This window comes from Amblyomma maculatum, chromosome 7 (genome assembly GCF_055883805.1).
Source record: "Amblyomma maculatum isolate TAMU_Amacu chromosome 7, ASM5588380v1, whole genome shotgun sequence".
Lineage (NCBI taxonomy): Eukaryota > Metazoa > Arthropoda > Arachnida > Ixodida > Ixodidae > Amblyomma > Amblyomma maculatum.
Genome location: NC_139350.1, coordinates 92206911 through 92278999, shown reverse-complemented (window position 1 = coordinate 92278999; position 72089 = coordinate 92206911). Strand labels below are relative to the sequence as shown.

The 72089-nt window shown below is 46.6% G+C and overlaps 1 protein-coding gene across 1 annotated transcript; it reads right to left on the bottom strand.

Annotated features, from left to right (window-relative positions):
* Window positions 1–39996: 39996 nt before the first annotated feature.
* On the bottom strand, window positions 39997–63719 carry LOC146183957 (uncharacterized). Its single transcript, XM_084608448.1, has 6 exons — window positions 63634–63719; window positions 61326–61427; window positions 59564–59625; window positions 52775–52885; window positions 43493–43606; window positions 39997–40141 (listed from the first exon to the last, which is right to left on the bottom strand). Exons 1-6 carry the CDS (start codon window positions 63717–63719, stop codon window positions 40029–40031), a joined length of 588 nt encoding a protein of 195 aa, XP_084464574.1. The 3' UTR covers window positions 39997–40028.
* Between the last annotated feature and the right edge of the window lie 8370 nt (window positions 63720–72089).

The window sequence follows — 72089 nt, the reverse complement described above, 5'->3', positions numbered from 1 at the left end:
ACTGAGCGTCCTTTTGGATTTAGCCCAGCCGCTTCATTCGTCCTGGAGCTACTAGGAATCGCCCTTTGTTCATCCCCAGTAACATGTTGGACGCCTTCCAACCTGGGGGGGGCTCATCTTCCGGCGCGATATCATTAATGGTATTGTGACTGGCCATAGGGTTTTCTTGGCAGGAAATACTGGAGCGGGTTGCCATTAACTTCTCCAGTGAATCACATTTTCTCAGAACTCTTTGCCGTGACCTGTCTATCTTGGGTGGCCCTACACAGCAGAGCTCACGACTTCATCGAGTTCCGCAAGCACCTCCGCCACGACAAGGCAGTGATCCATGAAGGGGGTACGGCTGTCACCCGTTAATAATTAGAGAGGTATTATTAACGATGTGCCATTAATGGTGCGCACACTCCCAGACACCCTTAGAGTGAGTGGGGGTAGCTGTCCCCCTCGCAAAGGAGATGCCCTTGACCTGAATGGCAAGCTCAGCCGGAATTCAGCTACATAGTAGTGACAGAAGGGGGTGGCCGTTTGGTGGACAGCTGTCGCCGGTTCAAACCAGAGTAAGGATCGGAGTCAGAAGTAACGAACAAAACACAATTTATGTACAGCAAGAGACGATACAGAGGAATACACTAACAATAAAATTGCACAGACGAGAGGTTCACAGAAAAACAAACGCTAAGCATGCAATTACAGAGGTATTCAATAACAAAGAGGCTTTACAACACAGATGAAACACGAGAGAGTTATATAAACAAACAATAAAATGTTCACCGGGCACTGTTGCAGTCCGACGCCTTAAGAGTCACGATGTGGCCGCCATACAAGACGAGCGCCACTCCCTTGAAGGTCCGTGGGCTTGCCAGCAGCGGGTGATCCCCGGGAGTCCAGCCGAAGCACTGGCGAACACGCCGCAACCACTGACTGACTGACTGACTGACCACACAAGCGGCGCGGTCTCTTTAAATAGGGCGCACCGCGTCTGTCTGTTAACACGCGCCAAAGCTAGCGCGCACACACACTTAGCTTCGCTGGTTACAGCGCTCCCTTCTCCTCCTGTCGAGCCGCGCGTCGTCATTGGCTAGCTCCCATAGAATGTCCTGGGGTTTTCTGGCATAATCCAGAACTGATGAGTCAGCTTCATCCCCGGGTGATGAGAAAGAGGGCGACGGCGACGCGTACAAATCTATGCGCTTTCCCGCGCGGGGAAGGAGGCTTATCTCGACCTTTCCATGCGACGCCGCGCGGGCCTCGCGCCGTGCCGGCTAAAAATGTGCGCCGTTTTCGTGACAACAGGGATCATTCCACCCCAACCAATTTGGGTTTACAGTCACGCAGTACTCTTTGCGCACTCCACTGGAATGTTTCCGCACATCCCGCCCGCCCGTGGTCCTCATATGCCTAAAATTTCAGGGCACATTCGATAGCGTTTGGCATCCCCTCGTCCTTCGTTACTTTTGTGCCCGCGGCATTCCATTCAACCTCTATCACCTCTTACCTTCCTTCCTTTCCCAGCGCGCGGTGGTCTACCACACGAGCACGGGAGAGGAAGTGTCTGCCAATCCTACTCTTGGCTGCCCTCAGGGATTACGTGTTTCCCCCCTGTTGTGGAATATTATCACAGACCTTCTCGAGTATCCAATGCCTTCTGGTGTCTTCTTACAGGCGTATTCTGACGACACCATAGTATTGATACCAGCCAGAACGCGCCATGAACTCGAAGAGTTTTGTGATGACGTTCTCGATAGGATAGCCAGCTGGGGTTCATACTCCCGTATCACCATCTTGTGGGAGGAAACATTCTGTGTGCCTGTTTCTTATGGCGTGGAGGGCATGGAAAAGCGCAACCCCCGTGCGCTTTGCGGGTCAGCCGCTGAGCTTCAAACAAGAACTTATAATTTTAGGTTTTGGTTTTGTACACCATCTCAGATGTTTACCTTATGCTAGCTTTATGCGCGACAAGGCAGATGTACTCACATGGTGCCTTGTCTCATTTCGTTGATTGCATCGCTCAATATCTGGTTCTTCTCCCCATTGGCTTTATTTCCATGTGATACAACCCGCTTTTACCTTCGCTGCTCCAGCTAGGCGGCGTCGCCCCATTCATTCCCTCCTCTCACTCTCACAGGAGGATTCCGTACATCGCGCACGGCTGCTCTCCAGTGCTCCTCCGGATACCTCCTCTACCCTTGAAGCTGGAGTGCCTGTGTCCCGAGGACCGCTTCTAAAACGGTCCGGATCCCGTAACTTTTGGAGGTCACATCTATCTCCCATCCGATATTCTTCCACGGTTTCAACCCTGGTGAGACCATCCTTCTCTGTGCTTTTCTCTCTCTTTCACCTGTCTTTTATCCTCTAATTTGCCTTTTCACTCCTCACTTTCCGGCCTTATATCTTTACGCATGGTTCCTATAGATGCGGCTCTGGTGGTGCTGCCTTTGTTGCTTTTTCATCTTGTTCCCCGCTACGTAAATTAGGTCGGTTTTGCCATGAAATAGCATTCAGTGCTTTCGGCGCAAAGGATGTTTGATATCACGAGGCTTGTTGTTATGCCTGCCACTCCCCTTCTCCTTTACCCTTGCACATCCACTCTGACTGCCTTTATCTTCTTTCAGGCTATTCAAATTCTCTTTCCAGTAAAGATTTCCACATCCGCAACATAAATTGCATCCTTGCCACCTTTTCTCTTCACCGTCCTTTCTTTTTTGTATCATGTTGCTGCCCCCTGTGGCATTCGGGGCAACGAGTTAGCAGACAGGGCTACCTCTCTGGCATCGATGCGTGGCCTCCTACGGCTGTTGTGGCTGTTGCCTTTGTGTGAGCCCGTATGCGCACAACTATTCTAAAGCACTGGGCATCCATCTGGACTCATATCTATCAGATAACCTCTTGTCAATTTTTTTCCAATCCATTTATCTTCTACCCCTCTCTATGTCTCTCTCCCGCTCTCTTCTTTATCTCCTAACAGGGCACGGCCGCTTCCCTTCTTACCTCGATCGCTTTGCACTTCTGTCTTCGCCTTCCTCTCCATGCGCTGAAGCTAAGGGTGGCATTGTTCATTACCTACGCGCCTGTCCACTAGAAGGGAGACACGTACTTGCGAGGAGTAAAATGTATAACTACATATTTACTCCGTTGGTTCCGCCCTCTTTCATATTAGCTGCAATTTTCTTTCGTTAGTTGGGCAGTACAATAACGGAATATCTTTCCCGAAGCATGAGCATTTGTGGCACTTTTGTTTTGGTCGCATTTGTACAGTTTTAGCGACAGAATCTCTTTTAAAGGCGGAGGTTTTTCGCAAGCCGCGCATATAAAAAACGTATTAGAACACCGCAGTGATTACGGTGCTCGACTAATATTCCCAAGGATGCGGGATTGAATTCCGTGCTCAGCGGCGAAAAACTAGGCGCCCGTGCGCGGTGCGATGTCAGCACACATTGAAAAACACCAGGTGATTGTTATTTCCGCGTTCCTAAACAACTGCATCTCCCATAGCCTGAGTCGCTTTGGGAAGTTAAACCCTACAAAGTAAACTAAACCAAAAATATTAGAACCCGATACGATGCTTATTCTTTTTGAAGCGGACATTTTGATAGCTGCATTGTGTGCGTGGCTGTTGCAGAAGTGCCTGTGTGAGGCCCAACTATTGATTTATTATTCCATAATTATTACTGCAAGGCTTGATATGGCCCAAGCAGGGGGCGTACGGCGATAATAGTGCAACATATTTATACAAGAAAATAGTAGTTTTCAGATAATGAACTTGCTTGGGAAATAAAATGAGAAGAAGAGACAATCTTTCCTTAAAAAACGACGTACAACAATAAGCCATGTGCGCAACTATGACGAAAAACTCGAAACAAATCAAGGAAAGAACACATGCAGCACTGAGCAATGAATGCAGTTTGAGGATTGTAAATGGAACCATAACAAGAAGAAGTTATAAATTTAAGTAAGAACTAATTTCTAAGAAATAAATTTTAGCAAAAATCAAATCTTGAGTCGAATCAATGCTGGACAGACGCGACTGAGGCAAATTGTTGTAATGCCTAATAAAATCAATGCGCTGCAGAAAAGAAAAACTGGTTCCTGCCGCGTCTCTCGTACTGAGTATTTTGTTGTTGTATTAGATACTAACTATTCTAGCGAATTTGGAATAGAATCCATTAAAAAGAACAAACTCCCAACTAGCAGTTCCAATCTAGGAAGTAATAAAACGCAGCTTATCGTCTTCGTTTTTTTTGTGGGAAAAAAGATACTCGACCCAGGTAGCAGATGCGACCGGCCCGATATTGGAAATTGATTGGCGACGTCTGGTCCACCAGTGGCCCGGTGTTGCTAATGCGCTACCAATAATGGTAAAGCCATGCGTAACATTGACTAATTTTGGACCAGTGATTTACATGTTCCCACCATGATTGCATTCATTGGCTATCAATGGGCAATAATGACCTTGTGTATAGAATTGCTTGCCAACATTGTATACACAATGATATGTGAGGGCCAATATCACCCAGCCATCGACAACGTCTTGCCAATAATTCGCGAATAGTGGCATACATCGGTACATAATTTCCTGCTAGTATATATGGCTTGTCGACATTGAATATAGCTTGGCATTCATTGATCAATATCTTAGTGGCAGTCTTAGTGGGTTTCCAACATTGTATGCACCTTCAGTTACAGTGGCTGATATTGCCCAACGAGTGGTGGCCACTGGCCTGCATTGGACATATCATGGCATGCATTGGTAAATATTGTACAGGCAGGATTGACAGCATCTTAACATCGAATATATCTTGGCATACTTTGCTCAATATCCACCTGCCAATCTTGAGGGCTTCCCAACATTGTGTATGTCTGAAGATAAAATGGTCGATGATGGCATACAATGAATAATATTGTCCTACCAGTATAACTGGCTTGTCGACATTTAATATATCTTATCATATATTGGTTAATGTTATCCCACCTGTCTTAGTGGCTTCCCAATAATGTATACTTGTTGGTTCCAGTGGGCAATATTGCCCAAAGAGCTGTGGCGACTGGCCAGCATTGCACCTATCATGGCATACATTGCCGGATATTGCAATGCCAATATTGATTGCTTATCAGCATCGAATGTATCTTGTCATGCATTGGTCAATATCCTCCCGCCAGTCGTCATAGCTTCCCAACATTGTGTATCTGCAATTACAGGGGTCGATTTTGCCTGAAGAAGTGTAATGGCTTTCCAAAAACCATACATCTTTACATAGGTTAATCAATATTCTCTGGCCATCACTGATAACCTGTCAACTCGAAATATTTACTGACACACAATGGTCAATATTTTACTACTAGTGAGATAGTTTTCCAATATTGTATCCATCATGGATTATAGTGGTCGACATTTTATGAGCAGCTGCGATGGCTTCCTAACATTGCACGCATAATTGTATGCATTGATTGCTATGATCCTCTTGTATAGCTGGCTTATCTACATTGCAACCATTTGGCATGCAGTGGTCGAAGTGGCCCTGCCAGTTTTGGGGACTTTACAACAATGAATATGATTATGTTATGGTGATCAATATCGACCACCATAACCCAGTCATATTCACTGAGTCTTGACAGCTGGAAAAACATTGCACATATTATGACATGTGTTGGCCCTAATTGGCTTGCAGATATTAACGATCAATTCGCAACCTGGGGCCCTATTCTCGTCACATGGCCGGCGTTAGGCACCATTTTTTTTCTCTGATTGGCTCCTAGAACAGTCACGTGTTTCAAATTTGCGGCGCGAAATTTCGACGTGTCGAAATGGCTTTTTGCGGTGACGTAAAAATTATGTGAGCGTGAAAACGAATCTTTAATAGGGGTATTCATGATGCATGGAGGGTATACATGTAACTGTGGAGGGAAAACAGAGGCATATATGATAGAAAGGGAAGCACTTACGCTTGTATTACGAATGGGCAGAAATGAACCGCCCACTGTCAAGAGCCGACTCCTGAAATCTATTTGGCTGGTGCTGTGTGGCGAGAAATACGTCATGCATAAACATTTAATGATGACGATAAAATGACGTTTAATTACGCAAAGGATGTTCTGGCATTGCTGTAAGTGACCAAAGTTTGGCGCCTATTTTAAACAACTTGAGGCGGCCGCGAAAACAATATGGTGAATACGACGTGCAAAGTAGGCGGCTTTTAGCTCACCGCAGTTAGGTATAGAGTTTGATGGGTGGTGAAGTAAGCTGACATATCTTGTTGTAATTGCAGAAAGCACTGAAACGACGCCATAAGGGAACTTTTACGCTGCGTCATCTTTTAGAGGATCAATAATGAAGACGCAGATTTACAGGCGCATAAGGGTCGTAGCTACCCTCCCGTTGCAAATGCTTTGCTCTCATTGAGAAGCCATAGATCCACGCAGTCGTTGCCAGGCGCAGCAATACGGCCCGTTAAATCAAGCGGCTGATTTTCGCGAGACGAGGCATTTCAGAAAGCACCAGAAGGGGAAGTTGGACAAGTTGTAGGTCGTACATGATGGTTTCGTGGGCGCTCTTTTACACAGATACAAAGAAAAGAAGAGAAATAAAAGCACCAGCCCAGTGTTTGCTTCCTTTTGTCACTGTGTGAAATAGCGCCCACCAAGTCATCATGAATTTCAATGAGCACCGCGATGCTTTCTAATTATCTGTTTGATCGGTTGGTGAGTACAACCTGAGGGATCATATGATTCGATGGTTGTTCAAGAACTTCGCGCGACAGGCAGCGAGGGATCACCATAGACTGCCTTAAACGTCGGCCCTAAACACTGCCTTTTTTGCCTTTCACTATGCATTCACTGCAATGTTAATGAATTGAACAGCCTTTCCACGATGGGAAAAGCAAGTAAAATACTCGCAGCTTCTATTTTAATAAAGGAATGTTTGTTTCATGTACATGGCACATGTTTGCTTGTCACATGTGATGTGTTTCATATATAAAGTTTTCTTTTAATATGCATACGGGCTCACATTTTGCTTAATTTCTGAAACAAATAAGTACTCCGGAGCACGTTATGATGGTACGCTCTAATCATATAATGTAGTTGAGTGACATTTTGTGTTGATTCCTTTTCTTAATACAGCCTGAAAATAATCTTCCTTTATTGATTTGCATTTTACCGTTTCGACTGTAAGGAATAAGCGCTCGGTGCCGCCCTAGCTTCATACCATGATTTCCTCAGTCAACTTTCGCTTTCTTTCCTTGTTGTCCGTTTATCCCCCTCTGCACGTGTACGATAACCCTGAGAATCACCTAATTAACTTTCGCTCTATTCTGCTCTTTTGTTTCCTTCTCTTTCTCGGACATCGTTTGCGTTTCACAAGAGCTTATCGCACGCCAGCGCATGAAAATTTAACCGACTAGTTGTAAAGCACAGCCTATGCTTTTCACTTCGTGTGTGTGCGTGTGTGTGGAAGGCTCTCTCTCTCTCTTCCTCCATCTCTCTCTCTGCGCTGCTTTACGCGCTCTACGAAACTCAAGCCGACACAGTATGTTAGAAAATTAAACACACTTGGTAACGTGACGGTAGCTGGTCATAATGCCATAATGCGGCTTTTCGAAAAAGGTGCGTAGCACAGCCATTATTCAACAGTAATTGATACTTTGAGACTGTGAGCGTTGTCCTCAGAGCGTTGCCCCTCGTCAGTGCTGGAGCTACTTTGGAAATCTGTCGATTCCTTCTGTTTACGACCAAGTCCTTAAATGTTTTAGTTCCTGGATTTAAAAGCCGCTGATAAGTGAACGTGAGAGGCCATCGGCGCTTATGAACAGCAATGCTACTTTCCGGTCCCATTTTGCACCAACCCACGTCGAATATGTCATGCAAGTATGTCATGACACACTAATACCGCAACGTCACAACATACTTCACTCACCTCACTGCAACCGGAGGCTTCCGAATAACGGAATGCACTGAAGAGTATCGGTTCCTGCAGGAGCACCGTCGTTTTTAATACTTGGCGCCAATATATAGTAGCAGACGGCAGCGCGCCTTTTGCTGTCACTTTATTTCTCTTTTTCTTCAGAATGCGTAACCCGATTGTATGCTTACGTAACCTGGCACCATCCTGAAACACACGTCACGCGTAGATCACAATTTGAACAAAATATCGAAGGGCCGAGAATAGGGCCCTTGTATATCCTGATATATTTTTAACGTCCCGAACAATACTATCGTGTCCGCCGCCATGGCTTTCAAAGATATTTATACATCGTCAACGGTATAGTAGAGAATCTTTATTCAAGAAAAATGGCTTAGGCTGTAAGGGCACGGTAGGCATAGGGTCCTCCCCCATTGCTCCGGTGAATGAAAACCTGTGGGCGTAACGCTTCATTTTCTTGACAAACCCATACCATGAGATAAAGGCAGACATTCTAGAGCGAAAACTTGTAGAAAGCCCCTAAATGAATGATTGGGTGGCCCTACGCATGCAAGCAAGGCGTGCTTATTGCAATATTGCCATTAAGACGGACGCGTGGCTTATGCCGCTTACGAAACGCATAGAAATGCCCGACTGTTGCACTGTTCTCAACTGTGAATGCGTTTAGTACAGAGGTGGAAAGCGCAGCAGTTACAGACCCTACCATTCCTTTTATACGTCTGCAGCGTGATGCGTAAGGCCACGCATACGTCAAAATTTTCAGAATACTTCATCGCCCTCCTCGATAAAATTGCAACAAAACAAACGCAAAATTTCGTTTAAGCGGACAACTGTCGCTGCCTATGTATAGAAAGCAATACGGCACAGTATACAAGCATGCACACTTCTGCAATCAGCTGTAGGTCAGTAATACGTAGCACTTTCAAAACCCTATTGCCGCGAAACCTTCAAAACTGTATTTGTTGTTGTTTTTTAGCAGCCGCCGGCACGCAGACTTATCAATGTGATACTGGCACGCGTATCAATTCTGTATCCCGTGTTTTTCATTCCCGTTGTCGCGATACGACGCGTTATCATTTTCTTTGTCGCTAGAGATGAGCCGAGATCTCTCTCGAAGATTGCGATCACTTGCGTATATTTCTACAATGTTCCAGTTTGTGCTAATAGCAGTTTGCGACGTTATCTAGATTGTTCTGAGCAGCCTTTAAATTGAGCATTGACGAGTGTGACGAGCATTCTTTGTTCGATGATCCACGAGCACGTTTGTGTCTATCGCCGCCGCCGAGTTGCTTAGTTCTCTTGCGGGCGCAAGTCAGCCAAATAAAGAGCTAATTTCAGTACCATCAAGCCTGTGTCTTCTTTTGGTGTCAACGACCTTGTCACCACTACGTGACATCTGCTGGAGGTGCTGCCTTTGATCCTTCAAGCGAACACCCCAGCCTTGTTCCTGTTACCTTGGAGGACCAGCCAACCGGCCACCGAACCAGTCGCCGGCTTCAAGGACTCCAACCTGAACACAGTCTGCTGCCGGACCCCATTCGATCTCGGAAGGCGTCGATGCTGACAATGGCCCACCCTAGAGCACCGGTTGTTTTCGTCCAACCCCATGAGCCTACATGCTTCCATGGACGATCGGACGAAGATGCGGCAGACTGGGTGGACCTTTTCGACCGTGTGGCAGAATTCAACGGCTGGAACGATGCTGTCAAACTCAGGCAAGTCTACTTTGTTCTTCAAAGACATGCCCGAGTTTGGTTCGAAAATCACGAGACTTCTTTAGAAGTTTGGGAGATATTCAAAGCAGAGTTTTTGATGGCCTTTGGATGTTCTGTCCGAAAGGACAGAGCAGAGGCCCTCCTCCAATCAAGACTTCAACTCCCAAACGAGCCGATCCTGGAATACGTAGAGGAGATGAAGCGCGTTTCGCCACGCCGACCCTAACATGACAGAAGGTGAGAGAGTAAAACTGTTATTGTGAGGTGTTAGAGTGGCTTTTTGCAGGACTTGTTAAGAACCCGCCGAAAACAGTGGACCTAATTTGAAAGGGAAGCATCGTCCATCGAGAAGACATTGGACTCCCGGATGCGCCACTAGGAGCGACCACTTCAGCCGGACTACTCAAGCCACTACCCTAGCGCATCTGCAAGCAGAGAGAACTTTCGGGACCTCATCAGGGAGATCGTGCGAGAGGAGCTCCGCCGATTGCTGCCATATTCGCAGCCCCAGGTGGCGACGTTCGCGAACGTGGTCCGTGAAAAATCCAGCAGGCGTTGGGCGTTCCTCAAGTGACGGCTGCGATTGTTCCAGCGCACGAGGCAACAGCGGTGAACTACGCTACTGCATTACGTCGACCTGTGCCCCGACGGGATGACTTTCCAAGCCCTCACCACTATCGTCCTGTTTCTGAAAGCCGCCCCTTGGCCCCCGCCCGCCAAGCCTACCAATGCCCTCAAGCCCAAAGCAGTGCGATGACTGGAGGACAGCAAACAACTGGCCATTATGCTTCCACTGCGGTGAGGCCAGCCACATTCTGCTCCACTGCCCGTAGTGACGAATCGGTCTCCGCAGATTTACAGTCGATGCTCCACGATTACGCTCAGGTGAACAACCGCAAGAAATCGAAAACTATCTGTGTAGCGGTGAGATTGTTCCACCAAGCCGTCGGCATTAGGTCCCCATCACCGTACAGGGCCCGCATTGTGTCGCCAGGCCGTAACTACGATGAGAGTGTGCGCGGAAGGTCCCCAAGCTCGCCCAGGGGAAACTAAATAGAGCACCATTTGAAGGTGAGGTTGCTTCACGGCGAAAACACGTAGATACTCCATCGCCGACGACTGGTGACGACGACGCAGCCATTAATTCGCCGATCTACAGGACAACATCGACGAGATCACGACCAGACTTCAAGTTGACATCGCCGCCCAGCGACATTACGACGGTGTGCCCAGTCCGCGACCTATTCACTAAGCGAAGCAGAGATAGAACACCGAAGCCAACGTGCAATAGAGGACGCGAACGAGCGACCTTGAGGTTGCTGTCGACGGACGAACGGTCACCGCCCTAGTGGACACCAGTGCCGACTACTCTGTCATCAATGGAGCTTACGCCGCCCAGCTCAAGAAAGTGACGACCACTTCGGACGGCCCGCTAATCCGCACCGCTTGTGGTAACCTTATTGCACCGCCGGGCTGATGCACCGCACTGGTTACAGTAAATGGACGTACATACCCTACCAGTTTTGTGGTCTTACAACACAGTTCCCGCGATGTGATTCTGGTCATGAATTTTATGAACGAACATCGAGGGGTCATCGACCTCTGATCCAAACTCATCAAGCTCTCGACCGACAAAGCCATACAGGCTACGAGAACTTCGACGCATCACGTCGCTTTCAACGTCCTCGATTGAGAATTGACCGTACCTGCCCGATCAAGCATCATCGTCCCTGTGGTTACAACAGATGTCGAAATCACAGAAGGGGTTGTCGAAGGAAACACTCAGTTGTTACTGGATGGAGGACTTGGCATCGCAAGAGGCATCATCCGTTTCCATCATGGACAAGCTGATGTGCTCATCACGAACTTCTCCGATGAATACCGACACCTGAACAAGGGCATGACGATTGTTTTCCTTGACGAGCTAGCAGTCACCCGAGAAATCTTCGCGCTTCTCAGCCAGCTTGAAGACGACACACCCACCCTAGCCAAGCAGCCCAATTTTGATGGTAATTCAGCGCTCCCCCGAGACAGAGAAGACCGGATTCGGACTCTTCTTGAAAACTACAGCGAGTGCTTTTCTTCAGCGTCGAAGGTGCGGCAAACTCTGTTGGCAAAGCGTCGCAACATCACGGACGAAAACATTCGCTGCTACGTCAAAACCCCTACCGTGTATCGCCACTATGTATCGCCAGGAAGGGACTAAGGAAATCCATTTTAATTTGTTGAAACAGCTTCGTCGGGGATAGTGAGGGGTTAAGTAGCCCAGCAGGTCTGTTTGGAGCCGCCTGGCGTCGCTGACACTCACGGCACGTTTTCACGTAATGTGCAACATCGCCGGTAACAGTGGCCATTACTTCTCTAGAACTCAATGCAGCGTGCATGCCATTCCGAGATGTCCTGCTGTGGAAGCCCGTAAAATTTCCCTTCTAATTATGGCGGCAGGACAAGGAGGTATGTGGTCATCTTGAGAGTACATTTCTTGACTAGCACGTCGTTGTGCAACGCGAAGGACAACTGATGCCTGAAGACAGTAGGAGGAGAAGCGGTTTTGTCTTCAAGGAAATATGCTAGGTCTCTCAACTCAGGCTCCGAGCGCTGCTGCTGTGCAAACCTGCTGGTGCTTACCGGGCCTAAGACGGCATCGTCGTCATCGTCCGTTGGGGGCGCGTCAAAAGGGGTCCATGACAAGTAGTCTGCCCGGAATGCTTGGAACCAAGCGTGTAGATCACCGTGACGTCAAATTCTTGCAGGCGTAAGCTCGATCATGCAAGGCGACCGGAGAGGTCTATAAAGCTGGCGAACCAGCAGAGTGCGTGGTGACAGCTTGCCACATTGAATGGTCAACCGTAGACGTACGGAAGAAACTTTGAAGTGGCTCTTAGGCCCACATTGCTTGCATCGGTGTGAAGTTCGGCCTCGGCGTTTTGATCAAAGTGGCCCAGGACAGGAGTGAACTGTAGGCGGCGCTTCAATTCGTCGAAGGTTTGCTTGTGCGCTTCACATTTAAAAGGTGCATCAGTCTTTGTAAGCTGCATCACGGTTCGATGATGCTCGAAATGTTCGTGACAAATCGTCGACAGTAATATCGCAGCCCAAGTGAACTGCGTACAGCTTTCTTGTCGGCGATAGCAGCTGTTTTTTCTGGGTCTGAATGAACACCATGCTTGCTAATGATGTCACCTAGACACCGCAAATCCTCGTAGGCGACGTGGCATTTCTCTGGTTTCAATGTAGCCCGGATGACTTGATTGCATTGTGCACTGTCAGAAGTCTTTTCAGGTGGTCTTCAATGTTCGAAGATAAGACCACGAAGTTGTCTACGTACAGGAGACAAATCTGCCGCTTCAAGCCAGCCATTACAGTATCAATGGTTCGCTGGAGCGTGGCTGGTGCGGAACAGAGAGGGAAGGTCATTACCTTGAACTCGAAGAAGCCCTCTGGTGTTATGAACGCTGTCTTCTTGCGGTATCTTTCGCCGACCTCAATTTGTTACTACACGCCATTAGGTCCATCGGTGAAAAGTACTTAGCGTTGCAACGCCAATCAAGTGTGTACACTATGCGGGGAGCGGGTAGGCATTCTTCTTTGTGACGCTATTCAAGCGGCGGTAGTCAACACCGAGACAAAATGTTCTGTCTTTCTCCTTCACTAAAACTGGTGCCGCCCCGGGACTCTTCAATGCCTGGGTGACGTCATCGCGGAGAATTTCCTTATCTCGATCGCGGATGCCCTGGTGTTGCGGCGATGATACATGGTAGCGGCTTTGGCGCAGAGGTTGGATGTGTTCGTCGGTGAAAATGCGGTGCTTGGTCACTGGAGTTTTACGCACCTTCGAAGCTGACGAAAAGCATTAGCTGTAGCTTTAAAGGAGGATGCTTATCCGGACTTGATTGGTTCGGGGTAGCACTCGACTGACGTCGTACGTGAGCTGTTAGCCTTAGTTAGGTGCATCATTTTCGGGTGGTTCGTGGAGGGCGAAGATGTCCCGGATGTCTGCAAGGTCTTCGAGAAAAGTGATCTTGGTACCCTTGTTGAGATGCCGGTATTCTTCGGTAAAGTTCGTGACCAGCATGTTAACTTGTTCATGCCGGAAATGGGCTATACCTCTTTAAATACCGAGCCCTCGTTTCAAAAGCAACTGGGCGTTTCCTTCAAAGACACCTTGGGCAGTTTCAAGGTCGGCGTTGCCCACTCAGGCGACAATGTTTGATCGGAAGGCACGATTAAGTCTCCGCCGAGGGCGTTTAGAGCGATGGTAGGCGTCGATGTTGTCATAGTAGGTATGGCGTTGTGTGTGGAAAGTTGAGTTCTGAGCGATGGTCAACGATCATCCGATTCTCACTCAAAACGTCCGTACCTAAAATCACGTAGCAGGAGCACTGCTGCAAAATCACGAAGTACGTAGGGTAAATTCGTCCATTTACTGTCGCTCTTGCGGTTCATCGCCCGGATGGCATAATAAGGTTACCACCAGCGTTGCGGATTAGCGGGCTATTTCAAGTGGTAGTCACTGTCTTGAGCCGGATAGTGAACGTTCCACCGATGACGTAGTAGTCAACTACAGTGTCCGCTAAGTCGGCCACCGTTCGACCATAAACAGCAACTTCGAGATCACTTGTTCGTGTCTTCGTATTACATGTTGGCTTCAGTGTCCGATCTTTACTTCGTGTGCTGAGGTCGCGGCCGGGGCTGACAATCGTCATTTCGCTGGGCGGTGGTGTCAGCTTAGAGTCTGGTCGTGTTGTCGATGTGGCCTTCGTGTGTAGCGGCGGTGTCCCTTTTAAGTCTGGGCCCGTGATTGTCAAGATAAGAAGCATCGAGCTAGTAGCGGCGTAGTCGTTACTCGTCGTCGGCAGCAGAGGATAATCGTTAGTTCGCCGTGTAGCCACCTCACCTCCAAAGATTGCTACCTTTAGTTTCCCTACGGGGACAAGGAGACTTTGCTTTGACGTAATTATGGCCCGGCGTCGCAAATTGGGTGCTGTACGGTGATGGAGAGCGGTGGCAACGGCTTGGTGACTCTGCCTGTGCAAGCAGTGTTCAATTTCTTCTGGTCGTTCTCCAGGACGGGGTCATGAGGCGGCGATGGCGAAGCCGAGCAGGCTGATGCATCTGTATGGGCAGTGGAGTAAAATGTGGACGGTCTCACTGCAATAAAAGAACAGTGGGCGATTGTTGGACGTTCTCCAGGCGTCGCGCATCCTGGGGCTGGAAGGTCGTTCGTAGGCTTGGCGGTTTGGGACCAAGGAGCGGCATTCAAAAGGACCTTGTTCGCGCCGATGGCGGTTTGCTGGATCACATCGGGGGACAGGACGGAGTGCGGCAGCAGCGTAGTTGCTGCAGTGTATCTGTCAAGGTAGGATTCCCAAGCGCCTGCTGCACATTGTCACAAACGATGTCCGTGAGCTTCACTACCTGGGGCTGTTGGGACGGCAGTAGCAGCCAGCGCAGTTCTCAGACTTCACGTATAATCGCATAAAGGTTATCTCCATTTGTAGATATGGCGTTGAAGTTGTTTGCAGAGAACACTTGAAGATTCCCGTTGTAGTGTTGATTCGGGCGTCAAGGGTCCGTTCTATTGATGATGCTTCTGTTTCAAATTCGATTACGGTTTGGGGCTGGGTTTCTTACAAGGCATGCAAAAAAGAAATTCTTTGACGCCTGAAATCAAAAATTTAACTTACCTTCAGTCATGTTTGGATTGGCCTGGTGGAACAGGCGTTGCATTTCCTCAACATAGGCGAGGACCGGTTCATTGGGGAGCTGGGCTTTGGACTGAAGAAGCAGTTCCGTTCTTTCCTACCTTACCACGCTCACGAACTGTTTCAACAGTTCCTTCCTGAAGTCATCCTACATTGTTAGCAGACTCGTGGTTTTCATTACACGTCCGCGCTATTCCATCCAAAGCAAAGGAGACGTTTCGGAGTTTAAAGAAGTCGCCCCAGTTTTTAAATGTAGCAACTCGTTCGTACCGGTCTAGCCAGTCGTCTGGATCTTGTCCCAGCTTTGCGTTGAAAATGGGCTGCAATCGGGGCGGCTGGATGACAATCGGCACTGTCTACTGGGTCATTGCTAATACGAGCTTGGGTTGGAGTCCTTGAAGTAGGCAGCTGGTTAGATGGTCTGTAGGCTGGTCTCCAGGACTGCGGGAACCGGGCGGTGGTCGCATGAAGGGATATACCGGAACAGAAAGGGCATCACCTCAACGAGATGTCATGTGGTGTTGACAAGGCTGTAGGCCCGAAAAGTGAAGACAGGTGAAATCGCACTGAAATGAATCGTTGTTTTGGGCTGACTTGCGCCCACAAAAGAACTAAACACGACGGCAGCGATAGCAACGTGATCTCTGGTAGTTGAACTGTGAAAACCTGTCACACGCGCCAACACTAAATTCAAAGGCGGCGCAGAAACACCTATATAAAGCCTAAAGCCGCAAGCCGTGACTAGCGTCACCTGGATCACTGCAGAAACACACGCGAATGCCGGAATCTTCTTGATACATCCCGGCACAGCTTGCGCGACAGAGAAAATGATAAAGCAGCTCTCAAGACAGCGAGTATGAACAAAGAAAGAATTCAGAAGCCGTTCGGGCGCTAGAATCAGCATTAAGGTCGCATACCGGCGGATGTCGAAAAACAACAAATATTTCAATTTTTCGCCGGCAGTATACTGTAGTGTGCTAATTTTCATCATTACATCCACTGGTGCACCCGAAGGCGATGATGTTGCCTGCTGTCATGTTGGCTGTCTATGCCAGACGCTCCGCTGCAAATTCATCCACAGCAACTAGATCCACCTGGGCTTCCTGAATAAATGCACCTGTACAATTGGTGAATGTGCTGAGGGCGTTCCCAACTATCTTAGAACTCCGAAAACTCACATTGGCCGCAGCATCCACCATGCCGGACGAGACACCTCGACTTCGCCGCCCTTCCTAACCACGGTTCTGTGTTATCGAGTCTGCGGCAGCATGACCCACGCCTCTCCAGTGGCACGGCCGACCAAGAGGTCGACGATTGATTGCCATTATATGAGCGCGTCTACAGCTACAAGTCTGCATTAAAGAAGACTTTTGCGGGAGTGTTCGGCCGTTCTGCAGGTAGCAAGCTCCAGGCAGAACAACGCTTACGACAGCGCGCTCTGCGTGCCGAGAGAGACCTTTACCAATTATATTGAGGACATCGTTGACCTGCGAAAACGTGTCGGCCCACTAATGTCTGAAGCGGATAAGATCAGTAACATCTTGAAAGGCATTACAGACGACGAGCTTGAGACGCTCTCTACACTAACCTTGGGCGGTTCTCTTCCTTCAAAGTACAGCGCTTTGATTCAGCAAATCAAGGCCTTTGTCTGTGAAGAAGTCGCTCGCCAGCTACCCCTGATCTCTCAAATACAAGATAATGGCAGCCTTGTTCTCGACATGGCTCTGTCTTTGGCCCCTACTATACGGTGGGTCGTACAATGCTGATGTCCTGCCGCCGAGTCCTATACTGCCATATTTAACGGCATCTCTGACGCCCGCCTGCGTTGCAGCCAGGCCACTAATGTCATCCGCATCTGGTTTCTGCAAGCCACCCCTTCCTCCATCCGCCTCCTCTAACTGAGCGTGCATTTCATATTACTGTCTCAAGGGCACGTCAACGCCTAACGCACCCTTAGCGTACTGCGGACAACCAGGAAATTCGATACGCTTGCGGGGTGCCCGGCCATGTCGCGTGGCTTTGCCGCCAACGCCTTCCACCTTCTCGGCCTGATCTCGGGGCCTACTCCTACGATACTGAACAACCCTCGCCGAGAACTCTACCCGGTTCCGGCTTTGTACCCGGGACCATCAAGTGTATGCCACTCGCCGGTAATCTCCTCGTCGCCGTTCACTGCCTCCACTTCAACGACGCTCTATCGGCGCTGTTCAGGGAAATTAATAGTCGCAGTTCCTAGGGCAAGAACTGCGCTTTGTTCGAACTCAAATCCGCCGTGTTCTCTCGCTAACGTATTGCGAGTTTTTGTCGAAGGCGTCGCAGTACTAGCTTTTGTCTACACGGGCGCTGATGTATCCTTCAGTGAAACCCTTTGCCATCAACTTCGCACCCGACGTTTGTTTCGCAATGCCTCCTCACAGCGCATTCATCCCTCAGCGGCGTACCCGCCCCGTGTTCTCATCGAAGGCGTTTTATACACCTTCGAGTTTATTGTGCTGTCTCACTGCTCACACGACATCCTCCTAGGTTACGATTTCCTTTCCACTCATCGTGCTTTTATTGACGGCCCCGGCGCGGAAGTTGCCTTCTCTTGTCTCTGTGATACTACCCTGTGTGACATCCCTACTCGGTATGCACACTCATTGCCGCTAATGAAACAGTCATTCGTCCATTTTATACGGTCTTTGTTCCACTCTCCTATGAAAGCGTTACTACTTCGACTGTCTTTACAGCTTCCGACTCCGCTTCAAGCTATCCCGGCCTTCTCCTTCAATATGCTGCTCTCAAGATCGAAGGTGGCTATAGTGCAATGTGTACATCTCGAACACATTTTCTTGCCCGTCCGTCCTGCTATGCGGCGAGTGTTACTGCCGTATTCGAAAACTTGATCCTGCTATTGTAATTATTCTGCCTGACATGCATACTTGATTCGTCAATAATGTCCTCAGCTCTAGCGATATGGCGGTCGCTCTGACACGAAAGAGCCTTTTCCAACAGGCCATTGCTGCAGATCTTCTGTCCTTTCAACGCGACCAACTCGCCGCCTCCTACAGAGCTTCACTTCTTCATTCGACATTCCTCGCACTGTTCTGGGCCGCACATCTGTCATTGCACGCGCAATCGACACCGGTGCAAACCCGCATTTGCGCCAGCGTATTAGCGTATTAGCCTCGAAGCGCTAAATCATCGCTGATAACGTGGAAGACGTGCTTCGCTGGAATATCATAAAGCCATCCAAAAGTCATTGAACTTCTCTGGTTGTTTTAGTCACTAAAATGGTTACATCCGGTTTTTCGTCAATTACAGTAGGCTGAAAAAGATAACGCGCAAGGATGTCTATCCTCTGCCACGCATCAACAACGCCCTAGACTGCTTGCAAGGAGCCGAGTATTTCTCATTGATTCATTTGTGCTCTGGCTAAGGCAGGTTCCAATACCGGACGCTGGCTGCTAGAAAACTGCCTTTATAACGCCCGACGGCTTATACGAGTTCAACGTTATGCCCCTTGACCTTCGCAATGCCCCGGCTACTTTCGAGCGCCTGACGGACATTATTCTCCGCGGAATAAAGTGGCCGACCTGTCTTTGCTATCTGGAAGATATAGTTTTTTTTCGATGTTTATTACCTCAGGGCGTAAAAATAATGTTATGGCGGATAAAGGTTGTGGTAAAATAAATAAAAAAGGTTGGCTGATGCAATGAAGTCGAGGAGTGAACGATGGTGCGGTCCCTGCGTCCAAACGGCATATGACTGCGAATTATGTGGGGAGAGGCCAGCTGCCACCAGGGGCCGGATCCGCGTCAGCTTCAGCGCTGGACATTCTCACAGCAGGTAATGAATGCCAGCTGCTATATTTCTGGACTTGAAGATGGGGCACCCAGGGTGTGGATACAAATACCAAAATTTGGACTACTTTCGAATCACTGCTCGTGTTAGGGCCACCCCAACTCTACTCTGACGCGCCACCTCCTCTGCACGGGTTAGACCGCAGGGGAGGCTTACCGTACACTGATGTATAAGAGCACGTGTACGGCGTCGGAGGTGCTCCTTTCTTGTTAAAAGTAAGGTAGCACTGTCCAATTTTATGAGGTTTGGCGATGTCGAGGCTGAGTTGGAAAGGCGTGTCGCAAAATTCGCATGGCTTTGAGCCCCTAAAATCTCGCGCGGAGTCCATTCAATACGAATTGGACGTGGTATGCGAGCCGCTAGACTGTATATTTTTTGGCAGCTTTCTGGGCTACTATTAACGCATCTAAGTAGCTTTGTAACCTAGAGGGCATCAGTCCGTATGACAATATGGGCCTAAAATTGTGAGTTTCTGGCGGCAAAATGAATCTTTCAAACTCGACTGAAGCCCAACGCCGGCTAGGTACGCGAGGACATGCTTCAGACGGAGGTGAGTAGAAACGTCTGTAGAGTTTTTTCTACCGATGTTTCTTCTTACCTCTGCCTGAAGCATGTCCTCGCGTGCCTCGTCGGTGTTGGGCTGCAGTTGAATTTGAGAGTCATTTTGCCACCCGAAACTCACAATTTGAGGCTACATCGTTTCTAAGGACGGCATTCTTCCTTGCCCCACCAAACTGCGTGCTGTTGCCGAGTTTCCGAGGCCAACCTCCCTGAAGCACCTTGACAGCTTTATCAGCATCTGTTCCTACTTTCGAGGTTTCATATTTAATTTTGCCTCTATGATCACTCCTCTGATCCAGCTGCTTACCGGCAGCTCCGACCTTTCCGCTTGGACACCAGCCTGCAATAACGACTTCGACACTTTACGCCGCCTTTTGGTTTCGCCTCCCATTCTCCTTCACTTTGATCCAACGACCCATACGGAGATTCCCACTGTCGCCAGCGGTATGAAGGCTAATGTCTTGAATGCCTCATCATTGTCGACATAAGGTTGTCAGCAGAGGTGTAACGCTTTTGAGAGCGATAGTTACAAAATAAAATAATAAGCCATGTCTCCACCGGTAATCGAACCTCCATCCCTTGGATCCCCAACCCAGCTCTTTACCAATTGCGCTACGCCCGGATCGTGAAGCGCTGTTCATAAACCCCCTTACATATCTTGAGAATATCGGTATTCCGCGTGACAGATACTGCGCCTTTCCTTTCCTGTAAACAAATTATAGAATGTCATTAAACTTTGATGCGTTTAATGAAATGCTGGTTCGGTTGGACAAGGTGCGCGCGATGTACCATCACGACAGGTTATGACGTCACCTGATGATTCATACATATACGAAGCTGATCCCGCCGGGCCTCCGATCCAGATGTCCGTGCGGCGCCTTTCATTTGCCGCTTCCTCGAACGCCGCACCCCACAGCAAACAGAAGCAGACCCAGGTGTCTAGGAAGCGTTAGTACAGCAGTTATCAGCGGTGTTTCAGATTTACAGGACAGAAAAAGCGTAGTATCTGTCGCAATTCTCCGCGGACACATGTACCATGCCGTAAAAAAGGGAGGAAGGTGGGAGTGAAAGATGCGAGGGAGATACAGGGGCTGTAGTGGAGCGCTTTGATCCAGCGAGCTTTAATGGTTTTTGCCTATTAGCACTTTAGTGGTCCAAAGTGCCCTCTAGAAATTTTAGGCTAGGAGTCGTCCTCATCTAGCGAAAACTTGGTTTCAGTACGTATGTGGTGGCATAAGCTAGCCGGACCGTGATGAAGCCGAGGTCTAATTATTCTGTGAGAGAGAGAGAATCTTTGGTGATTATTTGGGCAATCGGAATTTTCCTACCAATGTGTGCGGTCAACCATTTTATTTGGTGACCGATCTGTACGCTTTGTACTGTCTGAACTCTCTGAAAGACTCATGAGGCTACCTTGCTTCCTGGGCTCTCTATCTCCATGAATGACATGTAATTTATCGATCAGACCTGAAGCCTACGGAAGCGGTCGCTCACCGTTGCCGAGCTCTTCCTGCCTAAAAGAGAGTAGCAATTACAGCGTGTAAAATTTTACTCTGAAGAAGGACGGCTCATCATCTGAAACTGCTGGTAAAATAAAGTAGGGTAATCGGGAAAGTTGTATGGCATCCTCACACTCACATTTATGAGACACTGCAACGTTGTGTTACATATATATATATATATGTATATATATATATATATATATATATATATATATATATATATATATATATATATATATATATATATATATATATATATATATATATATATATATATATATATAAATGCATATATTTATATGTATATATATTATTTGGCCAATCCTCGTACCTTTGGTACCATCCTTCCTTCAACACATTTGAAAGTGCGCAAAATAGAGCACCAAGTGCATGTCCTTGCCTCTCTCGCGAGTCGATCTTTTGTAGGAATCCAGGACGAGGAGGGAGGCGCGGAATTATGCCTTTCAGGGCTGCGTGTATTATGGGATAAAAATGGTGCCAACAGTTACAAATTCGTAGTTTGATTTAGAAACTAGAGCTAAAGCCTCGATTTACCTTGTCGCGGGTTTAAGCATGTTTCACAACCCGCAGAAAGGTTGCCAAATTACGCGGTGGGGAGCTTCGCGAAATGTAGAATTCCTGCATGTAGTCCGAGACACCCAGTCACTCTCTCAAATGCTTCCGTCGGATGCAGCAAGCAGTTGTAATGTGGTGCGTTGTTGTAATCACATTTTTGAGGTCACTACTTATTTGCCAGCATTTATAGGTTCTACGAGCTGCGGCCATGTACATTTTTTTATATTGCCCCCTAGGAATACCAGGCGGCGCATGAAAAAGTTTGAAAGACGACGAGATGTTGCTCGCACGTGTGCGTTTGGGTTGTTTGTGCCGTTCCACTCCGGCACACACCCTAAAATAAAAGCTCCTTGCAAAGCCCCATGGTGTCTCGAGTCACCGCTTGCATAGCATTCTGGTGGAAGCACCGGCTAAAACGGGCACCTATGCAAGAGACGCCATCTGGAAGATGTCGTGCCAGCCCTGTATCATTTGACACCCCGGTCAAATGACAGCTCGACAGCTTCGGGGGCTTTCTCCGGAGCTTCAACCATGAGCCACCGCAATAACATCCTGTGCTTCTACTCAGCAAGTCTTCGGCGTCACACCAGCCTGTGACCCATCTTGCAGACCCCTAGGGTACCTAGGACTTTCCACAACTACCTTTTTGAGGGTGTGGAGGACTGGTTCTTTCGTTTTGAACATCTCGCTGCTTTCAACTCGTGGGGCGATACTTCCAAACAAAGGAACGTCTACTTCAGTTTTGTGGATGGCGTCCGTATCTGACTGGATGTCCGCGACGAAGTTTTACCACCCTGGCGAGAATTTCTTCATCAACTTCTCGAGGCTTACACTAGCGCTGATCACCACGAACAAGCAGAACGTTTTCGTAACAAGTTATTCAGGGCTATATAAAAGACACGCACACAAGAAGAAATATGTAGGACTCCTACGAGAATATACCCATCCATTACCGCTCTTGCAAAGATGACAACAGTCAGCACTGTGAGACATGAAGTGAGGACATCCAAATTCTGCGCAGAAGTCAGGACAGATTAGCACGCGAGTTGTCGAAAGCGTTTTTGATCAGGAAAGAGGAGACACGTGCACCAGCACCACATCACTCTTCCAGTAAGACTGCGAAAACAGATTATTAATAGAGGACACAAAGTAATCTGCTTTCCTTAATCTAGCAAGACATTCCCTACACGCATGCGCTCTCGTTCACGCATTGTGTATAAACGTGGGATCTGTCTGCGTCAATAAAATTAGTTGGAGTCAGCGCCCGTACTGTGTATTTCTTCCTCTGTTCACGTTTTTAGGTAGCGCTGAATACCTTGTTACGAAAACCATACTTTAACCAACTAGCCCAGCAACGTGTTTCTTAAGCATAACGTGGCCTCCACTATCGCGTCGAGATGGCGAATGAGAGTGTCCAGGCGCACATAGAAGAAATGACGCGCCTTTTCAGGCGAGCCGATATCGCCATGTCTGACGATAAAGTGAGGCACTTATTGCGGGGCATGGAGGAGCAGCTGTTCGCTGGTCTTGTGCACTACCCACTGCCGACTGTCAACGGATTCATTGTTGGTGCTAACAAAGTAAAAAGGGTACTCCAACAGCATGCCGTGATTTACGGCTGACCCTTTTGCACTGCCACAGTCACGGAATCTTTTCCATCTTCCAAGCGGCATCCTGACACTGCGCGAGAGCAGATTTGTAGCTTCGTGCGCGAAGAGCTGAGCAAGTTCTGCAGCCCATTGCAGTCGCCGCTAGCTGCCGTTTCTGCTTTTGTGCGTGAGGAGATGCGACAGGCGTTCAAGAGCGTTTTTTTTCCTGTCGACACGTGCCCACCATCGTTGCCGGAAGCATACACCCATACCATGTATGCGGAAGCCCTGCAGCGTCAGGGTCCCCGTTCACCGCCACCTGTTCTCGCGCCGCCAACAGTCCCGCTTTCGTCGGTGCAACCAGTGCGGTATTTATACGATTGTTGTCTGCACCCACCGACGGAAAGCCGACATGTGACGCATGCCTGATCTCCGTCCGCTCTGCTTACAGTGCGGCGATCCAGACCACCTTTATCGTGATTATCCGTATCGACGCTTCGGTCTTCACGGCTTCCGAATCGACTCGCCTCCTTTCCGGTTTGGGCATCGACCCCTAGGTATTGAAGAGCATCTGGCGGAGTAGCGTTCTTCATAAGATAGCCGCTAGCCTAGCCCTCGGCAGGAAATATGAAACCTGTGACCTTCGAGCGCGAGGCCGCCGGTAGTCGCTGCGTTCAACCTCCCATTGTCGCCACTGCAATCCGACCGTAAGCTGCTGGTACCATCACCTAGGGAAGCTGAAGGCGTTTTCTTTGGAAATCGCTGGTATTTTAGATGATCGTACTACCGTCAAAGCGTTAGTGGACAATGGTGGTGACTGTTTGGTTTTGAGTGGCCGCATAGCGACTGGTTTAGAAAAGTGCTTACTGCAGGGCCAGGTGTGCACCTTCGAGCCGCCGGCGATCATTAGTTACACCGCAGGAGATGTGCACGGCTCGCGTTGAGATGAACGGATGCACGTTCGTCATGAACTGCGTCGTTTTTGAGTGAGTGCTCCCATGACCGTATCCTCAGCATTGCCTTTCTACGAGAATATGGTGCAGGTATCGACCTGCGGAATAGATTCGTCACGTTTTCGAAGGGGCACACTGCCGAACATGACAGAAGCAGTCCTCACAATATTGCACTTCGCGTTTTCGTCGAAAGCGTCTTGCTGCCACGAGGAAGCAGTGTTCTGGCTCAAGTTACCTGTGACGACTTCCGTGCCGACGACGTTGTAGCAGAAGCGAACATTCGAACCTGCTAGCTCCAGGCTTCTGCGCTGTTCGCAGTTTACTGTCGTTTCACATTGGCCGGGCTGCACTCCTTGTCACCATTTTTGTAATGAGTACCGGCACTTCTTTCTAGGAACTGTTCTCGCTTTTGCTGGCCCTGTTGCTGAAGATCCACTCTGATTTGCACCCGTAGGCAACGCTAACATGAACTGCAACTCGTCCAAAGAGAAACACCTCTCCTTAAGCAACTGTTGCTGGATTTCAAGCACTGCTTTGCTTTTTTTTCGAAGGTTCATCAAACGCGCATTACCCAATATCACATCTTTACTTCTGACGACGCTCGCCCTATGGGACAGCAACCTAATCGTGTATTCCGCTAAAGAACCTGACGTGATCCAAACTGAAGTTCAGGAGGTGGTTGATGATGGTGTTTTACAGCCTTCCCAGAGTCCGTGGTCTTCGCCAGTCGTCCTTGTCAAAAAGAACATCACCCTCCGCTTCTTTGTCGACTACCGGAATTCGAACAATGTGACAAAAAAGACGTTTACCTGTTTCCGCACATCAGTGGCTCACTGTACAGAGCGGGTATTGGCAGATCAAAATGGACGAAAGAGCGCGAAAAACCGCCTTCTTTACTCCGACCGGAGGACCTATATGAATTTAAAGTGGTCGCATTTGATTTTCTTCTGCCCCCGCTGCATTCAAACGAATCATGGACACCGTCCTTATAGGCCTCAAGTGGCAGAGTTGTCTTGTGCACCTGGATGGCGTCATCGTTTTTTCGGAAACTTTTGAACAACACCTCCAACGGCTTCGAGCTGACCTGGACCCCCTCCGACCAGCTGACCTCACGGTCAAACCCCAGAGATGCCACTTCGGCGATATTGACCTCAAGTTTCTGGGCCTGTTGTGAGCGCCGACGGGGTGCTACCGAACCCCGATAAAGACTGCTGCCGTCGCAAGGTTTCCCGTGCCATCCAATAAAAAAGCTGTTCAGCGTTTTCTGGGTCTCTCTGCCTACTATAGCACATGCATTGCTGACTTTTCTCATATTGCCGAACAACTGACGCGGCTCACGAGGAAGGGTTACTTTTTTGTGTCGAATCCTGAGCAGCAGAAAGCTTTCTCTGTTTCGCAAAAGTCTTCAAACCTCACCCCTTCTGGCGCACTTCGACAGACGCTGACACCGAGGTACACCCCCATGCCAGTAATATCGGCCTTAGCCCCATCCTCGTCTAGTATCAAGATGGGATTGATAGTGTAATAGCCTATTGCAATTCGCACTCTCTCTCGTGCCGAAATGAATTATTCTATATCGGAAAAAGACTGCCTTGCGGTTGTGTCGGCTATGAAGTTTCGCGCTATATTTGCGGCTGACCATTCCAAGTCTTCACGGACCATCATTGTTTGTGCTGGTTGGCGAAGCTCCGAGATTCATCTGGACGACTTACACGCTGGATTCCACAGCTTCAGGAGTTTGACACAACTATCGTTTACAAGTTCGGTCGGAAACATGAAAATATAGACGCGCATCCATGCGCGCCTGTTGACATTGCAGATGCTGCAGCCGATGAAGACGGCGTCTTTCTAGGTGCCCTATACATGTCCGAGCTCGACGACCGGCAGGAAGCTAATCCAGACCTCCTTCCGCTCATTTACTATTGAAGAGGGTGATACGACCCTCCCTCGAAGGCTCTCTCGAGATCTTGTTTCCTTCTGTATGCCGCAAAGCGTCTCGTATAAGAACTCCCTATGTCTGGAAAAAGCTTACCTTCTGGTAACTCTATGCGAGCTCCGTGCGGACAATTATCCCCACATGCCATGATGAACTGACGTTTGGCCATTTAGGTCTCTCACGGATGCTCGCTCGAGTGCGCACCATGAATTACTGGCCAGTACTATCTGCTTACGTGAAACGCTAAGAAGCTTCCGTGAACGTAAAACACCGGCCCTTAAGCCTGCCAGATTTCTCAAGCCATTACAGCCCTGTGTACTCAACTCGACCAAATTAAGATGGATCTCCTCGGCCCTTTCTCTTTGTCGCAGGCGGGGAACAAATTACCAGTAGTTCCTACTAGCTTTTTCACTCGATACACTAAGACAATTGCAATCACCGTGGTACAGTTTCCGAAGTAGCATAATGTTTTTACAAAACATAGTCTTGCTGCATGGCGCCCCTTGATACGCCATTTCCGACAGAGAGACAGCTTTCACGTCACAGCTTATTGACCAATTGTTTTTCAACTGAGCTACATGACCCATCGTAAGACCACACCTTACCATCCAGAGAGAATTGGTCTTACCGAAAGCTTGATAAAGACGATTGCAGACATGCTCTCAATGTGCATAGTTGTGCAGCACGAGACTTTGAACGAAGTGCTGCCGTATGTCACCTCTGCTTATAATACGGCCCTACAGCTAGGGAACAACACTTCACGCCATTTCGAATTGTGTACGGACACGACGTCCAGAGCATGCTTGATGCCATGCTCCAGTGTCCAGATGGTCACCAGCTCTCCCCAGATGTCCAGCAATATGCCCTCTGCTCTGAGGAAGCAGGATAGATCGACCGGGTTCACATCAAACGGCAGCAGAGCTGCGGCGCATGCCGCTATAACCTCCGCCACTGACAGGTCGACTATAAACCTAGTGACCAAGTCTGGGTGTGGACATAGTCCGCCGCCAAGGCCTGTCCGAGAAACTACTTTCCCGCTACTTCGGTCTTTACAAAGCGTTTCGTTGTGTCAGTGAAGTCATTTATGAAGTAATTCCAGGTGGTTCCGCACAACCAAAATGTTGAACACCCAGCTTCGACATCGTACAGCTTGAGCTGTACTATTCGCGTTACTGTATGGTGCCCTATTTTGCCTCTCTTTTTTACCGTCTTTTCCCACACTGTTCATCTTTTTCCATTTTTTTTCGAAGGCGGAGTAATACCACTTGCATTGCCAAGTAGCGCATGAGAAATTTTGAAGGACGACGAAGTGCCGCTTGCCCTTGCGCGTATGTGCTGTTTCTGCCGTTCCATCTGTGCTCACCCCCTGACATAAAAGCTCCTTCTAAAGCCTCTTGGTGTCCCGCGTCACCGAATACGTGACAATATTTTTGTATCTTGGAATCCAACCCAACCCAAAATATAGTATCTTGTTCTTAAAAAATCGCTATGTCGTGACAGGTTGGAATAAATAAGGTAATACGGACTTCAGAGGACTTTAATCGGCCACACCAAGTGACTGCTCTGTCCGACGTCCAACGACGTTTCTCAAACCTGCGGCCACGAGCTACCACAGTCCTTACGCGAACAGCTTCCGCGGTTTCTACCGGCCAAAGCCACGAGCTCTCATTCACGCAAGCCTATTCTGAGTCGTTTCCGCTAAAACTCACTCCTGAGCCCATTGACGATTCTGCCAGCAAATCTCTACCAATAACGATTATCCCGCTGTTTTTCAGAATGAGACAGTACTACAAAGAAAAAGAAGTGAGTGCCACATCATGTAGTACTAGGTTAAGAGTTTCGATGCTTCCGGGTTATTTTAGTCAAATTTAAAAACTGTTTTTATTTTCATATACAATGACAGTAGCCTCGCGCACGGAGGCTAACGCTTCGTGTCACTTGCGTCAATGTACCCCGCCGTGGTTGTTAAGCCGTTACGACGCTCTAGTGCTGTGCCTAAGAAGGCGGGATCTCAATCCCGGTCTGAAAACCAAGGCGCCCGTGTGCTATGCGATGACGGTGCACGTTAAAGAACCACTAGTGGTCGAAATTTCCGGAGCTTTCCACGATGGCATCTCTCATAGCCTGAGTCGCTTTCGGACGTTGATTCCCATAAACCCAGCCAAACCATGTCAAACTAGCGCCAGGAAAAGCCATTATATCAGCTATTTGCGTTGAGTGCGCATGCAGGCAACTCTACACGCGCAGTCACCTTTCGATATCAGAGCTGATCGGCGAGATCTTGGTCGATGGTTTTAATTCCGCCTTGTTTGTTGTTTGTTGGGGGAAAGAGGAGTCGCGCACATGAGTTTGGCAGGGTTTGCGTGATGTGTGTGTAATTTGGTCATCATTACGAGGCCGAGTTTACGGCGTCTCTAACCGACCTATGCAGTGGCGCTCATTCCTTGCACGTGTCTGCAGCGATGTGCCGTTGCCCTTATCATATTTCGACGGACGCACCATGCTCTTTTGTGATAAGCGAGGGTTCACCTCGCCGTAGTGGTGTAGTAGATAGAAGCACTCGATAACTGAGCTGGGGTGCCCATATATTCGATTCCGGCCGCCGCAGTGTTCACGTTTATTTAGAGCCGAAATGTCAAGTGGTCGTGCACTGGGGTCACCAGTGCGCGTTAAAGAACTGCAGTTGGTCCAAAGTATCCGGAGCCCTCGTAGCCAGTGTCCCTCATACCCTGCAGATTTACCTTGTGATGCAGTGCCCCTCCTAGCCTGAATCACTATGAGGCCTTAAACCCATAAAATAATCCGTGCCATTAAGCAAGCATTCACGATAACCGATTATCCAGTGCGCTTGAATGCATTCTCGTAAAGCTCCTGCTAATTGCATCACGACATCAACGGCACTGCACCAACAATTTTCTAGTGCTGTCAAAATAAGTTATTCAGGAAAGATATTAAAGAAACAGTTCATTTTGATCACCCTCATCTCATTCACACTCGGATAGATGCACGAAGACTGCTTATCATTTTTTGAAATACACATTGCAGAAAAACCCAGATAATTCATATTTGGGTTCGATGAAAAAAATTATTTTTCAAGATGCCTGCCACTTGTTTTGATGGCCCCCGCGCCCTTCAGTCTCTCGGCATCAGCCCTTCCGTTGACTGCTTCTACTGAGTATTGTATTCTCAAACAGATGTCATTTACTGTTCGAGAACTTATCTCTACTTTACTGACTTTGCACAGCGATGAATTTCTGGTGTTATATAAAATTGGAAGAAAATATAATCTATAACGATATAAAGCAGACTGCAGAAGAATTACCATTTTGTTCTTGCACAGGCTGCAGTACCTTCATTCCACGTTTTCCTCTATTCTGCTTAGTCACCCGGCGATAACCTTCAGGTGTGGCATTCTTGATTTTGGCTCTGTGTGCCCCTTGAGTATCTCGATCACCAATCCCATCAGGTTCCTTATTCTTTGAAAGAGGCATTTAATATCTACAATAGTTGCGCGGTATTTTCTAGCCATACACGAGGGAGAATACGCTTTGAAATTTTGTTTTTCACAAACCGCCCAACAAATGGTTGCCAGGCGCGTACCGCGGAGGCATAGAGGCAGCCTGTCAGCCGTTGGTTGAGACCTTTGTGACGATAATTGGCGTCCACCACAGGACCGGTCAAGCGTGGGTCGGTGCTGACATTTAGAAGGACCTTTATTGTTGATAGTTTGTGCTAGTGGGGTTAAGTCTACAATTTTCTTGACCACGATGGCCGATGCAGAGTTTGATAAGCTGGTCGAGCAGTAAAGAAGCTTCGGCTAGAAGGTAAAGAATTGTTCTCATGGGTCGAACAAGAACGAGCTAGGTGCCGAGAAGAGCGAATCGCACTTGAGGCAAAAGAAGAGTTGAAATTCAGAAATAAGGAGTTCGAGATGCAACGAGAGGCGTTGAAGCACAGAATGGCTGTGCTTGACAGGAAAAAAGAGGTGGACAATCTAGAAATGATTCTGAAATGGATGATAAGGCCGGATCGGAAGAGCGAGGTGCATTGTAGGGAATAAAAGTGAACCCGCACAGTTACACCGGCGTTTGATTAATTGCGCAATGACCTCGAAGCACATTTAGTGCGTTTCGAGCGTGTGGCCCAGAGCCGAGGTTGGTCGCGATACCAGTGGTCATCTTCTCTGAGACCGTGTTTGAGCAGCGAGGCGCTGAGAGTATTTGCAGAATGCCCGCGCCAGACTGTTCTAGCCATGACTAACTGAAGCAAGCCCTAATGAAGCGTTTTCAGTTGCCGAAGAGGGATTTAGTAAAGTTTAAGGGCATCTGCCATGAACGCATAAACATGTTTCCAATTCGTAACTTGGCTATGAAATTTCCTCGAGCGGTCTTTTCAGCTTTCCAACATTAAGAAGGACTATAAGGGTTTGTATGAGCTGATGGAGGTGGACCAGCTCATTTCAAAGTGTAAGATACGCTTTCTGAAAGAGAAGGACTGTAGCTTCGATGTGATGGCAGAAAGAGTTTAGCAATACTTGGACGCGCTCGGGAGGGTGAAGTTCGGAAAGCGTCCCACAATAAGGAGAGAGTCATCAGCTACTGCAAAAACTGAACAAAAATGTGAAAGGAAAACGGGCTCGAGCCGAAGGCCCCAGAAGTGCAGAAATGTTTCCTAGCCACCGCATTAGCCACCGAGCCGAAACTGCCGTTCTGGAAGGACAGAGGAGAGCGGTCAACTCCCGGAATGCTTCATGTGCGGGAAAAGTAACCATACCACTAGCAAGTATTGGCAAAAGGGCCACACAAAGCGAAAAACCGCCTCTTATGAATCGGCCTCCGTGTGTATCGAGGAAAGATATACTGAAATAAAGGATGGCAGAAAGATTCCAGTCGTTGGTGCTGACCTGACAGTACGGCGACAGCTGTGAAGGAGATAATTTCTGTAGTTAAAGGATGGGTGGGTGGCCACTGCGTGCAAGTACTTAGGGACACCGGATGCAACACGGTGGTAATGAAGATCCTATTCAAAGACGGCGATCTCACGAGATCCCAGTCTCCCGTTGATCTCCTCGATCACTGGGTTGTAATGCTTCGAGTGACGGGTCAACGCTGAACCCCTTATATAAAGGGAGGGCTCCAGGCGAAGTGTATGAAAAATCTTTAATATCACCTCGTATTGGTCACCATTGGAAGAGTCAGAGCTGCTGTCAACTAGGATTCCAACTGGAGCCTAGATATAGTGCCTCTATTGACGTCTTCCTCCGAATATTTCGAAAACTCAGAAAGTATACTATAGCTGAGGAAGCGGACAGCCCCGCTGAAAATGGGCCTCCACGTATTGCAGACGTTGAGGGTACCCGACAGGCGCAGTGGTCTCTACCGAGAGAGCGGGTACGAGGTAAATGGAATTGCCACAGGGCGACGACACGCAGGCGTCTCATGACGTGATAATCGGAGTTCAGCTGACCATAAAACAAAAAGTAGAAATCCGGCAACTTCTTCAGCAGTACGAGGAAATATTCTCGAACCTCCCGGGTCCCACTGAGCCAACGGAGTGAAAATTAGATCTGAGGACCGAACAGCCAGTTAACGTAAATGCGTACCTCTGTATTTCGTACTGATGGAGACCATAAAAGAGATTCCTAGTATACTACAGCTTGTAATCATTGAGCTGTCCAAGTCAGCCTATATTCTCCCACGAATCGCCGCGCGAAATCCTGATGGCACCTACCCACTCTGCATTGCCTTTCGCCGGCTCAATGAGACTCTGTTAGGTGATTCCGAGCCAATTCCTCATTTAGAAGAGCTGCCTGCGACTGTATGCCACCACCAGAATTTATTAAGAATTTAGGTTCTGTCAAAGGCTACTGGCTGGTCCCTCATTCGGCTGACTTGATAACGAAGACAGCTTTCACTTTAGGAAACGGTCTTTTCGAATTTCGCAACATGCCGTTCGGCATTAAGATCGCCCCTCCGGTTTTCACAAAGTTGATGCGTAGCATCCTTTCTGGTTTAGCAGAGGTCGCATACTGCTACGGTGACATTCTCATGACGTGATGAGAGTACTACAAAGTTCTGCGCGGTTCCATGCGTCTTCAGCGGATAAAGGATGCTGGACTGACCGTCAAGCCGACCAAATGTAACATTGGAATGAACGAGGTCTCGTTCCTGGGCCACCAGCTCAAGGCCGAGGAAATGCTACCACCCTGGAGAAATGGAGAAAATTCACAACGTACCGAACCCGAGATGAAAAAGCAGTTCTACCCGTTTCTATGGCTAACTGGATATTATCAAAACCGAATTTCTGGGCATGCCACCCTGATCTGTCCACTGGCTAACCTGACCCGAAATGGCCAGGCACTGCTATTCACTGAGACTATGACCTGGAAAAAGCATTTGCAAAGCTCAAAACTCATTTGTGAACGGCACCCATACTTAAGCTTCCAGACTTTGAGAGGCAGCTTGTCTTGACGACAGATGTTTCTGAGGGGGACTCGGGGCTGTCCTATCTTAGGAACAGGATTAGGTGCTCCCGCCAGTTGCTTATGCCAGCCGAAAGCTGCCAGAGCAGGAGATAGATCATACTGCATTGTAAAAAAAAGCTCTAGCCCTTTTGCGGGGGATAGTGAAATTCCAAGTGTTTTTGTATGGGCGGCGATTTATCATGCAGACCGACCATCCCCTCTAAAGTTTATCAAAGGGACAGGGCCATAAAACAACCGGTTCCTGTTTTGGAGTTTCAAACTCCAAGAGTACGTTTATCTGGTGCAATATATCAGCGGCAGTGATAACGTCGGAGCCGATTATTTGAGCTGAAAAAACTAATTTGTCCAGAGAGTTGTTTTCAGCCTACCAGCAGCTTTTTTGTGTGTGTGAATTTCGGTTGTTTTGTGCTCGCATCATCCATGATTCGCATACAGACTTCCCTTTTTATGTTCTAGCCTATATTGTGTGATAACATTATTTCATTATTCATCATGTGTACTCTGTGAGGCCATGTAGACGCTGAGAGTTTGTCATACGTTGAAGAAATTGGAGGTGGAGGTTGCCTATGCAGAAAATTCCTTCTCATCTTCAAACGATTTCTCACTGGATCTTCTGAAGATTCAGAAGATTGAGTCAGGCAGGAAGTTCCTGTGGCTTCACGAATTCGGTTCAGTGCGCGTGGACTGTGCCCGAGAAAGTTTGTGCAGTGACTTATGCGAGTGCGATGGATTGTGCGGGCAGTGTCTGTTAAAGGGCCAATTCACACAACGGATGGAATCGCTGGAGTCCGCGCACGGACGAGCACCACGTGACCCGACGTCACTATAGCTCCGCCTCGTCTGCGGACGGCGCAGCCTTCGCAAGCCAAAGCCTGGTACGCGTGTTTCCCTTTTCAAAATATTGGTGTCTTCTGCTTTTTCTAGCAGAACTACAACTTCAAAGTGAGGAAACAATGGTATTTTCGTTTCTTTATTAACCTAATGAGGGCGCTTTTGTAGTTTCAACAATAGGGTGCGTCGATGCTCTCGCCTCCCTGGCCATTGAGGCACACTAGTCAACAATGCCGGCGACCAGGCAGCAGGTGAACATGGCATTGGTTCTAGGAATAGCAGGGGGGAGTTACTAATTGATTTTGCAGAGCGCGATAACTTAAGAATCATGAATACCTTCTTCAGCAAACATAAGAACCGCAAATGGACATGAATAAGTTCTAACGGGGAGACTAAAATGAAATTGACATTATACAATGTTTAACCCCTGCCATTATGCAAGATGTAGAGGTAATCGGGAAAGTGCGATGCAGTGAACACAGGATGATGAGTTCCCGATTAGTCTAAATCTGACGAAGGAACGCAACAGATTAGAAAGAAATTCATCGATGAATTAGCGGTGAGTGGAGGGCAGAAGAGTTCAGGGATTCGCTACAGATTAGATATTCAGCTCTTACCGAGGATAGCGACATGACCCTAGAAGCAATGAACAATAATTTCAGAAATATCATTACTGAGTGCGCTGTAGAAGTAGATGGTAGGATAGTTAGGATACCAGTAAGCTGACTAAGGACACGAAAGATTTGATAAAGAAACGCCAGAGTATGAAAGCTTCCAATCCAACAGACCAGATTTAACTGGCCAAGATATCAAAGCTAATCAATAAGCGCAAGGTGGCCGATATAAGGAAGTATAACATGTATAAAATTGAGCCTGCTGTAAAGAACGGCGGAGGCCTTAAAGCGGTAAAGAAGAAATTGGGCGTAGGCAAAAACCAGATGTATGCGATAAGGGACAAGGCGGGCAACGTCATCACGAAAATGGAAAAGATACTCAAAGTAGCCGAGCAGTTCTATACAGATCTCTACAGTAGCCAAAGTAGTCAGGAACGTAATAAGATTGGCTTTAGGGAAAAACAGTCAGACGTTCCACGAGTGACGAAGGACGAGGTCAAAAAAGCATTAGAAACTATGAAAAGGGGAAATTCAGCTGGAGAAGATCAGATAACCACAGATTTGTTGAAAGGCGGGGGGATATCATGCTAAAAAAACTGGCTACCCTGTATACGCAGTGCCTGGTGTCATCGACGGTACCGGAACCATTGAAGAATGCAAACATTCTCCTCATTCATAACAAAGGGGACTCTCAGGACCTTAAAAATTACAGACCAATCAGCTTACTGTCTGTTACGTATAAGGTATTTACTAAGGTAATTGCTAATAGAATCAGGGCTACCTTAGACTGCAATCAAGCAAAGGATCAAGCAGGTTTTCGAAAACGGTACTATACTATCGATCATATCCATACCATCAACCAGGTGATAGAAAAATGCTCAGAATATAACCGTTCCTTGTACATAGCATTCATTGATTACGAAAAAGCATTTGACTCAGTTGAAACCTCGGCGGTGATGCAGGCATTGCGAAATCAGGGGGTAGACGAGCCGTACGTGAGAGTGCTGGAAGTTATATATAGTGGCTGCACAGCAATCATAGTTATGCATAAAGAAAGTAACACAATTCCCATAAAAAAAAGGAGTTAGGCAAGAAGACACAATCTCCCCAGTACTATTCGCAGCTTGCTTAAAGGAAGTATTCAAAGACTTGGAATGGGAGCAGTTAGGGATGAGGGTAGACGGAGAATACCTGAGTAATCTGCGATTTGCTGATGACATTGCCTTGCTAAGCAACTCTGGGGATGAACTGCAAATAATGATTGATGACCTAGACAGGAAAAGTAGAAAGGTAGGCTTGAAAATCAATATGCAGAAGACTCAGGTAATTATCAACAGCCTCGGGAAGGAACAGCAATTTACATTAGTTAGCGGAGTAATGAAAGTAGTAGGCGAATATGTCTACTTAGGACAGGTAGTAACCGCAGATCCGGACCATGAAAAGGAAATAAGAAGAAGAATAAGATTGGGATGGAGCGCATTTGGCAAGCACTCGCAGATTATGACTATCAGCTTGCCGGTATCGCTCAAGAGGAAAGTATACAACAGTTGCATCTTACCTTTACTCACCTATGGGGCTGAAACGTGGAGGCTAACCAAGAGGGTTCTACTTAAGTTGAGCACAACCGAGAGGGCTATGAAATGAAAAATGATAGGGGTAAAATTAAGAGATAGGAAGCGTGCAGAGTGGGTGAGAAAAATAACTCAATTTACCGACATTCAAGCGGAAATTTAGAAGAAGAAATGGACATGGGCAGGACATGTAGTGCGAAGAGAGGATAACCGATGGTCGCTTAGGATAACAAATTGGATGGTGATGATGATGATAATAATGATGAGTCAACAATGCGGCGTAGTTGGTTTCGAATATCGCCGTCTGGCTAGTATATTCTAGGCACTATAGCCTGGCCATTTTCCTCCTCGGTGGTGGAGCTGCAAGGCGCGGTGCGGCTCCGGCGGTCCGGGCTCCGGCGGTTTCCGCCCGCGATGTCCTCCGGCGCCTCGTCAGCCTAGTCCGCCGTCCGCGGATGAGGCGGAGCCAGTGACGTCGGATGACGTGGTGCTCCGTCTCCGGACGGTTCGTCCGTCGTCTGAGTCGTCTTTAACGGATTAATGTCGACATATGAGACCATAGATTTTTATTTTGAGCACTGGCCTATATTCGTTATCTGCCACCAGACACGCAAAAAGTGTTTATTTTATTATTAGTTTTGAATTTGTCATTTGTCTGTGCGTATCGAAGTATACTTTTATAATATCTATTAGTGAGGGCCAGTGTCAAAACCCGACGTCAACAAACGTTTTAGCGCCGTGTGTTGGAGATGAACGTGTCTAATCAGCGCAATGCGCTCATGTTTGACATGCGATGAAGATGAGTGGGGAGGGGGTCAACGTCCACGCGCAGCCCGGCAGAATGCCATGCCTGTGAACAACGCGTACGCATCGAATGCAGTCGTTTAGAAGCAAGCAATGGAAGGTGGTGTGTGCGGCCCGCTACGACGCGCTTAGGGCCGGAGTTAGACGCTGAGTGCGTGGCCCTCATCGCGTAGAGGCCGACGCTTCGAGCTAGCGCCGCGTCGACAACAATCTTCACTGCCCGTTTCTTTTTTCTTCTTGTCCTATCTTGCTGCCTGTCCTAGGTTGCACGCTTTGTTTGTTTACCTAATTAGTTAAAATTTGTTTTGTGTTGTTATTGCTTGTTACGTTCTTGGTTTGCGTATAAGCGTTGTATTCTACTGTTCAATTTTCTACCTTCGGTTGTCCCTGCTAGTAATTAAATATCTTTTGTATTCTTCGCACTCCTCGAACGAACTTCTTGTTCGCCTAGCGCGCTGACACACATGTAACCTAAAGGGGTATACTGGCCTTAATACATTCTGTTGTCCAACTGTGGCTGTGAGGTCAGGTGCTAGCGTAAAGCGGCCCCTCTGCCTCGATGGTGTGCGCCTCTCAGCTATTGGTAGAGCAGTTTGTGGCAATATTGTTTTGCCTACTGTGAAATCCAGTAAAAGAACCGACATCAAAACAGACATTCCAAATGCCAAAAAACTGTCTAAAAGGCAGGCTACTTCCTTCTTCCTACTCTTGTAGCAAACGGACACTCTGTAGTTACTTACCTTCTTCTGATGTTTTGTTTGGGCTAGTTGGTCGCAGTTTCTTGAGGACATAGCGCAAAAAAGACAGGAACAACTAACTCAGATGTAGACAGGACAGCGCTCATGCATGTAGAATTCATGCATGAGCGCCTGTCCTGTCTACATCTGTGTTAGTTGTTACCTTCTTCTCTTTTGGTAATACTTTCCCCACGTTTTTACACGGTGCGCTAAGGTTATCTGTTTTTGTTTCACTGAAATTATTTCTGATTAAGTACACCACCCTTCTGTCCTTTTCACGTGCCTGTTTTATGCTCCGAAGCCTCACGGGTACTTTTCAGGTACCCACCTATGGGGCAGAAGCGTGGAGGCTAACAAAAAGGTTGGTTGGTTTGGTTGGTTTGTGGGGTTTAACGTCCCAAAGCGACTCAGGCTATGAGAGACGCCGTTGTGGAGGACTCCTGAAATTTCGACCCCCTGGGGTTCTTTAACGTGCACTGACAACGCACAGCACACGGGCACCTTGCTTTTCGCTTCCATCGAAAACCGGCCGCCGAGGCCGGGATTCGATCCCGCGCCCTTGAGAATAGTAGTCGAGTGCCGTAACCACTGTTCCACCCCGGCGGGGTCTAACAGAAAGGATTCCACTTATTTCAGAACATTCATGGAATAAAAAATGATAGATACGATATTATGAAAAAGGACGATGGCAGAGTGGGACACGGATCAAGCATGATTTGATTAAATAGCAATCGAAAGTAATATGCGAAAGGAATATACCCGGTGGTGTTTAATGGTAACGCGCTCTATTCGAAGAAACGGCAAGTGTAGCCGGGGGCGGCATATATTTCTTGCACAGTTCAGTTCAGTTCAGTCGTTCAGTCGTGTCCGACTCTTCGTGACCCTATGGACCATCTCAGGCCACGCTTTCCGGTCTCTCACTATCTTCCTAACATCACATAACTTCATCTGCAGTGCCTCGAGGATGCCATTTAACCATCGCGCTCGCTGCCTACCCCTTTTCCGGCGACCCTCAACCTTTCCCAACATCAAATCTTTCTCCAGCGACTCCTCTCTTCTCATCAGATGACCAAAGTAGCTGAGCTTCAACTTTAGGATTTGACCCTCCATTGAGCAGTCAGGGTTTAGGTCGACAATATCGACTGATTTGACCTTCTGGCAGTCCAAGGAACTCTCAAGAGTCTTCGCGAGCACCACAATTGAACGCGTCAATTCTTCGGCGGTCAGCATTTTTAACAGTCCAACTCTCGCATCCATACATCACAACTGGAAAGACCATAGCACGAGTTATACGGATCTTGGTTGGCAGACTAATGTCTCTGCTCTTTACTAGGCGGTCAAGGCTAACCATTGCTCTTTTTCCCAGAAGCAGGCGTCTCCTAATTTCATGGCTGCAGTCGCCTTCCGAGGTAATCTTGGAGCCCAAGAACAGAAAATCTGTCACAGCTTCCACTTCTTGTCCATTGATGCTCCAGGACTTGATAGGGCAAGGCGCCATGATCTTTGTCTTTTTAATGTTCAGTTTAAGCCCAAACTTCTAACTCTTCTTGTCCGCGCATCAGAAGTCTCTTGACTTCCACTTCACGGTGGCCTTGTGGTAGAGCATCCGCCTCGCATTCGGGAGGTACCGGGTTCGATCCCTGGTGCCGCCGGTTACCCACCGGTTTTTCAATGGGTACAAGCTATCCCCCGGCCTGGTGCTCGGCTCCTCTGGGGTGAAATGCTTGGGAAAAGTGGTCACGGCCCAAATAGTTGCGCCGATGTGGCAGTGATTCGTTCCGCCATCGGACAGCAATAAGTCCGCTTCGCGCGGCAAAAGCCCATAGTGTGGCCCTTTTTTTCTTTTAGCCCTACAGCCATGCTACAGCCATGGTAGAAACCCGACCTGTGAGAATCCGACCTTTGCAGGTCATTAGTTGTTCGGAACTTTAAGCCCTCCAAGGGGCTTAGCAGGGTTGGCAGAGCCTCTTCCAAAGGCACACCCCTGAGAGAGCCGGGCGCCGGGCCGGGGGGCGCTTGTACCCATTTTACCGGTGGGTGTCCGGCGGTGGGTTTCGAACTCGTCACCTCCCGCAGTCGAGACACGGTAAATTTGAGGGATTTTAGGCGAGAACTTTCTACTGCAGTGGGCGTAGTTTGGTTGGTGACAATATTTATGCAGAACAGTTATATCAAAATGTTCGGTCATTTTCTTCACTCTCACAGCGGTAGCCGTGCTTTAGGCCAAGAATAGGGGCCGAAAATGTTGTTCCAAAACACCTTAACAGACGGCCTTTTTTCTGCAGTCAATTGCGAACTTTCTAACTGCACAGCAGTGTCATTCCCGACTTCCAAACATTTACTGCGCTATAAGCATTTAAGACAATCAAAAAATTAGTGCCAACTGGAGATCTTAATACATGTGAGCGCTCTGTTTTGAAACACACTGAAGTGTCTGTAATGAATAATGGCAACTTCTAAATGTGTCGTTGATAATAACACAAAAAGGTGCCAGCTCAGGCTACATAAATAAAATTACTGTAGAATTCATGCATGATCTAGAGGATAAACGGCGAATTTATAAAAGCGAACACTGAGCCCATCGTTCTTGTGAACATCTTTATTGGTACGCGCGATGCATTTACATTGTAGTGCACCGGCAGTGTCGTTGATGTATTTTTTCTTTCTCTATATGGCGCTGTTCATCCCTCGGCTAATTATTGAATCTGCACGTGCACTCGTTGTCAACACAGAGACCCTTGGCTTTAGCTCCATGCTGCCTGTGTCTGCTCTTGCAATCGGCGTCGCACTTCTTTCTATTGCATTCTGGAAGTCAGACAAAAGCCTCCATCAGGGACCTTGAAGCGTCATATATGCATACCACATTAAAATAAAGAACGGCGACTGCAAACGGAGCCATTTTCCACGACCCGAAAGTATCCTGCGTTATTCGAGGCCAATGTATTACAGCGCACGCCGCCACTTCCACTACGAACTAATTACAAAATGCCTTCTCGTGGTATGCGCTTTGACAGAGAACGAAATACCTATTCCTTGTGGCTCTGCGCAACGTGAGCCTAAGGATTCTTATTCTTTACATTAAGCCGCTACGCCTCTCATTAGTCGAAGACTTAGTCTAGGTGGGGTTAGTCTTAGTTTGGCACCTGATGACCTTAGTTACCGATGTGCGATAAAACACAACACAACGCTATTAGTCTAAGGCTTAGTCTACCACACAGCCTAGGCTTAGGCGTGGAACGTTGTCCTCCTGCGAGAATGTTGTTCTAATTATTACCGTCACTTCATCATAAACATGCTGTCTGTGTGTCTCCTTTTATAGGCGTGACGACTGAAATTTTGTTCTACCGCCGAAATGTTATTTTCAATGACTACCATCACTATCGCAATGGCTTACGCATTCTTATAAATAAAGGCTTGTTGTCTAAGCTAGCCTCCGGGACAAGTAATGACTTAGGTAAAAAAGAAAAATACAAACATTTTATTCTTTCTTGCATATGTGGGCATTCCACTCACTGGCAGCACTCCAGAATAATTGAATGCAGTGCACTTTTCAGCATTTGCAGCCCGAATGCTCTCTTTCTAGATTTTCAACTATAGTCGTCCGGGTGCCATAAATACGCCCCAGAACACCTGTGAATCTCGGTGCAAATAATCGCTTATCAATCTCCACATCTGGCTAACCTGCACACCATTCTTTCCAGTACTATAAACTTGTACGGCATGATCGATCTGCACTAAATTTGACGGCATACTAAATCTATGAGCGGCCAATGAAGTGATAACATACCGTCGACACTAACGCACTTCACTGTAACGCCGTTAATGCACTCTTTAACTGTGTACTTGTTTACTAAGGCGTTATGCGCAAATACGACGCAGCTGAAGCGTTGCACACTGACTCTTCTTAAGGCGTCATGAATATGTTCTCCGCAAAAGGCGGAGCTATATTTGCAGCCGCTGTTACCTGGTGTCCAAAACCCGCGGTATGATGCTTGACAGGTAGGCAGTAGGGTGTATTTTGCAACATTGACCCCGCGAGCATTTCCACCTCCAATTCCATAAAGGATAAGACAAGACCTTATGCGGCATATATCGGCTATATTTCGTAAAATGTCGGCAAATCAAAATTCTTGGCTCAGAAGTTCATTGTTTAACTTTTCCGGTTTTACTCCTCACTCACAATTCGCCGTGCAATCGGCTTTGCCGTTACGTACAACAGTAATCACTCAACTGAGGTTGCCTCGTGATTCAACCGTAAGCATAGCTCCTCTACTCGCAACCCTCGGTTACGCGTCCTCGGTGCAAAGTGGGATGCAGGCCCCTTTAATTTTGTTAGATGTATTGGAATTATGCGCTCCCTAAGAAAATATTTTGTATGCGCGTTAGCTTACGCGCGCGTGACACTCCATTCTAATCATCTTCACATATAAGTAAACTGCCAGGCCAACAACTTTTTTACTTATCATTTCTTATGCGCTCATATCTTGCATACAGTAAACCTATATATTATTAATAGTTTGATATGCAAACTGGTCCGTCAAGCTTCAAGCATTCACTCTTAAGAGGGTGAATGAAAACTTGACATTCAGAACGAGAAAATTCGGAATACACTGTAGCTTTGGCTTTAAGGGTATGAGATCCATCGTTAATTACTCCTGTCTACTGCTCCACTCGCGGGCAGTTCACCAGTAAATGCACCTTGTGACTCGCTTTATTAATATTCCTTTAATTCGCGCCCCTCTGAGCTCACTCATGTTGATTAGTATGTTGTTGTGAACTACCAAATTATGTGAAAGAACTCCAGACATAAATATAAACCCCGCTTTAATCTAGTCGTATGAGCAGGCCTCCATGGCCTAGCCGCTCAGGCTCCAAGGGTCGGACTTTCATCTGAGAGAAGCTACCTGAGTCAACTCGACCATCTCATATAATATCGTGATGTCACACAACCCGCCAACCAATCACTGCCAGGCCCATCTGTCAAATTCATGCTAATGACTTTACTTTTAGGACGCTGACACCGACTGTTCTGGAGAGCGGTCGCATTAGTAAAAGATGAGCACTCAAGGGGTGCACTCAAGCTCCCGTCTACCTCGCGATATTTCGCCTTCAAAATTTCCCTCCTTGGAGGTGACAGTGCAAACTGTGGTCGCAGGCCCTGCCGACCCAGCGTCGCAGAGACGGTTCCTCAAGCCGTGTTTCTCACCGAACATTACTTCATGGTATAGACTTTTCGGTCATGCCTCATAACCTGAGTGTATGTCGAATTTACCGTCCACTTTTTCCGCCCAGTTGGTACGTTTGTATTCGGAAAACCATCCCGCTCATGTGGTGCAGGATGTTCGAAGATATAGTCGATCATTGTGACACGTGTTTGGCAGCAGTTTATTTGCGATCAATATTACCACACAAGAAGCCACTTCTTCTGGGGGGCAAAACGGGTTTCAAAACTGCTTATCAATGTTTATCAGAAAGCACTGCTTCTGGCAGCCGTATAGAGGCATCTTGAGTTTGCTTACTTGATGTCTGTTATATGTTCTCTCTCTAGGCTATATAGCTGGCCGAACCGGAACTCTAAACTGGGTGATACACTAACTGCTTTTCTTTCAAATTCTGTCCATAGTTCATAAAACTTGCCGTTTTCATCTGTGATAAATTTATGAGCTTTCTGAAGGAATGAACAATTTCAGAGAAATTTGCCTAACACCAGGTACTCTTTTTTCCAGAGAAAGCTGCCGTTTCAGCACTTCACTTGTGAATTTTACTGGTCATTTTTCAGTATAAAACAGTTTGCATAATAAGAAGCCCCAAAAAAAGCTTATACTATGCATCGTTCCTTTTGAATAAATTATTCAAAACAGTCACCTCTCCTAGGGCTACTTCCGCAGCTGAAGAAAGTTCGACCGAAATATAGGCCCCTCGGCTTTTCAGTTGTGAGCAAAATGATGCCGCCATGAGGCAGAAATCATGATTACCAAAGTATGGGTGAGCTTATCGGTTATTGTGCAATATCTGATAATACGGACGCTTGTTGTAAGGCGTGAAATGTTGCAAAATGTTGTCAGTGCTAAGCGTTTCGTAGACTGTTCGTCTTTAACCGTGAAGGACTGCTTTAAAGTAGTGCAACTGCGTTAAAGGAGAAGAGAAACCACTTACCGCCTTCAAGAGTGCATATGCAATCAGTGCGTTGGCATTCGCCCTTTGCGTTCACCATATTCTTTTGACCAGCTTTTTCTTCGCATTTTTCATTACACTTCCTGATGTTACATGCTGCGGGAAAAGGGGCACGGTTACTGCAAGATTCACATCCAACAAAAGCAAATTAGGTTGCAGCGTCCAGAACTGTACTGGCTCAGTTCTGGTCGCTAATGTATACTGCGAGACCCTTCAGCGCTACATACATTTATTGCCTTTCAGGATTTTCTGAACTCTGAGAACTTACTGCCAACGTCGAAACTCCCTAAATGTTTAGTTGCATGATTGCATCTTTCCAATTCTCTACAAAACCAGTGTAAAAGTATAAAACAACTTCACTATTGCACGTTTATTAAATTTTGGTACGTCTACTTGTTTTCGGAAAAACCGTCCCGCTAATGTGGTGCAGCATTTTCGAAGCAGTAGTCGACCATCTTGACTAGTGTTGTGCTCTGTGAAATTGCACAGATGTGTAATTTATTTGCGATCAATATTACCACCCAAGGAGCGACTTCTGCATGTGGAAAAAACTAGTTTCAAAACTTTTTATCAATGTGTATTATAAAACACTGCTTCTGGCAGCCCAATAGAGGCATCTTGAGTAGGATTACTTGATGTGTTTGTTATATGTTCTCTCTCTAGGCTGTATAGCTGGCTGAACCGGAACTGTGAACTGAGTGATATATAACTGCTCTCCTTTCAAATTCATTCCAAATTACATGAAACTTGCCATGTTCGTCTATGATAAATGTATCAGCTTTTTTCAACGAGGAAACAGGATTTGCCTGTCACCAGCTATTCTTTTTTCAGAAAAAAGTGCCATTTTAAGCACTTCACACGTATGTCAAATTTATTGGTCATTTTTGAGTATAAAACAGTTTCCGCTACATGGTTGCAACTTTTCGATTCTCTGCAAAACCACCGTATAAATGTCAACCATCTTCACCGTTGCTTTCATATGGTATGCATTACCAAGGTTCCTGATAAAATAAAAAAAAACTAATTTAGTGTCTACAGGTTGAGCTTGAATGCCATGGAAACCACTGACGATTGCTAAGAGTTCTCGGCCGTTTCGTAGTGAGTGCTGTTGCATTCCGTCTCAAGTGGGAGATGTGTTGGGGCTCGAAAAGCGCAGCCAGAGCCTCGGTGCGTATTACATGGCATCAGATGTAGTATACGGCCGGCTGTGAGTTTCAATTGCAGCATGTGAAAGTGCTGTATGTTCCTTTCGTTATCTGCAGGAGGTGGGCTGCTGGTTGATTTACGCTTTCGAACAGTGAGATCAGCTTGTTCAGGCCCATTGCCAACACTACAGTGGTGATGGTGTCACCTCCTGAGTTGGAACCGATGACGGACAAGTGGTGCTAGGCTTTGGCTTGTTTACACTGCTTGTAAGTAGGCTGCCCAGAGTGTTGTTGGCGATGGCGCAATCGCTCAATTTATTGCGCTTGCAATTCTACAGAGAACTTGTACAATGCCTGGAAGCAAACACTTGCTTGAGCCTCCGTTGCCAGGGATATTTGCATGGCTGGCTGTGGTATTTGGCTGTGCCGGTGCTCTGATATTCGTTTTTCATGGGCTATTTTGCTTAGGCGTGCCTGGTAGCGGCTGTGATTGTGTATCAAGTTCTGTTTCAAGACCCAGACCTAGAAATTCTTCAGAAGCGCAGTTTACAACTAGCAGCTTTTATAAAAAAAGTTCTTGTGCGCATCGTAAAATTTCAGTATATAACAATCATTATTTGCGCATACCGCCCCTCGGGAGGGCCTTAGATTGTTGCTATTGACAAAATATTTCCTCATTGGTTTTCTGCGGAAGTACCAACTATCGGATGCAAGCGGAGAAAAAACTTTGAGAAAAAAAAAGATCTTGCTGCGCATTGGGGGACATGACAATTACTTAAAATATTGTTACGGGGATGTACTTAATGTGACGGCACTGCGATGGGCTGAACTCGACGCTAAGACTTCGGTAGCCGTGCAGAATCTACTCTCTCAGCGTCGTTCTCTTTTTCAACGCTTCGTCGTGCCAGCGTTCCTCGATCGTCGTCTTTGTCAGTGAGCACACTTTGGTCCCGCGTTTCCCGGTAACACTACCCCCCTCGGCAAAAGGCACCGTCCCGGTGCGTATTAGGCGTGCGGTGTGGAGGAGGAGTAATATGGCTTGAGGCGGGCGACATGTACAATTTCGGAAGTGGGTGTAGCAGTCGGTGACTTTGGGTGGAGCGGTGCAATCTCATAGGTCACGTCGGTCACTGGGCGTAGTACACGGTAAGGACCCGTGTAGTGGGGCAAAAGTTTCTGACACAATCCCACACGACGGCACGGAAGCCAGCACCAGAGATCCGGGAGGATAGTGCACATCGCGGTGGTGAGCGTCGTAGCGGCGTTTTTGAGCTTCTTGAGAGACGGTGAGATTGTGACGAGCAATCTGGCGAGCAGCGTCGGCTCGGGCGATGGTATCGCGGGCATAGGTTGTGACGGGGCCAGCGGCGGGAAGCAAAGTGTCGAAGGGCAGTAAGGGGTCTCGTCCAAAGAGAAGATAGAATGGAGAGTACCCAGCAGTGTCATGACGCGAAGAGTTATATGGAAAGGTGACAAATGGCAGACTAATATCCCAGTCGCGATGACTGTCGGATACGTACATTGCGAGCATGTCGGTGAGTGTGCGGTTAATACGCTCCGTAAGGCCGTTCGTCTGAGGGTGGTACGCAGTGGTGAACTTGTGCCGAACGGAACAAGAACGAAGTATTTCCTCAACAACTCGGGAAAGGAAACAGCGGCCACGGTCGGTAAGTAGTTGACGGGGAGCACCATGGTGTAGTATGACGTCGTACAAAAGGAAGTCAGCAACGTCTGTGGCGCAGCTGGTTGGAATGGCGCGAGTGATCACGTACCGCGTGGCATAATCGGTGGCCACAGCGATCCATTTGTTTCCTGACAAGGACTCGGGGAAGGGCCCTAGGAGGTCAAGGCCAACACGAGAAAATGGCTCAGTCGGGATAGCAATCGGCTGCAGGTGTCCAGGTGGCAGCACAGGGGGTTTCTTCCGGCGTTGACAGAGGTCGCAAGCGGCTACATAACGTTGGACAGAGCGGTAGAGTCCAGGCCAGAAGAAACGCCGGCGCACGCGGTCGTATGTGCGTGAGAGGCCAAGATGACCAGCTGTAGGGGCGTCGTGCATTTGTTCTAGAACGGCAGAGCGTAGGTGTTGGGGAACGACGAGCAAGTGCTCAGCGCCATCAGGTCGCATGTTGCGGCGGTATAGCGTATTCCCATGAAGGAAGAACAGGGCGAGGGAAGAGTCACGGCTGTGTGTGCGGAGGCGGTCGATAAGAGAACTGAGGGTTGGGTCCAAGCGCTGTTCGTCGGCTATGTGAGAAAAGTCCGATATAGAGAACACACAGGGGTCCGACTCGTGGTCAGTAGAGGAAGGGGGATCGACGGGATAACGGGACAGACAGTCTGCATCCTGGTGGAGCCGACCTGATTTGTATACAACGGAAAAGGTATACTCCTGCAAGCGCAGTGCCCAGCGGCCGAGGCGGCCAGCAGGATCCTTGAGGGAAGAGAGCCAACATAGGGCGTGGTGATCGGTAATTACAGTGAATGGTCGGCCAAACAAGTAGGGTCTGAATTTTCCAACGGCCCAGACGAGAGCCAGGCACTCCCGTTCCGTAATAGAGTAGTTCTGTTCCGCTGATGACAGGAGACGACTGGCGTAGGCAATTACGCAGTGTTGGCCGCGTTGTCGCTGTGCAAGAATGGCATCAATCCCGTGGCCACTGGCGTCGGTGCGAAGTTCCGTCGGGGCAGACGGGTTGAAATGGGCCAACACAGGAGGATTGGTGAGAACAGCGATGAGGGTGGAGAATGCGTTAGCCTGCTCTGGTCCCCATGAGAAAGGAACGCCTTTCTTCAGGAGATTGGTGAGAGGACGAGCAACAGCGGCAAAGTTTGGGACGAACCGGCGAAAATAAGAGCACAGTCCTATAAAGCTGCGGACATCACGGGGTGAACGGGGAGATGGAAAAGCACTGACAGCACGAACTTTGTCAGGATCGGGTTGCACGCCGGTGGAATTCACCAAATGGCCAAGCACTTTAAGTTCGCGGCGACCAAAACCGCACTTCTTTGAGTTGAGTTGAAGTCCGGCACGGCGAAAAAGTGCGAAGATGGAAGAAAGGCGACGAAGATGGCTTTCGAACGAGGGCGAGAAGACAATCACGTCATCCAAGTAAGATAGACAAGTCGTCCATTTGAAGCCGCGGAGTAAGGAGTCCATCATTCGTTCAAACGTAGCAGGGGCGTTGCAAGGTCCAAAAGGCATAACCTTAAATTGGTAAAGACCATCGGGTGTGACAAAAGCTGTCTTCTCGCGGTCTTGTTCGTCGACAGAAATCTGCCAGTAGCCGCTACGAAGGTCGATAGAGGAAAAGTAGCGGGCTCCATGTAAACAGTCCAAGGCATCGTCTATTCGCGGCAGCGGATAAACATCTTTCCTTGTAATCTTGTTCAGATGTCGATAGTCGACGCAAAAGCGCCAACTGTTGTCTTTTTTTCTAACGAGCACGACTGGAGAAGCCCAGGGGCTGTTCGAAGGTTCGATGATATCGTTGGCCAACATCTTGTCGACCTCCTGCTGGATGACTTGGCGCTCAGAAATGGACACACGATAAGGCCTCCGATGTACAGGTTTTGCATCGCCGGTGTCAATGCGGTGAGTCACAACTGATGTTTGGCCCAGAGAACCGGCAGCAAAGTCAAAAATGTCGGAGAAGGATAACAAAAGGTTGTGCAGGTCCTGAGCATGTTCGGGGCTGAGGTCAGAGGCAATCATTGCGCAAATAGGGTCGGTAATTGTGGTGGGGAGTACGGATGTTGGAAGGACGCTTGAATGTGGGCCAGGGTTGAGTGCACAAATGGTGCAGTCTGTGAGAGGAGACAAGGTAGCAAGAGATATTCCTTCGGGGAGAACTTGGGGTGACAGACTGAAGTTCAGGATAGGAAGGTAGGTGTTGTTCTGTGTAACGCGTACGATGAGATGAGGAAGAACGACGTTGCGGTCAAGAAAGACCTCGGTGATAGGGCAGGCAACATAGTCACCGTCAGGCACAGGCGGGAAAGGTGACAGAGGTAGGTAAACAGCAGAGTAAGGGGGCAGGCGAGCGAACTCGGTGGAGCGAAGGCGGGGTGTAGATGGAGGATGTTCTGAGCAGACAGGTAGGTCCAAACGAAGAAGGCCGCTGGAACAGTCGATAAGGGCAGAGTGGGCCGTTAAAAAGTCAAGGCCGAGGATCACATTGTGAGGGCACTGGTTGAGGACGGTGAACAAAACAGGGATGTGATGACCGGCAAGGGTGACTCGGGCAGTGCACAGCCCTGTGACGGCAGCAGTACTGCCATCGGCAACACGAACGGTGGGCGAAGCGGCAGGGGTCTGTACTTTCTTGAGGCGGCGGCAAAATAATGAGCTTATGATCGAGACTTGGGCACCAGTGTCAATGAGGGCAGAGACGGGAACACCATCCACGAGCAGGGAGAGGAGGTTACAGGGCGAAGAAATGGGCAGAGGATTTCCAGGTCGGGGTACCAATGACGACAGTTGGAGTTGCGGTGGTTGATGGAGCCGCGTCGGTTGTCATCGTGACGGTTCCGAGGTGACGGCCGCTGCGGAGATCCAGTGTCAGATTGTGTCGAACCCGCGACCTCCACCAAGATGTTACGGGGATGTACTTAATGTGATGGCACTGCGATGGGCTGAACTCGACGCTAAGACTTCGGTAGCCGTGCAGAATCTACTCTCTCAGCGTCGTTCTCTTTTTCAACGCTTCGTCGTGCCCGCGTTCCTCGATCGTCGTCTTTGTCAGTGAGCACACTTTGGTCCCGCGTTTCCCGGTAACAATATTTTCATAACTGCACTTTATAATGTTGAGAGTTGTCTTAGAATTAAAAGTGATGTCCAAGAAAACTGTGCATTATACACAAGGAAGCTGTGTACGGTTTTCATTTGTTATGTCATTGCGAAGTACACTTGAGGTGTTGTAGTAATTATGCGGATACCACAGGGACATGATGAGGGTTGAGAGAGAAATGACGAAACGCTTATTACTTGGTGCCTGCTATTATTGAGCTATCATCAATGAATAAAAATTACAAGCATTACGGTGCTTTTTTTTTTACTCCAGTCCAAAACATCTGGCAGTAAAAGGATACCTAACCTAAAGTCTTTCCAGTGATTTATAAATAAACTAGTAGTACTCTCTTATCACTGTGAAACGAAAGAAAGGTCATTTGCACATTCGTGTTTTTCAGCGTCATGCACACTGCTATGTTCAAGTACTTTCACAAGCTCCTGCCTGGACGCGTTCACTGATACAACAGGAAGAAAAAAAAGCACGACGCGCTAATTCTAGCAGCAGGTAGCCCTTCAGTGGCGGTCTTATCGAATGATTGGAACGCCTTATGCACGGCCTCACGGCTTATTTCTACGAGCGTGTTCACCTACTAAAGTGAACAGCACCGCTGGCTTGAGGTAGTTCAGCTATCGGCGAACACAAACCGTCGCTTCTACCAAAAGGCGTTCGGTATCTGCTTGGTTTTTGTTCCCGCTCACGACCGCACGTTTGTAGTCGTGTGAGAACGACGGAAGGACCCTTATTCGATCACCCGGCGAGTAGTCGTCTGTTCCAATATAGTCGTTAGTGATTTGCTCTGAAATACACATTCATTGCGCTACAGCAAACGCCATTAGAGAAGATCACAGTAGTGAAGAAAGCCTCGGGTCTTCAGCCACATAGTGCGCAACAGACAGGCGTGCTTACGTTTCGTCTCCATTGACACACGGACAGTGGTGCTCAGTAAACAAAAAAGGTGCCATTGGTATGGCTCCAAAGGCATTTTACTAATTAGAGATCTCAACGCCCCCTCCCCCCCCTCCCCACCTCTCGTCTAAAATATGAGGAAAACATCTAGGGCTAGCGCAATGTTTACTGTACGTGTATGCAACGTTTTTGGTCTGGATCGTGGAACGTTTTGCTATCTACAAACATTTTCACTGTATTCAGAGCCGAGACGGCGAACCTACTTTAAATCGAGCTCTTTTTGTGCTTGCCTTAAGGGTTGCCCCTATCTGAGTTAGCTGGCCACTTGTTCAATTGTATAACGGGAGACAACACGCACACAGCAATATAGTCCTTCAGAAGTGGAAGCAAAGGCCCCAGCACAGGCCCGAGCCGGGTCAGGCGTCACGTCGGGCTCAAAACAATGATCTAGAAAGCGGCAACCAGGCTCGGGCTGGGAGCCTCGGGCCCGAGCCGGGCTGATATGCCTCAGAATGCGGCCCGTGCCATGCTCTAGTCTCCAGTGTATACCCCGCCTTCCTCTCTTTCGGCAGAATGTGTCCCTCTAGATGTTTGTCATAGAGCTCTTTCTTTATAACAGATGTCTAAGGACCGTACATGAGGAATCATTGTCCTTACTAGATAGTTTTCTTTAGGTACTCAAGATATTTAAAAACGCCGTTCGTCTCGGCGGAGCGAATGTAATGAGCACCCTGGCCCATTGGTCTATCTTAGGTGACGCTTGTTTATTACAGTCCGTGGGCAGCCATATATAATTCCCCCAGTGATGCTGAACAGCACTGTTTTACTTCAAAATTTTCGAACAGATACGTCTTCTTCTGCTAACGGGTTTCTTAAGCTTTTGGTTAATTTTTTGTTGCATTGTTGTCGGTGCCAGGACAAAGCACAGTAATATTGTAACAGTTCACCATATTGTTCAATATATACAGAAACGTAGAAACGGATGCGATCGCTACTGTTCGCCATCTTTATTATTACTTCATGATACCCGAACGCTAGAGTTTTCAATAAAATGAGTCATTTCTCTCTTTCCTCTATCTGTATGTAGCTTCCGTATCCACGGTTAAAGTTTCGACAATTGGCTCAGCCAACGAATGCGGCAGCCACTGAGTTGCCGCAGTGCCTTTCAGCTAATTTCGCACGGTCTGGGTTAGTGATCTTCTAACCATTTACTGGCGTCTTCGTGTATGCCAGTTCTGCAAGACCATCACGTTATGGCTTACTCAAAATTCATTACTGAGCTGTTATTTATTATTCATTGACATCCAACTAAGACTATAATTTAGGTGCCGGCTTTTACAGTTGTGAGAATTCCTTGGGAATTCGGCCAGAACCAGTTAGTAATTCCACTTATATAGAAGAAAACCACGGTGCGATAGGTTCAGAATCAATCTCATGACAAGAGCGACCACTTGAATGTATCTTTCTGTAAAGGAAATAAAATTTAGATGTCCCAAAATGTTTTCAACTTTTTAAAGCAATCAAGGCTCTCATGCCCAGCGTGGAGCATATACCTAAGCGCTTGATCTGAAAACAAAGTTCTCATACCGGCCAAACAATGAAGGTGAGAGGATCGGAAAGCGACGCTATGATAGAGGCTCCGTATACACGAGGAAATTTTATATAACTTCACATGCTGACTAATCTTTGCTCTATTTGTTTCCCACGTTCGAAAAAAAAAAACGGTGCCTATCGAAGGTGTCATTATACGCACGTAAACCCCTCGTTCTCGGAGGACAACTAGTTGATAGTAAAACGCGAGGTGTTAATAATGATATAGAATTCGTTCGATAGTAAAAAGACAATCTGTGGATAGAGACTATTACAAACTATTTATAGGCAGTCGCCATACCTCACAATGATTGCATTAATCGTCATTCGTTGACCGCAGACGAAGATTCTCGGGCGTTGACCCCAGCGGGCACAAGCAATAAAACGTTATCTTCCGTTTGTTGAGTCGTTTCGTTTCTTCAGCCTGAGCGATGGAAGAACTTCGCCGTATACAAATATTTAGATTCCTTGCTTTGAGCTCCCCATTTTATTTTAGCGCTCTTTTCAGCTTTCTCTGTATATTCCACTATCCATTTTCCACAGTACATGTTGAAAATATAACCGTCTCCATGTTAATTCCCCTCCTTCCATTTTTTCCTGCGCCTGAAAGCGCAAATAATGGTTCTTACAGGAAAGGCATGCATATTCTGCTAAGATCCCATAGATAGCTCTCTAGTTCATACTTACAGTACGCGTTGACTTTTTAAACGCGTATTTTTTGGCGTACGCTCCGCGTTCGCCATAGTCATCACTGCACAAGAGCACCATTTCCGGCATAAACCTATCCCAACGAGAAAGTGAGAAAAAGGAGCACCTTCTGAACCACTTACGTTCTCTGTAGTCGCATTTGCAAAGCGGGCCATCGCAGTGTCCCATGATGTCCACTGCTTCATTTCCCAGTTGATTTTGGCACAGCTGTTTGCACGCAAAATCAGTGCAGGCTGCAAAAGAGAAGAACACACAAACCAGGGCTCGAACTCCTTGGGAAAAGCAGGGCTAGATTCATCGTAACCACTACCTTGATTTCAGCTCCTTACTATTACGAAGAGCGGACAAGCACGAAAATTTGCTTACATCTTACTTGCAGTACATTATTAAATTACTGATCCTCGCTGATCTGATGAGATGAGCAGTTTGATTCTGCTACCAATCTTGCTTATAATTAGTGCCCTTTCGACTTTTAGTATTATGCTTAGGACGCTCGTCAAAAAACCCACGCCTCACATTTGTGCAGCTGTACTGTCACAGAGAAGTGCGGCGAAGTTTTGCGGGATAATATCTATTTTGGCACTGCCTCGGTACTTTTTAGCTGTTGAAGAGGACAGCGAGCCTACGCCTCCTGTCTTGCAGGTTTTTCAGCTGCTTCTCCTGACAGTGCGTATATACATTTTTCGGAAAACACTGATTTCAAAACTTTTAGTCCATTCACTGTATGTTACGAGTGGCGCGATTCTTTTTTTTTTTTTTAGCTAACGAAAGTAAATTTTATGGACACCAATTTTTTTAATCCTCCAAAATGTTAGTGTCATAAGGCCCAGTTCGACACAAGTTGTATTTTTATGAACGTGTAAAGTTTCAGAATATTTTATTGTTTCTATTCAGGTTCATTTTTCGATACCTTGACCCTGTGCGCAAGGACAAACAAGCACGAGAGTGACTCTAGTGCGACTTTAGAATGACAAAGTAAGGCTTCATCTACTCAAAATGGTTGAAACATAGCCCATAAAGACAAACAATAGAATTAATTGTGACACTAAGAGACTAAACTCTTCCATTTAACCCCGCGCTTGGCGCACCATAGGCTTAGTGTTTTCTGCAGTAAAGCTGATTATGACTATGTCCTTCTATGTTGCTTGTTTTCTCACGGAGGCTGAAACGAATACGTGAGCATAGGTAGTCACAGTCGTTTTTATTGCAAACCAAGCGACCATTATACTGTGAGAAATGTTTTTCATATTTTTGCTCAAAAGAATGCGACAACCTTCAAATCGCGCCAAACTCTTCGCCGGGAATAGGGGTACATTTAAAGGAGAAGCTGGTTACGCTGGAATGCAGCACTCCCCCTTCAAACATTGTGGTCGTAAGATCAGTTTGGTTTGGTTTGGTTTGTGGAGTTTAACGTCCCAAAGCAGCTCAGGCTATGAGAGACGCCGTAGTAGAGGACTCCGGAAATTGCGACCACCTGGGGTTCTTTAACGTGCTTTGACAAGATCGGTGCTGATCTTAATGGTATTAGCGTTACTGGCACGATAGGCTACAGACGTTTTAACGGGATAGTGCAGGTATGAATAGGAAGTAAAGGCGAGTAGGCGGCTATTGTCTTGACATGTCATTCGTCGGCACAGAGTCAACACAAATTGTTTTAAATACACTGCCAAAATCTATATAAAATAAGCCACCAGAGACGTAGGGAACATTTGCGGTGTGTACGAAACACTTTAAAAAAGGATTGTGCTTTGTCGGGTTTAACGTCCCAAAGCGAGTGCGGCCATGAAAGGCTCCGAAGTGGAGGGCTCCGGAAATTTCTACCACCTGGGGCTCTTCCACGTGCACCGGAATCGCCATGCACAAGCATGCCTTTGTTCTTCGCCTCCATCGAAAAGCAATTGCCGCGGCTTCGATCGCGAATCGTTGGATGTAGGAGTCGAGCGCCTTAACCACTGAGCAACGGCGGTGGGGCTCTTTAAAAAAGAATGTGATCATTCAGCAGACGTCACGTTATGTACACCGATCACGTCGCTATGATAAAGTGCTTTTCTGTTTAAATTGCTTGCGAAAAATGCTGGAAAGCAATACCACACCTAGCCAACTCGATGCATAATCCAAACCCCGCTCAAATGATATACAGTTCATCAAGTCAGACCTGTGAGGCTGGCAAGAATCTATCCTATGATCTCAGTAACAAGCCACTCAACTGCAAACAACGCCACCTTGGCCACGCACGCAATGCAGTCTATGAGCACTCACTTCTTACTTTTGTACTGAGCATTGTAACATGTGAGGCTCACTTTCTTGCTCATTCTCATCGTGGACATTGGTCACTGCAGAATTAACTTTGTGTATTTCAATCACGATGAGCGCTTTTTCTTACAATCAGTTTTGAAGCAATGTACTTCAGCGTCCTTTCTTTTCTTCCCGAACTGGAAAAGGCGTAAACGAGGGCTTAAATCGTGGCATGCAATACAGACGGCCACTGCAAATTAACGAAGGATGGCACAACATGACACAATGCAATGAAATCAATGTATCAAAAGCCGTGTTTTATCGCGCCTTAAGGAAGAATGCAGAAATATATATATATTTCTGCATTCTGCGTTAAAATATATATATATATATATATATATTATTTCTGCATTTGTTGTAAATTAGTTTAGCAGGTTATCTAGTTTTTTATTCTAATTTTAGGACTTCTTGATTTTTACGCTAGCTCGTACAGTTTTTGAGTAAATGCAATTTCAACATTGCCATTTCATTGCTCACGCGTTGTATAAATGAGGAGAAAGTGAACTACTCTTTCTTAAATCAGCGTTTTAATAATATTTTGTTTTGCTCCATAAAGCACTTTTATATCACCACCACTTATGGAAATAAAAGTTAAACACGTATATATTTGCTGCCACCAAAATGGTACTTACAAAAATTATTTTAAAAGTTTATTGCTATTGAATGTGGAAAAATCCAGAGCTGTATCGTACTCCCCGACAAGTGCGGATTTATGCAGAACGGGCTGAACTATTGTATTGTCGCTTGTTACAAAATGCCGAAGGGAACGCGAATAACTATCACGTAAAAAGTGAACGCCGAGAAAATGAAACCTTCGAGAGATGATGGACTGCAGCCAACTGAAGTTTCCATTTTTTTTTTTACCTGTTCCTGGTGACATTAAGAGAGCGGTACATTTTGCTGCGAATCCTCACTATTGTCGATGGTCCGCTACCATCAGAAGCACGAGCACGGACACCTTCTAATCCTCGGAAAGCAGGACAAAATGGTATTTTAGAAATTAGGTCTCCATGCCTCGCTATATTTTTCGACATAAGATAAATGAACACCGGAGCGTTAAGAAAAATAATGAATCGAAAAACAAAATTTTATGAAATTTGTCATCTTACTTTCCTCACCCAAATTAAAGTAGTATTTTTGATGCTTGTCTACCGTTTAATGAACATGGGGAGCTTAAATTGTTCATTATTGATTGCAGAGCTTTTGCTTGAAAAAGGAACGCTTTTCAGCAAGGCAAGTGGAGACTTTTAGTTAGTTGTTTGTGTGGCCTACGCATTTAAAGGGGACTTCACCACTCAATGAACTTCGTCTCACCATAAAACATGTTTGTTGCTTGTTAAGATGCCTTTTAGCCTTGTCAGAGCTCTTCAATACAAAAGCGCTGAAAGATTTCGTTAATATTCAATAAATTTATACGGAAAACAAATTTATTTCCTTACGTGCTGAATTCATTTATTTACAAAAAAAAAGGCATTATGAGGGATGATTTTGTTCACCGGTAAAAAACTAGTAATAAAAAATTACGTGGCAAAACGGACAAAATATATGCGATAAAGCTTGATGTTTAGACGATCATTTCGCTAAATTTACCTAGTCAGGTTTTTTCTTTTACATATTAAGGAGCAGTACAGTCAAAACTCGATTTAACGAAATTCAAATTAACGAAAGTCTCAATTTAACGAAGATATTACAATTCCCCTCAAACGCCCATAGCATCCATTGCTTTGACTAAGTCGAAATGACGAAACCAATCGAATAACTCGAAATAACGAATAACGAATTTAACGAAACTTTTTTCGAAAAATGAAAATGAAGAGGGGCTATTTCTGGTCTATTTTGTAGAGAGCACCCTCAACATTTATTGATTACGAGACCACGGTAACAACAAGGGGCACCTTCGTCCCACTAGCTTTTTTTTTTTTTTTTTTTTCAAACTACGCGTTGCAAAACAAGTGTTGTAGTGTCCAGTTGAATTCACTAAATAGTGAAAGCAGCAAAAAAAAAGTCTCTTGTCGCATTCCAATGGGCGGAGTTGCAATTCTGTGCATTTTTGTGGCGTGCTTCCTGTGGTTCGTTCGTCATTGTGCTTCTGCGGATAATTTCCGCGTGCCTTTGAGTGCATGTTTCTCTCAAGCTCAGCTTGTTAGACCTACACTACTATACATAGCACCTGAGACCTACGAGAAATCGGTGCGGTCATTGTTCACAAAAAGCACGCAGGCAATGATCACCGACTTGATACCTGGAAAATAATTTTGTAGTCTTCTTGAGCTGTTCTTGATGGTTACAAATTTTTGTTTGTTGTTCACTAACGGCGCCGGTCATTTTTGCTGCCCGAATTTCATTTTCGGAACATTAACGCTTCCCAAGTATGACGCCGCAGTTGCTTTCTGGGTGCCGCCGCACATTATTATCGAATGTACGAAATTATAGGACCGAGAAATGTCTCACTCGATTTAACGTAATTCACGGCTCCCCTCAAGTTTGTTCAATCGAGTTTCAACTGTATTATATTTGAAACTGAAGGTCAGCAACGGTGGCGCAGTGGTTACGGCGCTCGACTACTGTTTCCAAGGATGCGGGATCGAACCCCGGCCTCGGAGGCAGCTTTTCGATGGAGGCGAAAAGCAAGGCGCCCGTGTGCTGTGCGTTGTCAGTGCACGTTAAAGAACCCCAGGTGGTCGAAATTTCCGGAGTCCTCCACTACGGCGTATCTCATAGCCTGAGTCGCTTCGGAACGTCAAACCCCACAAACCAAACCAAAATCAACATTAAGGATCAGCTGCGTTTTCAATCTTTCGTAATCGGCAAAGGAACTTGAAATATCGTACTTCAAACAAAGCCCTTTAAATGCCTTTTGAATTGATATTCCCACATTCCACATTCAAGAAATGGTCTTATTGCGCTGATTATGCATGAAATACAGGCATCCCGCTGGGGTGGCGCAGTGGTTACGGCGCTCGACTGCTGTTCCCGAAGATGCGGGATCGAATCCCGGCCTCAGCGGGTGCGTTTCATTGGAGGCGAAACGGAGTGGCGTCCGTGTGCTGTGCGATGTCAGCGTACGTTAAAGAACCCCAGGTGGTCGAAATTTTCGGAGTTCTCCACTACGGCGTCTCTCATAGCCTGAGTCGCTTTGGAACGTTGAACCCCACAAACCAACCACTAAATACAGGCGCATTATGTATATTTTTTTTATGTAGAAGAAGGCGACATGGCTTCGGTGGCAGTACCACGCCTAAACGCGTCGTTATATAGTTAGCAATTCGGCAAAGTGAACTCAAAGAGGTTTTGAGTCTGAACATTTGATATTTCATATTTCTTGCCAGAAAACCGTTAGAGAAAATTTCGAAACAGCAGTCCGCATCATAGTGAGGGACCACTGATGGAAAGTACCTGTCTTCCATATTCTTTTCTGTTATACAGATGTTATTCTATCAAAAAAAAAAAGCTCATAGATATTACTTCTTCTCTCACCCTATTACACTTTAGACTTCTTTAAGCAAGAATTTCGGTTGTCTTCATCCCACACATCTAGGGAATCTTATGTTGCGTAGGGGACACAATGTTAACCTCACCTGTAATGGCCATACCCTTTGAAGGACAATCAGCGGAAATATGGCTAAATTTTAAAGGTGCTTTGCACAACATTTTCGTTTCTTTTTCTTTTGCTCCAGATATCTCTAGTTTACTAATCTACGAAACAAGACAACCTATGCATCAACGAGAACACCGATAAGCGAACAAAATCATATACATCACTCCTTACTTTCCTCGCGATCCGATAACAAACCGATAACTGAACTAATAGACTGCTGTACCTGCTATGTCAGAGTGATGGTCCTGTCAACAGCGTTTTTTCCTGAGCCTCCCGCTGCACAGCGTGACGGGTCCAGCAAGAGGAACGGCTATCGTCCACAGAGTGATGAACTAATGAAACGTTTAAGCAAAACAATAGCTGGCATGCTAATAATGTATGTCAACATTGAACACAAGAGTTGGGATGTCATTCTCACCTACATCGTCTCTGCCCCCGACACCGAGCTGCAGGGTGCTAGCCATTGGCACCATTTATCCTCGTTAATTGGCTGGAGGCCACTACCACACTCTACACCATGCTATCAAATGTTACCTCCGAAGACGCCCTCACCTTCATTGCGCAGAAGCACGACAGCTTGCTGGCTGGACTTCGAAGACGAGCAGACGCTACAACCTAAAACTTACCTAAATCGATTATCCCCAGCGAGCCCCGTAAAGTCAACGATGAAAGCAGCGGCAGTTCGTGCGTTATAAAATTAACAACTCGCGCGTTACAAAAGGAGACAGTGCTGTGATACAGAAGACAAAATATACAATGAGAAGAAAAAAGTTAAAAACATCAATGGCCGACAGATGCATTTCTTGTCAATACAACCTAATCAGTAAACATTTCTCTGCGGAAAGATAAAGTGATTTTGTTCATATTGCTATAATGAAATTATATTGACAGTATATATTTTAACATAGGAAAGCCATCACGCTAGCATAATATATAGCAAAAAATCACGCCGAAATCGTCCATAATTTTTTCTGCTTCATGAGGTAGGGCTTAATATTATTAAATTAAGCTTACTTACTTGTGAGCTTCCCTTTAAGAATTGTCTTCTGGGCAGCCTTTATCCTTATTGTCTTCTGTCCCCTGCACAAAAATAGAAACCTGGACTGAAAATGCGCAGCTCATGCGCGTTTAATCACCTGTATGCAATTACGTGCAGCCTTTATTATGCGCAAGCATGATAACATCTGCTTATGCTAAGAGTAGAGTATATTTCTCACTCCGTCGTACTGTTCGGCTTGCAAGGTTCACGTGTTCTGAGGCCGGACAGTAAAATTGAGGACCATTAATTTTTAGGTACCCACTGGCAAAGAGCACCCGTTACTTTCTTTCCCCCTTCTTGCGACCTGACATCGCTGCTCTCTAAGGCTAGCCATAAGAGATTTAAGGCTATTGTAACCGTAATCTCTTTTGTAAACTGAACCTTTCTGTCCTCCTTTGCACAAATAAAGCATCTGAGAGTTCTTTTTTTTACGGCTGACTGCGATACATCAGTTATGTTATCCGCACACAACTTAATCTGCCCTGAAACCACGAATTCTATACAACGCAGTCGGTGTGGGATTCATATCAGGGTAACTGGCTCATAAGGCTACAAAATGCAGGCTGCTTGCGAAGCAGAATAAATCTCCCACATCCATTCAGGTACACGTTTCAAATGGTGCGCAAACAAATATGTTCTCCCTGGACTTCCTGCATTCTGAACAATTTTGCATACACATCATGTGTATATATGGTGGATTACTTCTCATTTTTACGTCCAAAATTTATTCCAAGAACCACTGCTCGTCAACCCTAGCACACCACATTTTAACAGTCAATATGGCCTCACTTCTCCCCAAATTCCTTCAAATGTTTTCTGCTTCACACTGTTACTGTTTCCCGTAACGTCACGCTCCATTGCTGGCCAAACGGGCAAAATAGGATCCTGCAAAATTTTTTGTTTTTGCTATATAATTTTGAAAACAGAATTTCCCTTCTCTTCAGTTCACCTGTATATTCTTGGCTTCTGCGTCACGTAATATTTGTTGCTTCGGAAGGGTTGACCGCGAACCTTCGTGCGCCTGCAAGATGGCGTCGTTAGGTGGCAACAAGATATCGTCTCGCTGCCACCTGTTGCTGGCTTTAAGAGTGTGTTTTTGCTAAGGTGTCTGATGTGCCCCAAAGCACCCTACTAACGTGACAGCGGTAAGGGCCCCGTGGCGCAAAAAAACTAGCATCTGCATCGCTAGTGCGAACGAAAACACTTGATTTGTAAACACGGTCATGACGCCCCCAAGATCTCGCGCGGGAGTTTCCAACACCCCATCTCAGAACGTTCCAGTTAAAGGTTACGTCATGCGTGGAATGCAATGATTGAAACATGACATGCAGTGCAAATTAAAGTCTATCGTAAGCCTCAAATAATTTCGTAATTGATTTCGCTAATAGCATTCCAGAATTAATGGTATTAGGCTGAATTTGAACCATTACTCTCGTGTTCTTAGCCAGACAAATTACAGACTATAGGGCAAACAACGACCTCTTGTACGTTGTTGGAACAGGCGAGCGTTCAAAGGCGCAAGTCGTATGGTCTTTCATATGAAGTGGTACATTCGACCGTGTGCTAATGATTATGCGCGAAAGTAAAGAGAATCACAGGATTTCATACCCTTAAGGCGGACTTTCAGTGTCCTCCAGAATTTCTGTGCTGCTGTAGCTTCGCGTAGAGACAGCGTCACATCCCCTGAAGTCTCTGTGCTACTGTAAACGCCATTGATGTATCCATGTCGCAGCTAGCTCACATTCTCGCGATAAACAGATGGGCCCGAGGCGAATCCTCGTCCTTTTTGGCAGCAGCTACGAACAGCTGGCTTCCTAGAGCTAAGGACTCATCGGCCGAGAACCTATACAAGTCCAGCTTTCCAGGACATCCCTTTTAGCTGTTAGGCCCCTGTGCAATCTTGTAAAATGCCGTTATGGAAATATTTAAAGGAATATTTCAACGCCATTGCGCAGCAAAATCTTTAAAAAATTTTCCGTCGAGTAGGGTTAAGATTTCCTTAAAGAAAAAAACGATGTTAGCGTTTGTGACTACAGCAGACAAGTTAATAAAAAGAGCTAAAGACATGCCGAGAGGAGATCTGCGCGTATGTGAGGATAGTATTTAAATTTTACCCTGTGAAAAAAAAAATGCTTTCATAAACAGATTTTCGACCGAACGTGCCGCAGTTGCCGTATCACAATTCATTCTTCGCTGTGAAGGCGTAGCTCGAATTCCTTTCAACAGCTTAAGTCTTACAGGGCACGGCGTATGTGATTGCGTACATAACGTCCCTTTTTCTTTTTCGCAGCGTCTGGAGGCGTTTTCGCGAAGCCAGTAATGCCGTCTAGATTTGAAATCCCCGCTGGCCAGAATGGTAGGCCAATTTTGTGCCTAAGAATGGATCACTTTACCAGAATGAAAAAAAAAAGAAAGATGGATGTCGTGATTTTCTACTGTGGTTCTAAGAAGTACACCCGTGCGCTGCAAATTCTTTTCTTCTGTCGTCTGCTAAAACGTTTTATCAAAGCGCGACGAAACAAATTTTCCGCTGCTGAAAATCTGTAGTTGATGAAGAAAATAATTAGATAATATTTTTTAGCGAGCGAGGAAATGTGCAGCGTGAGTAAATTCCTAGTTTTTGAGTCTTGCGCGTTATTTACAACAATAGAGGCCGTCACAAGTGTACATACAAATCAGCAGGTTTTACTCGATTATATAAATAGTGCACGTTCGAATGACATATAATGGTTACAATCCTTAATTTTCCCGGTGCCCTTAAAAATTACTATTTCTTTAGTTCAAGGAGCTATAACACTGTGTTGTGGATACTTTAAAAAGGAATGTTTAATTGACAATAAATTGAACCGCGCATGATTTATGCACTTCGTGAGTTGTAGCCTCTAATATAGTATTTCTTAACCGTGGATGTGTCGGGGACGCCTTGTGGACAACTGGAGGTGGTGAGGGACCCTTTTAGAGGGGGGAGGAGGGGGTGATCTTGTGCGTACTGATTCCAGGGAGCAAGTCGCTGCATTAGGACTTTGACAAGGCTGCACTGGCCTTAAGAAAGAGGTGGCGTGTCGGCCTCAGTATGCATCCCACTAGAGGGATTCGACTTCTCCCAACACCTTTAGCAGTGTAAAGCCAGAGGTCAAATGCCGTACACGCAATCTCTGTCTCTCTCTCTCTCTTGCACGCACTCTTCGTTTCCGCATTCCTCTCGCGCTTCATTCGTTTTGAGAAACTAAGGTCGGCCTTGAACCTTCGCGCTTTTAACCTTGCAAACCTGTGTCTAACCAGGCCAGAGTTATCATGTGACCTCTCTTTTTTTTTTGTATGCGTGCGGGTTTCGAGGAAATAGATGTTCGCTTCGCTGACCCATGGGGTCAGGCATTTGAGAAACACTGCTCTCATATATCCACCGCTCCTAGCCGGGTGACGTAATGATCTTTAATAGGTTTACCGCAACATGCTTGCCCCAACTTGGCTACATCAGTGCATCCAAAATTTAGAAGTGTTTTGCGCTGAAATATCACAAAAGACTCATAAATGTCGTATTTTTCTGCTCGATCACCCGAAATAGGGCAACAGACGGCACATTCGGACCTATTCGTTTCATGTTTATAGTGTGCTAGCAAGCTCTCAGTTTTATTTGAGGTGCACTACAATAAGCAGTAGTTTCTTTGATCCAGGCAAATTTGCTACCCTTTCAATTCGACTAGGCGAATGAATTTATATTAACTCGCGATAATTATTACATGTAAGAGCTATTAGCTTCGCAACATGTCTTTCGACTTCATCATAATGAGAGAATTGGCCATTTACTATACCGATATACTTAACCGTCAATAAACTTTGAAAAACAACTCTAATGCCAATATATTTTGTGTAATTAATGAAAATTATTTTTCGTTATAATATCCACGCTGTTCGTTGCTGCGTTGCACACTCGTGCTCATTAATTATTGTTACCCCTCAGATAAAATATTGCACGTAATACAGTTGGACACGTTGTTAAGCCGTTAACCAACAACCGTTCACACACTGCGCTCGGAGCCGAAACGTACCCTTTGCCCTTGCAGTAGACGACGTCAGCCGTGAAAAACAGCACGAGGATCCCGCAGAAAACTACCGTTTTTCCTGCGAACTGCATGGCTGTCTCGGATTCGGTCAGTACTAAAGACGACTAGAACTAGTTCGTGCATCTATATATGAACCCACCTGAACACATTTTGCTCGCTTTGAGTCTCATCGGCGCGTTGAGACACATTAACTGCAACGATGATGGTTTGATAGCGTTGCGTACGCTGCTGTCGACGAAGAACAAAACTGCGCCTGTTCAAACAACTCTAAAAAAGTGTGGCGCGCAGCTGGGGAAGACGACGTGTCGATTACGCTAGTGTTTGTAGTGCTTTCTTTCACACAAACTCCTTGCACTTCACTTCTACCTCGGGGCAGAGTTGAGTTACGACTGAAAATGACACCGCTGCTGCCAGGATCCCTCACGTTATCACCACGACAAAAAGAAAGACCGAGCATCACGCCGAGCAACACGGAGGCGTTTTGTTGTGCTTTGTTTTATGCATTCACTCTAAGGTTGTCTTTTCAATCGCCCCCACAAAGGCTTCAAGTGACAAAAAACTTTCTCGACTGCGCCTCACGACATCCTAGTGTATAAAGCGCCTTCGTATGGACCTCCTGACTACGTTTCTATGCGCGCTGCTCGCCAATTTACCCGCTAAAAACTATGTTCTCAAAGCGTATACTTCGTGTAGGTGCGATGTTAACTTTTAGAGAAGCGAATGTCTTCAACATTAATTTCAGATTGCGCAAGGCAGAGTAACTATAAATTGTTCCAATATAAAAGAGAAATGAGTCAGTTATAGCTTATTGGCATTCTTCCCGCTGCCTGCAGAGAAAGCTCATTCAGCGACGCGTATCTGTATTTGTCAGTGACATACTGGATGTGCCAGCGTAAAGAGTTAAATTGCCTCTCCTTTTCATTGTGCTCTTTATGCATCCCTTCCTTAATTGTCTTTCACTGCCTGTCATGCAAGCACTGAACAATGTGCGCCTATGCAATTTACTGCACTACAGTTTAGGCAAATTGCCGAAAGCAGCCATGTCTAACAGAAATCACGAGAAAACAAAGGGTTGGAGTGTGGTAAATGCACTGGCCAATGCCTTCGTAAATATCAGTGCCCGAAGTCTCTATGTTTACTGTCAACGCTGACGGGACACAACAGCCTGTAACATCACAATAACTTTGTAAAACCCGTAATAAACATGACTGAAATTATCTACACCACAAATATGAAATACAGTTTATTATTTCATTTAAAATAAAAGAAGGATTAAAATAAATATGCAGCCGCTGATGAAGATCAAGTACACAGGCGATGTGTTTTTAATGAAATCTGTAACCGAAAGCAGCCATATTTATTTACTGCAAAAAACAAAGATTGTCCAAGATTTGCCAACAGATGCCTTGACTGACACTTTTCTAGCTTCGTTTCCCTGACACCGCAGTATTCATCGAGTTCCGCAGCACACACAAAAAAAAATGATAGAGAATAGGCTTCGTCAAGCTGACAGCTTCTTCAAGTACTGTACAAACTAGTAGGACATCCGTGATGAGGAGAGAAGCAAAGGTACTTTTTTTCGTTTTCGTATCGAATAAAAAAGAAGAAAAATCTATACTAATAGCACCACTTTTACTTTTGACGGCCAATTGCGCATTTTGACTGTAGGCAGTTTCATCTCAAAGTTGAAGTCTAGCTCATGAAGAAGATGTCTGCTCCTTTTTAATACAGGCATGCAGGGCTTGTGAAACGTTCATGCACTATAACAGAGACATGTGAGTTTTCATTAAAAACGAAATGTGCGCGGAATTCACCGGCGCTGGTTACAATTACTTTTGGCTGCGTTATTACTGAAAATAAGGGTTTTAAACACACTGCTAAATTCCACATAGCATTTCAGTGCGACCATGTCTAATCATCCCTAATTCGTGATTTTTATCCGCAGTAACTTATCGGGATCCTTCCTGGACTCGCCGATAATGTAAAGAGCGGAAATAAAAGAACAAGTGATTATTTTCTAAATTAGAATATGTCCCATTTGTGGAATAAAAGTTCCTTTCTAAGTTGCATGTTTTGCATCACTTGTTCCCTTCTGTATAGCCCGAGGTTCACTTTCGTTACGTCTTCGCAATGAACGTTTATAAACACGTAATTAGAATCCTACAATTGCAGCCCCAAAGCAGATATTTAAAATAGTTATATCATCATCATTAGGAAGCAACCACGAATGAGATTTAACTTGTGGTTCCTGGTATAAATTTCGTTAAATAGATTTTGTTTTGTTGTTTATTGAGCAGAATAGAAATATGGAACTTAGCTCCGGTCGAGTATATGTAGCGGGCATTTTTACTGCTTTTTATTATTTTTGCCCATTTTTCTACACCTGCCACATACTCATGCTAGCCTGACGTATAAAACAAAAATAAAAATGAAAATTCATTTAGAATTTGTCGAAACGTGAACAGCGACCTTGTGTCTACTACTGCTTTCTTAGTCCCTTAATCGTGGTTTTTTGGCATATATCATTACGACCCATTCGGACCACTCGCTGATTACGCAGAAATTTGGGAACTGAGTATTGTAATTTATGTGCTGGCGCGCGTTAGCGCGCACACTGCGGCTTGAGCACTCATTGCTGCTTGATGCGATTGGACGAAGCTTCCCCAAAGCAGACTATCGTGCGTAAGTCTACGCTCTCTCGACTCCACATGCCCAGCAACACAAGCTCAAACAAGGCCTGGCACTGTTTTCTGCGCAGGCAGCCTCCTATCGTCTCAGCAATGAGAAATGCTGCCGTAAGAAGCGGCTCAGTCCGCTGTACATGGCCGCATGTAGACGCAGCCGAATATTCAAACCGACAAGCCTTCACATTAGCCACCGCAGACGTGGATTCAAAAACCCTTAGTGCGTCCATTCCAGACTGAACAGATTTCGTGGTGACGGAGGAGGCAAAGATTTTCCAAGCAATAACTCACTCCTCCACAGAGTATATTTCTTCTGATTCCGAAACAACAATTACTAATTATGCCTAACACAAACTCCACTGCCCGGCTTGCTAAAATTCTAGAATCATCACCGCCACCTATTTGCCTCATGACGCATCTCTGGGTCCCTGCACAGAGAGAATACCCAGGCAACACGGCTGCTCACAACCAAGCCCGAGCCCTCGTCAAACGGGCTAAGAGCGGCGAGTCTACGTTTCCCAGTGGCAAGGACCGACTTCTCAGTTACCTCGACCCCATCCTACTTTACAGAACTTTCCGCCTACTGTACCTCACCCCACATAAAACTCATCCGAAAAGCGACCAGGTTTGGTGGTGCAGACTTCAAACGGCCACGCCGCGACCCCTTTCCTTCTTTTCATTATAACTCATGGTGAAACCTGTCCCCACTGCCATTTGCGTCCTAGCACCAGAGCTGACTTTAGTCATATCTTTTTAAACTGTCCTCAAAAATCCAAGCCCCCATGACAATATCGCTACATCAGGAGCGATGGGAAACTGCATTAAAACTTCTTTGTGGGTGATTTGGTGCATATTGTGCATTATAATGTTAGAGCGCAAAACAAAAAGCAGCAACCACAGACAGACAGAATAATGACGAGCGCTTGTGCTGTGTGTCGTTATTCTGTCTATGTGTGGTTGTTTGTTTTTGCACTCTAACTTCATAATGTACAATAGGAGATTGCTTTGCGTAGCTCGATGCCAGAGATGCAGCTTCGGACAGTGGGCTTTGCCAGAGGGGTCGCGAAGCACAAACGTGCCCCGCCATCTAGAGCGGCCCGAGAGCCCATCGTCATCCTGCTCCCTTATCATCCTCCTCTGATTCCCTCAGGAGTAAATAAAGTTGTTACCTGCATATACCTGGCCGCATCCTGCATGAAGGAGACAAAAAAAGTCTGAACACGCTCGGAAGGGACCCACATATGCGCGCATTGACCAGCTTCCTAGAAATGAGACGGACATTTATTCGCCGATTACGTGTCACAGGGCGATAGTATAGAATCTCGTCGTGTGCCCTATGCATCCCCACATACCAAGCATTGTACTGAGAATGTTTTGCTATCGGATTCAGCAAGCAAAGCGAGGAAAGTTAGAAGCATAACGGGGTGCAGGTTAATAAAGTAATCATGGTGATAATGGATCACAATGTAGAAAAAAAGCACGTGCCGCTGGTGGGATATCAACCTAAGACCTACAAAGTTCAAGGCTTTATGATCCATTCTCTTCATCACTACATTATTATTTCACATCGATCACGTTCAAAACTATCCCGTGCTTTCTTTTGTGTCTCTCTAGTGTCTGGCTTCATTCGTATGCATCTCATAACGAGCCCTTTCTTTTCCCTACATTTGTTTGATCATTAGCCTAACGAGGGCCCAGATTCTGAAAACCGTGATGTCAGTCGACGAAAGAGGGTTATCGCCCAGCTCCGGCACACCTCGTTAAACGACGTTCCGCGTAACACTCTCAGTAACAGAGGACGTTCCGTGGCCACCGCCATGGATGAGGATGGCGCTGGTTAATACTATCAAGGGTAAGTTACACACAGCACCTAAGAAATTAGAAGACTGAACAGCCATGACTTGAGGTCGGCTGTAGATCGCCGGATGCAATATTTGAAGGTCGTAGGTTCGAATCGCTCTAGAAGCATGTGGTTGCTTTCTTCCACTTCCTTAACCATTATCTTCATGATGACGTTATTTCACATTGCCCAACGGAAAACGAAGTAGTTCTATTAATATCAATAACGATTTGCTCCCTTCATATATCGTAGTAGGGCTGTTGATGCTTATGATATTGTAATATATTGTAGTGTAGTGATGTCCTTATACACCCATGCGGGTGTTGATTGATGGTTGTGCTCCAGGCTGCTGGTTGGCGCAAGTTACGACTTAAAGCTCTGGAGTCGGTCTCATGCATCTTCGAATTCTGCTGACCCCGCCATTAGGCGACATTTTCAGGACGAACTAACCTAGATCAAAAACCGCCACACCGGGCAAGATGATGTGTCTTCTCACTGAGTACAGAGGATGTCGCCGACTACGATGAACTAATATTTGGAAGAAAAAAATGCCGAAGCATTTTTCAAATCCAAATCAAGTGAATGCTAGGGTTTACTAGAAGTACTAGTCAGTACTTTTAGTTTTGGCTACATGAATATTTTGGTGTGAACAGGAAGGTTCTCGAACGCCACGAAAATGGCCCTTCCGAGTTGTTTCCGATGCGGTGCCGTCATCGTAGCCCTTTTATTCCGCGGAAATAAAATTATAGGGTTTCACACTGCTTACGTCCAAGGTGAAGGATAGCAGGACGACTATATATTTTTCGGATTGTACTTGTCGAGACTTTTCGATGATATATGACTTATTGTCGTGGCGTAAAGTTCAAAGTTTAATCACAATTATGAATGCTAAATAAACAACACCTGCAGTTAGTGTTGTTGCGACTTCTATCTCAGCCGAAGTTCACCCGGCGCGTCTCCAGCAGATTGAGGCAGAAGCAAAGGGGTTGCCGGTGAGCAGCGGCCATCAAGGACGGCGATAATGACAGGCATTCCATTCCCACGTGCTGTGGCGGTCAGTTACCCTGCCGGGCCGGAAGGAACGGGTGAAGCGGCCCTTGTCATGTCTTTATTCTTCCATGGGAAGACGATTCTAGCGAGGCATTGATCTCTGCTTGACAAGAGTGTCAACCAATCTTCTTGACAGAGGGAGCCGATTCCCGGAACGGGAGATGTACGCTGCCTGGCCTTTGACCTTCCCGAGAGCACTTGGCGTGACACCTCAGCCGACGGCCTGTTTTCTGCGGGTGCCGAAATTCCGTCGAATAGGCACATCGACATCGCCTCCAGCGGAGCTGACCCTCGCCACTCATCGGAAGAGCTGCGAGGAGGTTCCAGTGACGCCTCTGGCAGTGGGTCGGGCCTCTTTTGACAGCGCGTGCACGCTGATTGGACTGGACCAATTTAACTTCATTTCCCCAGCTAGAGAACTGGGTATTGCGGACGCTTTATTAATGCATGGAACTGTGAACTAAGGAGGACAGCGCAGCTCAGGAGCTCAGCTCCGCTCTTCTCCTCTGAGTTCCTCTTCTTAACTCGACATGTAAACAGTGTATATAAACTTCTTTCCAAGTCTCCCTGTTGCTCCCAGTCCGATGTGTTCCTGAATCTGAGACGTCTTGGCCCCCGAACCCGATCGTATCAGTGTAAGACAATCGTACTGGAAGTAGGCTATGCAACAATATAAGTCTTAATGCTGTAGAAAACTGGTCTTTATTACTAAATAACTAATTATTGCTAACTAGTTAAGACTAACAGTTTGTCCATGGAAACAACACTCCACATAAGCTATCTAACAATATATGATTTCATGCTGTAGCGCAAACATCATTCTTAATAATATAAAGCTAATCCACGGTAATTAATAATTAGTCAAGCGCGATTTTGCTCGACATGAGCCATCCAACGGCATCGGATTTGATGATGTACCGCAATGGTAAATTTTTATTCACAATGAGCTAATTACCAGTAATTAATCGCGAAACACAATTAGCACAGTCAGTTATGCGACCTAGATGGTCAGTAGGTCATGTGGTCATGCACCAGTTCTCCATGGCGCACTGTACAAGTCAGAACTTATCTTTACTTGACGCCAGTCAGAATAAGTCCCAGTTTGACCCTCCCAGAGCTTGAAGGTCAAGTACAGGCCCGTCCAAAATGTGTGCGAACTCGGCTCAGTCTGGCTGCACTCCGCGGAGCGTCAGTGCATCGAAACAAAATGGCGCAGGTGCACAGAGGCCTGCGGCCCGATCCTCGATATTCGCCTTCCCCTGGCGGCGCCATATTTTCTTTCTGATTGGCTCTGAAAAGAGTCACGTGTTTCAAACTTGTGGCGCGAAACCATCAGTTGAGGCAAGCACTTTTAGCGGTTACGTCAAAATGACGTAGCCGTGAAAATTGATTTCAATCGGAGCTATCCTTGTTGCCTGGATGACAAATACGAATGATTTTGGAGTGGAAATAAAGTTACTGATGGTGGTTTGGAGAACACTTACGCTCGATTAACCAATGTGATGAAAATAATGGCATACTGGGAAGGAGCGGATGCTCAAATTTGATTGGCTGGAGCTATGTCACGTGAAACACGTGATACGCAAGCATATTTAGGTTACGTCAAATTGACGCGTCATGACGTAACTGGTGTGCCGCCATTACCGAAAATGCTGACGTTTGGCCGCCATAATTTCGCCGAGTGGCGAGGTGCCCGAATTATGCTAATGAGACTATGGCGACAGGCAAGCTGATTTATGCAGCCGTTAGCCTACCGTAGTTTCTTAGCTTGTCATTAAAAGTAAAAGGATGACTTTATATACACCTTGCATGGCTTTTTAAACGCAATACAAAGGCAAATTATGAGCGCGTATGAAATAAAGGACGCTTGAGACAATCTCTAATGGGGGCAGAAGCGTGCGGCCGCGTGACGGCGCTTATTGCTTTCTTATTTCAAACCCTTTCTTCCCATGGTAAGAAATCATTGGTCTGCGCAATTATGATAACCCAGCAATGGCGGCGGCCGTGGAGGGAGGCATGGAGGGAGGTACGCTTACATTATAGTGAACTAGAATATATATTCTAGTTGACTATAGCTTACATGAAGGAAAGAAAGAACTTGTACGCTTATGAGTGGTCTTCGTGCCGTTCGTCGTCTACAAGTAGTGATCGAGGATTTGCTGCAGCACAGCAATGCTACCAAATTGTCTTGAAAGATAGCTCGTCAGTAGATGAGGAGTGTAGTGTGGCGGCTTTGCAAGCTCCGAGGCGAGAATTGCCCTGCGCTTGGAGTGTTGAACTGTTGAGCTACTGGTGTTTCCGGTGTGATCGCCAGTGGTGAACGCCTCTGATGTTGGATGGCGCGAAATGTATTCGTTCGGCCGAGCGACGAGCTCCCGGAATGTGTCGGGCTTCTCGATGGGTGTCGACCAGCAAGGCAACGCAGTCAATCTGCTGGAAATGGTGCAGCACGTCCAGCGTCACAGAGGTAAGTGCAATAGGAAAACCTGTAAAGGTGACTGACTGTTCATACAGCGTCATTCGCATTCAAGTTGTACGCAGGCGGGAAATGACTGAAGATTAAAGGAATACTCACAGGACGCCTGCGGCGAATCCGATATTTTTAATCAGCATTTTGCGTTGCTTTTAGCTGCATATTTCTACGACGCTTTATAATTTTCTTCAACTTCTCTACACTGCACGAACTTAAAAAGAAAACTGAGTGTGCTTGTAGTTGTCACGATTTCTTGGTTAATGGTTTCTGCTGCGAACTGAAAGTGAAATCGCCTGATATAAGTCGTTGCTTTAATTGCAAAAAAAAAAGAAAGAAAAAGTTAGTTGTCACAAAACAATTTCCGCCACCAAGCCGTCTTTACCTGTTACGGAAA

Bases quoted from the DNA above. Each gene is read 5' to 3' on its own strand.
- LOC146183957 (XM_084608448.1), bottom strand. From the start codon at position 63,719: ATGCAGTTCGCAGGAAAAACGGTAGTTTTCTGCGGGATCCTCGTGCTG. The intron at 52,886-59,563 runs GTAAGTAAGCTT...TCTCTTTTGCAG, and splicing joins TCTTAAAGGGAAGCTCACAA to CCTGCACTGATTTTGCGTGC. The intron at 43,607-52,774 runs GTAAGTGGTTCA...CTTTTCCCGCAG, and splicing joins CAAATGCGACTACAGAGAAC to CATGTAACATCAGGAAGTGT.